The sequence below is a fragment of the Delphinus delphis genome, chromosome 5, assembly GCF_949987515.2.
Source record: "Delphinus delphis chromosome 5, mDelDel1.2, whole genome shotgun sequence".
Taxonomy (NCBI): domain Eukaryota; kingdom Metazoa; phylum Chordata; class Mammalia; order Artiodactyla; family Delphinidae; genus Delphinus; species Delphinus delphis.
In genome coordinates, this window is record NC_082687.1 from 138530443 (window position 1) to 138600519 (window position 70077).

The 70077-nt window shown below is 54.3% G+C and overlaps 2 protein-coding genes across 11 annotated transcripts in view; one reads left to right on the forward strand and one right to left on the reverse strand.

Annotated features, from left to right (window-relative positions):
- Positions 1-240: 240 nt before the first annotated feature.
- MAEA (macrophage erythroblast attacher, E3 ubiquitin ligase) lies at positions 241-31370 on the reverse strand. Of its 3 annotated transcripts, XM_060013107.1 has the most exons (10): positions 31256-31370; positions 15726-15908; positions 13661-13864; positions 9616-9738; positions 8757-8870; positions 6170-6246; positions 5118-5226; positions 1870-2003; positions 1377-1572; positions 241-1132 (listed from the first exon to the last, which is right to left on the reverse strand). In XM_060013107.1, the coding sequence occupies exons 1-10, from the start codon at positions 31322-31324 to the stop codon at positions 1037-1039; spliced, it is 1305 nt and encodes a 434-aa protein (XP_059869090.1). In that variant the 5' UTR covers positions 31325-31370; the 3' UTR covers positions 241-1036. The 3 variants fall into 3 exon arrangements, with proteins under 3 accessions (XP_059869090.1, XP_059869091.1, XP_059869092.1); XM_060013108.1 differs by lacking the exon at positions 8757-8870; XM_060013109.1 differs by lacking the exons at positions 6170-6246; positions 8757-8870; positions 9616-9738 and having other exon boundaries at positions 1377-1568.
- Positions 31371-69246: 37876 nt separating this feature from the next.
- The window catches only part of CTBP1 (C-terminal binding protein 1), a 24043-nt gene continuing 23212 nt past the window's right edge, over positions 69247-70077 (forward strand). For 6 of the 8 annotated variants that reach the window (XM_060013123.1, XM_060013125.1, XM_060013121.1 and 3 more), the window contains exon 1: positions 69247-69461. Coding sequence is in view for 4 of the 8 variants with exons in the window: in XM_060013121.1 (XP_059869104.1) it covers positions 69422-69461 (40 nt within the window). In the remaining 4 variants the exon portion in view is untranslated. Of the gene's footprint in view, positions 69462-69681 lie in introns of those variants that run through there. The other 2 variants (XM_060013126.1, XM_060013124.1) reach the window with 2 other exon arrangements.

The window sequence follows — 70077 nt, forward strand, 5'->3', positions numbered from 1 at the left end:
CCTTCTCAGCAGGAGACACGCTCTGCTTCAGGTGCCTCAAATGACCCCAGAGGGACCCCCAGTTACCAGGTGCTGCTCGGGGGGCAGCGGTGAGGCTGAAGGGGCCCTGGGGCAGGACTCTGGGACGGAGCTCACGTGGGAGCAGCTCTCCGCCAACCCAGGCCCCACCCCGGACCAGCGGCCAGGTGGCAGACACCAGCGGCGGGGTGGGATGTGCACGCGGAACAAGAAGTAGAAACCTTTTCATTCCCGTGTCTTACATTTACATTTTATTAGCTAATCAACATCAACATGCAAAAATAAGCGCTGAATACAAACCTCTACGATATGGTTTCGTGTAAACTACGATGGTTCATCTGATTTGGAAAGTCATCGGTGCTTACCTCAACTGAACTATTATTGGCTTCTGCAATGAATAGTGTTTAGAGCTAAAGTTACGGAGCCGTCGGCAAGGCCTCTGCAGACCCCGGTCCAGTGGATTTCCACGGATACATTCTCAGGCGGGAGATAAGGCGGCACGAGTGACACGACACCGAGCCTACACACATCCTAACACAGCCCCGTGGGCGCGGCTGCAGGCAGGCGGCGGTCCTGGAGGCCGGCCCCTCCCGCGGTGCTGGCGTTTTGGCAGCAGCTCTACAGAGAAGTGACAGGGTCCCTCGTGGCACCGAGTGGCCGCAGGGCAGTCTGGCATGGCCACCAACGCTCCCGGGCCACGGCCGAGGACTAGCCTGTCCCCCGGGGTTCCTCGTTAGCAAAAGGGAGGGAACTGTGAGAACACGGGTAAGGGATCAGTTCCTATGGTGAAAGGTTCTAGCCTCCCTCCGCGTGGTCAGTCTTTAAAGAAGTTTCTCTGAAAGGGGAAAGCGCTTCAGAAGCGTCGAAGAGCTGACTTGTTACAAAATCAAGTACGAGCTTGTTAAATCTTACTTCTTCTCTTCCCAAGAGTGTTTGTCGTTGCTCACTGATCTTTGGTCGCAAGAAACAGAAAGGCAGGCAGGCAGGGGCCCGCAGCCGCCCGGGTGCGGCGACCCGCCTACATGATGTACACCTTCTCGGCCTGGGAGAAGTGGAAGACCTCTTTGGTTCTCGGGCAGACGACTTTATCATCCTGCCGGATAGACAGCAGGGACTGAAAAGAAAGACCAGGCGCATTAAGACGGGCCAATATGGTTTAAATCAACGTTTCTATGAGAAACCCACAGAACCAAGGCTCGGGAAATAAGTCACTGCATTCCGGAGAAGTTACTTCCGGCAGGTACCCCTGCCCTAGGCCTTCAGGGCCCAGCCCTGCTAGCCCCGCCCCGCCCTCTGACCCCGCCCGCTCTCCCTACAGGCCTCGCCCCTCCCTCCCGCAGCCCAGGCCCCGCCCTCACGTTGTAGCCGTAGACGTAGCCGTTGGGCAGCATCATGGGCGGGTTGTTCTCGTTCATGACGTCCCCCGAGATCTTGCAGACCAGACGCGAGTTGGCGCAGTGCGCCATGGGCAGGGGCTGCGCCAGCTTGTTCAGGGAGCGGCTGCACACTGGGCAGTCGGGGCTCCGCGAGCTGCCGTCCTCCTTGTAGCACTGCCTGCGCGCGGGTTAAGGAGGGCGGGGGCCGGCCGAGGTTCTAGGGGGCCCCCCGGGCACCACGGGGGAGGCTGTTCCGAATGGCTCGATCCGTGGAGTTTGGGCAGGTTTCCACTGGGCACCCCCTCCCCCAGTCTCAACACTGTGGGGCTGCAGCCCAGTTAAGGAACGGGCCTGAAGCCGGGGGATGCAGCGCCCGTTTCAAGGTGGAGAACGAGGGCGCTAAGAAGCGGGGTCTTGGGCCCCAGCCCCACACTAAGAGGGGCACACGGGGAGCCACTCCCAGCGCGAAGGATACGGTGTCTTTATGGCCGAGAGGCCGGCCTGCAGGGTGAGGGTGAACACGGAGTTGTTCCCCAGCTGGTGCAGCCGGTAGTTGTCGTACCGGAACTGCTGGATCAGCATCCGCCACCGGGCCGGGTCCAGCAGGTCCTGGAAGAAGCGGGGCAGAGTTGGGGTGACAACAGCAAACAAACGCGACTCTTCATCCCTGCAGATGAAAGGTGACGGGAGGAAGAGTCACCCCACTAACACGCAGGCGGCCCGCGGCGAGCCCGCTGCTGACTCGCTTTCTGGGACACCGACTCGCTGGGCGGGGACTCGGCTGCCCTAGAGCACGTGTCCTGCGGCCTCGAGGCAAGTCAAGGCCTTGAGGCTGCAAGGCCAGCTCAGCACGGAGCGAGCAAGAGCCTCTCGCTAAGAGCATTAAGGTCTGAAAGGAGAAGCCTTATTCCTGGAAACCACTTACTAGAAGAGAAGATTAAATCACGTCCATGCCTAAAACCACCCAGGTTTAGACTCAAGAAGAGAGCGCAGGGAGGGAGGGGGAGACACACACACAAAAGCACAGCCAGAGGTTCTGTGTGAGCTCCTCAAGAGTCCTGGCGTACGGTACACATCACACTCCAACGTTTAAGAAACGCTTTTAATATTTCTTCTATCCAAGTCCACGGAGAATGAGGTCCACACCCGGGGCTGGCACTGCCCAGTGCCGACTCCGAGGCCCTGCGCAGCCTCTGCTACAGCCGCCTCTCAAAACAAAACACTTTGGCCTGTTCCCGCCGTGAGCCGTCGGGACACGCCTGTGACTTCCCACCACGAGGGACGAGGGTTTCGCTCCCTTAACCAGGCTGCTCCAGCGCGTTTCAGGAGTATCTGCCCCCCTGCTCCTGCTTCCAGGACACTCCACTGTCCCAGCTCTGCTTCTGCGTTTCCCGCACCCTAGGTCCCCCGCTTGCTCTGGGCCGAGGTTCTCCTGTGTCATCTTGCTCTTCTCTTTTGTGCTGCTCAACCTGTCTGACCAATCTTCATGGGTGGGAGGCTGTGTGGGGAGCTCTGCCCCGGGGAGGGGTGGCCTGCCCTGGCGGCTGTGGCTTCCGCCCTGGCCCGGAGCCCATTCTGAGGCTCGGCCCTCCTGTCCACAAAGCCATGATGGCAGCACTCGCCTGGCTCTTTACAGCCCCTGCAAGGCCACATCGGGGAGGGAAGGGACACGCTCCGTGCCCTCCTGAGCTGGCCATCTCGCCCCCAAGGGCAGGCCGGCCTTTCCTGCACTTCTAACAACTCTCCAGAGCAGGAAGACCCAACGCTGTGAGTTGAAACCTGAGTTTAGACCTGAAGATCTCTGTGACCTGCCGACTTATATTCCCAAACACTGCAGAAGGCGTGAGTTCAGTCCGGGCGACAAGCTTCCGGCCACCTCCCGAAGGCCTGCGCCACACGCTCTGGGCGGCAGGGGCCGGGTCTGCCAGGGGCCCCACAGAACTCTGCAGGGCAAACACTCAGGGCCTTGGACAGAGACCAGCTTCAAGGCCTGGAGCACAGGGCTGGCTCACCACACAAAGAAGGGGCTTTACCCTCTCCCTGCACACGCTGAAATGCTGAGGCCCAAGGCGATGGTCAGGGAGGCCCTCTGGGAGGGAATGGGGTCACGAGGGTGGAGCCTCGTGAAAGGGATTAGTGCCCCTCTAAGAGCGCTCCCGACCCTTCCGCCACGGGAGGACATAGCAGAAGTCTGCAACTCGGATGAGGGCCTCACCAGACCCCACTGGCACCTGATCTTGGACTTCTAGCCTCCAGAACCATCAGCAGTACATTCTGCTGTTCACAAGCCCCCATCTGTGGTGTGTTGTTGCAGACGCCAGAGGGACTAAGACAGAAACCTGCTACCGGAAGTGGATGCTTTAGGAAACAAATACCTAAACACGGGGGTGTGGCTTTGTAACTGGGCAATGAGCAGCAGCTAGAAGCTTGGAGGTGATGCCACACAAAATGGACCATTAAAAGGTGGGCCCAGGAGGAGGAGGGGAGAGCGGCAGGGAGCGCCCCAGGCTCCGCAGAGAAACCTAGGAGCTGTGGACTGTCAAGGCCACTGTGATGAGGCCTCAGATGGAAGAGGATCATGTTACTGGGAACTGGAGGGAGGGCTCCTTGTTACGAGGTGTGCCGAGCCTGGCCGAACTGTGTTCGTGGACGGGGGAGCTGTGGGTGATGAGCTGTCTCTGAGCAAAGTGCTGAAGGTGCGGCTCGGCTTCTCTTGAGTGTTTATAACAGAAACCAAGAAGAGAGGAATGACTTAAAGATAGAATCGTTCATCAAGAGGAAGCACAACTTCAGGATTTGGGAAACCCTGTTCACACTGTAAACACTGAGACAGGCTGTTGAGGAGAGACCAGTGGTGAGCGGCACCCAGGACTCAATGGGCCACCCCAGAGAAAACAGCCAGTTTGAACCTCAGGGGAAGGAGAAGGGAAGGAATGAAGGGGGGCTGTCAAACTTCTTAGGTTTTACAGGACGGGACTTGTGGTGTTTTTCCAAGAGAAGGTTCAAAGGTCATTAGGGCGGCCCCCAGGTTTCAAAAGGACCACAGCTGTGGGGGGTATGCCCCTGCCCAGACCCACATGGAACCTCAAGGTCAAGGAGAGCCACCCAAGGGGGAGGGACCGAGGACAGATGTGCCCAGTGATCCTGGCGCAGGGAAGAGAAAGCAGATCAGGAGCAAGCGAGGTCAGGAGAGACACTGGCAGAGCCGTGCAGAGGCCCCGGCCTGTCCAGCCCTGACCAGGCACTCCAGAGAGCGGTGCCCCGGGGAGGGGAAGGGAGCGGTCAGGCACTCGGAGCTGCGCTTTGCAGCTGATGTGCTTCGGGAGGTTTTCTGATATAAGCTGTTTTTGGTTTTTTGCGGTACGCAGGTCTCTCACTGCTGTGGCCTCTCCCGTTGCGGAGCACAGGCTCCGGACGCGCAGGCTCAGCGGCCATGGCTCACGGGCCCAGCGGCTCCGTGGCATGTGGGATCTTCCCGGACCGGGGCACAAACCCGTGTCCCCTGCATCGGCAGGCGGACTCTCAGCCACTGCGCCACCAGGGAAGCCCTGATATAAGTTTCTTTTACCAGCATAATGGGAACAAGACGGGAAATGTGACCCTGGGTCCCACGAACCAGGCCCAAGACGGGAAACGAACAAGTCGTGCGTGGGCCACGCTCGACTGTGGCAGTGACTACAGACCAGACCTTACGAGCGCCCGGGGCCCCCAGGCGCACCCTACCTTGTAGGGGGAGATGTGCGTGTCCGGCGGGAATGCCAGCATGCCCATGACCTGGCGGACCTCGTCCAGCTGGCTCCCTTCGGCCTGACTGAAGTGCTTTCTCGCGTGTCTGGAAAAGGACAGCGCGGCCTGTTGAAGTCTGCGCTCCCAGCGCAGGGAAGCTGAGCTCGGCTCCACGGTAGCTGTGGGATCCTGGGCCCCGCCCCCACCCAGACACGCGGAAAACCTCGGTACTCAGGTACCCCCTCCTCCAGGGGACGGGGACGGGCTGCGAGGCACCAAGTACAGAATCCCACCTAGAGAACACCCAGAGGCAGTGCCTGAACGCAAACGGTACCTGCCCGAGCCCTTCCAGGTGACCCTGGGTGCCACGAACTGGGCCCAACGACATCCATGGCACCCGGATCCGACCCGCCCCGCCCCTCCTCCTGCACAGCCCCTGGGGCCCCAGAGAGGGTCCAGCCTCCCGCCTCTGCAGTGACCCCCAGAACAGCCTCACTCGCGTCCACCGATCAGACCCGGGGCGCTGAGCCCTGTCTGTGCAGGTGGAAACAGCAGGAGGGGGCGGGGACCCCTGCCGCCACGCCTGCACTCCAGCCTCCTTCCCTGAGGCTCCCCGTGGAGAGCAAAACTGGCCCCGCCCACCCTCTAACCACCACATCCTGGGCTGGGAGCCCCCCAGCCCGGCGCCCCATGCCTCCAGGAGACAGAGCTCAGGGCGCCAGGCTGAAGCTGCAGCAGCGGGAGGACCGACACAGCTGCCCAGGGCTCTCTTGCCCTGGGGACACTGTGCTCCCCGCTGCCCACAGCCTGACCTGGGACGGCCATTTGCTCCAGGGACCACGACGGGAAGAGTGCGGTGGAGGCCTGGCCCTGTCGGGGGCGCCCGTGGCCTCACCCCCGCTCAGCAATGGGAGAGAAGCAGGGCAGTGCGTCCCTGGGCAGGGCCCAGCCAGCCAGAGAAGACCTGCCAGACACCCGCCCTGCCTGCCCCAAACCAGACCGGGAGGGGACCCGAAACGCCCGCCCCGAGAGTCAGGAGGAAGGCCTACCTCACAGCATCCAGCCTCTTGTTCTGCCGGATGAGCTCAATGAACTCCTGGATCCTGAGGCTGAACTCCAGGCAGCTCTGAGGGTGAAGACAAGACAACGGGCAGCTTACACGGGGTCACCGGAGCCACGTGCCAGCTTGAGGCCACGCGCACAGCGACAGCCGCTCCGAGTCGCCAGGGAGGCAGGGCTGCCACTGAAACCGCGATCTCAATCACAGTCATGGCTTTCTGGGCCCGGCCCCTCCCAGCGCAGCCTCGGCCAAGCGTGCCCCCGAGTGCGTCCCTCGGGCCAGGCCGGGGAGGGCAGGGAGGGCCGGCAGGCGGTGCTGGGGGCGAGAAGCAGCGTGGGCCGTCGGCAGCGCAGAGGGCGGTGGGTAACCGCACAGACAAGCGGCCCAGTTCCTGTAAGTCAGCGAGCGTGCGCCCTCCTCTACCTCCAGCCTTGCCGGCCGGCAGCCCTCAGCCACACGGGGCACCTTCCACCGCCAGGCGGCTCCGGAGCCGGGCAGCGTTGAGGCCTGGGCACCCGGTGGGTGGGAGGGAGGGAGCGCTGGGCGCGGACCCTCAAGGTGGGGGCCGTGAGAACTCCGAGAGAATGCTCCAGGCAGAGGGATGAGCCAGTTCAGAGGCCCGGGGCGGGGGGGTGGGGGGCCTGGGGCACTTGGCCAGGACCAGGTGAAGGAGGCAGAGGTAGCGAGAGCCAGTCAGGGGCTGGTTCCTGGAAGGGGCAGGAGCCCCAGGATTTGCCAAGGGTGCGGGGGGGGGGCTGGGGCTGCTGTGCCAGGAGGTGGCCGTCTCCCAAAGGCGTCACCTGGGAGGCGTAAGTCGCAAAGCTCCACGGGAGACTCTGCGGGCGGCTAATGGGGCCCCAACCAGGGGGGTTGCTTGTATGGGAGCCCAAACTAACTTTGAAATCTTGGCGATATCAATCCAATTGGGGCTAAAACCCCTGCGGTTGGGGGTAGAGGGCAAGCAGGCAAAGTGAACTTTCATGACCTAAGGTGAAAAACCTGGATTATTTTACAAGAGAAGTAATTTAGATGATCACATCTCGAACATGGTTTCCACCAGAGACAGAATACCTGGAATTAACAGAACAGGACGCAAACCTCACTGTCACTGCCACAGCGCCCAGGTCGCAAGATGGCGTGAACGGTGCTCTATGCCTGACGCTTCAACTCAGGTTTGCCAACCCCGCGACTCCCCACCCAAGCCCCGGCGTGCACACTGCATTCTGGGGAAGCGCCTGGGCCGGACCCTGGGAGGACACCCTACACAAAGCCCCCAGCCCCGCCCCAGGGACACGGGGTGAGGCCGGGCTGACTTGACCACCAGACCGTGCTGCCCAGGGCGTCCAAGGCACGGCAGAGATGCAGAGAGCCACTTACCTGGTGCCCACACATCCACCCCACAGGTGCTCAGGGAAGGCGGTCTCCCAGCCCGAGCCCCACTCCCTGCCCTCTGCACGGGGGACTAAGCCCTGGGCAGCAGTCTGTCCTGACCCCCGACTGGCTGGGGAAGGGCGCAGGCCGCCTGGGCGGTGCCGCACAAACCAGTGAAGAGGACACGCCCCCTTCAGAGGCCAGACCAGCAGGGCCGAGAGGGGGAGCATTGGGGAGAGGCCCCGCCTGCCTCCGGGGACCCGGTGACTGCTTCCGCTTGGGGCCGCCGGTGGATGTGCAGCCGAGGAGCGCCACGGGTAAACGCCGGGCCACAGCTTTACACAACTGACACGTGGAAATGCGTAGCGTTATTTACGGTGGCTCTTTGCTCTCCAGGTTAACCTTCAAACAGTCCGCTGAGAGGGAAGCAGGCGGTCACGCTCCACGTGGACGGCTACGATCTGGGTGACGTCATGTGCTGCTGGCTGAACACGCCCCGTGCTGTCTGAGAAAGGCGTGGCGTTCTCCCATTTATGACCCCTTCCGAGTTTGCAGACACGCAGCACACACGCTGCTGCCTCTGTTAGCCTGACGTGTCCAGAGACCCAGGTCAACTCCGGAGACTTTCCTTGCTGCGCCTACCCTTGGATGTATTTCTCAACTGCGGGAAACGTGGGTCTCAGAGTTTCTTTTCTCGTCTAGAATCTCATCACTGCTCTGAGGGATCCCTGGCATCTGGCACGGGCACCCCTGACCCCCCGCCCCAGCTCCCTCCCCTCCCCGGCCTGCGAGTGTGATCTAGTGCAGGAGCTCACGTGTGCCCACACATGTACGAACTGTACAGTGCCTGCGCACTGACTTGTGTTCAGACGCTATCTTGTACTGAGCACGTTCCAGTGGCATCAGGTTGTTCTCCAAGTGCGCTTCTGGACGACTACTTATGCTCCTTCAAGTTACACGGCGAGGTCACAGGAATGTACCATCCGTGGATTCGGCCCCTGCCAGCCCGCCCCTGGTAGCTGCAAGGCCCCCGCTTTGACCCGGCCCACGTGGTGTGCCCTGGCCAAGCAGCAGTGTTCTCTGGGAGGGAACAGGGCTTGTAGAAACCGCCTTTCGCGACCGGAGGCCTATTTTCCTTCTGCCCTGGTCCCCACCGAGCGCACAGCCGTGGGGGTGGAGCAGGAGAGCGGGCGCGTGTTACATACCAATTCTGGCTTTCCTTTTATGGTTTCCATACCAAGATCCTCACTCTCTTTAGGGGAGCCACTGGCCACTCTACTTTTCCGTCCCGTCTTCGCGTCGTGCTCGCTTTGGCGGCCCTGGGTGGCAGAGAGTGTCACCCTTGGCTGGTGACTATGTGCACACGACAAGCTCAACGGGGCGGGGTTAGAGGCACTCAGTTTAGAACACAGAAGACAAAGTTTTTCTGACAGAGGCAGGAAAGGTTAATACAATCAAGCATTTCTGCAAGCCCTAAGGCAAATGACACCTTTCAGTAAGGATGTTTAAATTCTGCAATTTACGTTTAAGTGCCTATTTTTAAAGCTGCTTGTGGGTCTCAAGAAAGGCTGTATTGGAGAATATCCCAGCCTGGAACTCTGCACCCTGGCAGGCGGGTACCCGCTCCCACCGGCTTCCCCACGTGTGTGTGGGCCAACCCGGCGCCAACCCCCCCCCCCCCCCCCCCCCCCGCAGCGGCCACGCGCAGCGCAAGCCCGGTCAACACCTCGTGCTCAGAACTTCTGGCCAAACCATAATGCAGAGGGGGTGCACTTTTCTGGGATTTTACCTAAAACCCAAACGCCACCCCCAATAAAACCCCAAAACCCATACCAAACCCAATAATCCTCCACTATGAATCAGAACCCCAGAACTCTGAACCAACAGGTGAAAGCACTTCGGCTCTACTGCAGGTGGCGAAGCTGCCTCCCCACCCTGCAAGCTCTGCCCAGGCGCGCCCTGCCCCCTCCAAGAACCCTGTCAGGTGCAGCCCCGCCCCTCCAGGAGCCCCGCCCAGGCGCAGCCCCGCCCCCAGGAGCCCCGCCCAGGCGCAGCCCCGCACACCTTCATCTTGCGCAGCCGGGACTTGTTGTCGTGGCACCAGGCCAGGCAGGTGGCTGTTTCTCGCCTCTCCAGGGACTCCTCCACCTCTTTGGCTGTCAGGAACATCTCGATGTTCACTAAGTCCTGCAGGGAAGGAAGTACTGGCTCAGAGCACGGGACCCCGGACCCGCCGAAGGCCGGCCCGACAGTCTCATCTTATAGGAGCACCCCCGCCCCGTGCCGGGGCAGCCCCTCCGCGGGCCAGGTCTGCACAGCAGGCAGGCCTGCGCCCCAGTTAGATGCTGGCTCCCAGGCCCCCTGAGAGCCCAGGCCCTGCCAGAACCTGGGGCCCTGAAGGGCAGAGGTCTGCCCCCTCGCCTCTCAGGGCAGCCGCGGAGGCCCCAGCAGCTCACACTCTCATTTTCTGTGTTTTGCTCTGCAGATTGGTTTAAAGTTTAGATTTCTGAGAAGGGGCAGCGGGGTGGTTAGGGGCTGCAACTCTGCCCTCCGCCGTCTGCTCCCCTCGCTCCGTCCCCGAGGCCTGGCACTCTGGGAGGGCAGGCCAAGTGCAGCTGCATCTGCGGGGCAGGAGGATCCCAGCAGGGCCAGGGACCCGCAGGAACGAAGCCACCAACTCAAGTGCACACCTGCTGCAGTCAAGGGGGCTCTGTGTGGTGCCGGGAAGAGCAAGGCCCCCAGCAAGAGGTTGGGTTACAGCCAGCGAGAAGGACCTCCCTGGTCGCACACGGCAAGGTGATGAATGCTCAGACATCACAAAAGGAGGGGGGTCATTAGAAGAAAACGAAAATTTCAAAAGGTAAATTTCTCTTCCATCTGGAACAGACTCGAGCAGAAAACGTTAGTGAAGGTCGTTTTCTCAGTTACCAGGTGGAACACCCAACCCAAACATCCCTGGAACCCCGTGTCTCCAGGGTCCCCGCTCAGGCCTCATGGGCTGTTGGGCACTGCAGAGCACAGGACAAGAGAGCTTTCTCGCCCACACTCTCTCGACCAAGGTCTGCCACGGCAAAGCAAGCCAGGAGCTCGCCACCGAACTTCCGTACCCAGGCACCAGGGCCATGTCAAGCTCCCTGTGGGAGCGGTGCTGCAAAAGGACACAGAGTCCTACTGGTGGATGCAGCGTTAAGGTGCAAGCTTTTAAGTAAGAGACACCTTTTTTTTTTTTTTTGTGGTATGCGGGCCTCTCACTGCTGTGGCCTCTCCCGTTGCGGAGCACAGGCTCCGGACGCGCAGGCTCAGCGGCCATGGCTCACGGGCCCAGCCGCTCCGCGGCACGCGGGACCCTCCCAGACCGGGGCACGAACCCACGCCCCCTGCATCGGCAGGTGGACTCTCAACCACTGCGCCATCAGGGAAGCCCCAGAGACACCTATTCTATTTCAAGAGAAAGTCACTGAATGCATATAGCTATTGATGCTGCAGTGAAAACCAGGCACTTACAGCAAAATTAACAAGAAGAAATAATAGAGTACAGTTACCCATGGACCAGCTAGCTCCTGAAGCATCTCCTGCGGAACCAAATGGGTCAAGGGCAGAAGAGCAGCTGACCAGAGGGCCCGGGGTGTGCTCCTGTTGTGTGTGTGTGTGGGGGGGGGAACACTGGAGATGCCCTGTCAGCTTTCCAGCTCCTGCATGGCCGCTCCAGACAGCGGGCAGGTCAGGGTGGCCACACAAGGGCAGCTCTACCCACGTCCTCAGTAGGGACGGCGGCTGGGCCCGCAAGAGGCACCCCCAACCTCCCCGTCCTGACCGACGATTACAGAACAGGACCCAGTCAGACAGGGCTGGGAGTGTGGCGGGCCGAGCGCCACGGCCGCTGCTCCTCCCGGCTGCTACCTGGCGTTGCCCTCCCGAGGGGAGCTCTGATGACGAGGTACCCCGTGGCTGCCGCAACCAGGACTCACTAATCCAGTCCTCTGCTCACCGCCCTCACTGCAGAGGTGGGCTTTCTCATGTCGCTTCCTTGGCCATTTCTCCACTGTCTTCTTTCTCCTGAACCCTTCCCACTGGGCAAGGCTAGGCGCCCAGACGACATTCTAGTCTTTCTTCTCTCCCATTTCCCACCTTTTCCAGTTCTGCTCTAAATTCCAAGAGGTGGCCTCTCCTGCCTGCACCCCCCCCGGCATCCCGGGTCTTTCCAGGTCTTTCCTTTCCTGCTGACGGTCCTCTGACATCCTTGGACCCTCAGTTACGGGAGCCACAGTGAAGATGTTAAACCAGCCGGCGGGAGGCGGGCCAGAGCGAGCGCCAACCACAGTCCGCTCCCGGGAGGCGCAAGCATGGAAGCTCCTAACACAGGGACCACAGTGGACTCCACCGGGCGTTCCTCCCTTCTTGGCCGTCTGCGTAGCCCGCACTCCCCCTCTTCGTGGTGTCTTTTGATGAAAAGAAGTCCTTGACATTAAGGAGCCCCAGCTGCAGCCTCTTCCTGGGAGGCCTCGCCCAACCCCAAGGCCAAGAGGATGTCCTCCTGCATCTGCTTCTGAAAGAGACTTGGCTTTCCGCGCCCTGTGTGAAGCTGGGGGCTCCTGTGGAAACCCCCTTCCAGGACTGTCTCCTCGACGAGGTGCACGCCGATCTCCTGGGGCTGCGCCCTTCTGCTGAGGACCACCAGCCCCTCCCCCGCCGCCCTCCCGTCCCTCTTGGCACTTCTGCAGACACGTCACCTTCAGCAAATCTCGTCTGACTTCGTGCTTCTCCCCTCTACAAGGTACACGTTTGGGGGCCAGGAGGCATGGGGAGCTCGTGCCTCACCAACCACCGCAGGTGTGCGTGGCCACGCCCTCGCAGGTGTGCGGGGGGGAGGGGGCGCGGGAGTGAAGCCTGACGCCCACCGCAGATGGACAGGCTGTGCCAGGAATGTGAGGCTAGGAGAGCCCGTCGGTCAGAAGCTGGCCGTGCTGGGCAGCGGAGGGAGGGGTGAGGAGAGCAGGCACCAGGGACCACTGGGCACCGAGCTGAGACTTGTGGCCCTGCCGCCCACAGCAGGAGCCTGGGCACGCGGCACATGCAGCTCCGGGGAGCCGCCCGGGACTGGGGTGCAAGGGTGAGGAGCCTCCCGTTCCCAGCCCCACTGCACGAGTGTGTCAGCCACGTCGAAGGAAAGGCCTAGGGCTGGAACTAGACAGGGACATGGACACAGCAGGAAGTGGGGCCAGGGCGCACAGTGAGGACCTGCGGATGCCGGTGTGGGGGTGACAGCACGATGCTGTCAGGGACCCAAGGCCACCTGCCGGGACAGGGGGCAGGGTCTCATGCTGGGGTTTCGAGCAGCTAGGGCTGAGCCCCTCGACCCAGGGTGGGAGCCACACACACACGGGTGACGTTTAAGCCCTGCCAGGGGATGGGACTGGCGGGGGGGCAGGTAGGCCCCAGGCGGCCAGCAGCGCTCAGACTGAGAACTTGAGAGTGAGGAGGGGCGGAACCAGGGGGTCCCGAGCATGTGGCAGAGGAGCAGGCTGAGACGGGACCCCACGTGGAGACGAGGGAGACACTGCCGTCCACACGGATTCTGCCGCCAGAGGCTCTGGTCGACACAGGACGTGGACAGGGTCGGCTGGCCACGCACTCTGGTCTGAGCAGCCCGAGCAACTGTTCCTTGCCCCCCTGCCCCCCCAGTGAAGGCTGCCCTCGGGACACCAGGGTACCACTGCCCCCAGCCACACAGCCCCAAAGGCCAGAGAAAGGTGCGGGCCGACCTGCAGAGGCCCTCCGCCACCGGCCAGCAGCCTAGGGTATCGAGTACTTCCACACCTGCACCCCCGGGGTCACCACACACGGACAGATGGAAAACGTGCCTGACCCCAGAGAAAGGCGTCACCCCAGGGGGACGGTCACGGGACGCGCCTGGCGGCAGGAAAGCGGGCAGCGGTGCGGGGAGGGATCCCTGTCCACACTCCAGCTCCTCGGAACACGTGCAAACCATGCGGCAGGTGCGACGCACCCCTAGAGCCGTCACGGGCGGGAGGGGACCTCCCGGCTCAGGACGCACGAGTGGCCGAGTGCAGCCTCCACGAAGGGCTGGGAAGCCGCGGCCCGCGCCCACCTCGATGCCGCTCTGGCGCGCCAGCTTCACGGCCGTGTTGTAGTAGCCACAGCGCAGCAGGTGCTCCACCATCATGCGGTCCATGCGCTTCCTCTTCCACACGCTGGCCGCTGCCGGCTGGTCGCTGCTGTGCTCCTTGAGGTGCTCGATCCTGCGCTTGCAGAGCTTGGCGCTCTCACCCTCCGCCTGGATGGACTCCACCGCCTGTGACACGCGAGCAGAGGGGGCGCTCAGGATGGGTGGAGACCGGGCACGCCACCCCCATCGCCGAGGACCAGGAGGCAAGGAGGTCAGAGGGGAGCTGGGGCCCAGGGCCACAGACAGCAAGAGTGTGCGGGGCTGCTGCCACCGAGCGGACGGCAGGGTCTGTCCACCTCCTCAGGGATGTGACCGCTTTACATACGCTGGGGCTATGCTGCCAGAGGCGTAGAACTTAAACTTTGTCATAGCTTCCTGGTTAATGAAACTACTTGTCATTATAACACGACTTTCTATCTTTTATAATACTTTCCCTTAAAGGCAATTTTGCTCAAAATTAAGACAGCCAGGTGGAAGTGCCCTACGCCTGCGCGTCACATGGCAGCCACTGTCAACCATCTGAAGTGTAGCTCGTGCAACCCCAGCAGGGAATTCTTGATTTTATTCCATTTAAATGTTAGTGGGCACAGGTGGCTGGTGGCTACGCACTGGACAGCAGGTCCAGAATTCTGGTCGGCCCTTGTTTCCCTCCAGCACATTCCACCAAGGTTTGGCTTCCAACTGGCATCAAGAAGTCAGCTGTCAGGATACTTGCTGCTCCTTGACAAGCGGATTTTCCTCCACCTGCTTTGAAGATTTTTCTGTCTCTCTTTTCTTCAGTCTCACTGTGAAAGTCCTAGTTACGTTTACTTTTATTTAACCTGTTTAGGTCTGCGCGTCATTCTCCCGCCCGCCTCTCCTGGACTCTGGCCCACTGCACAGTCCCTGCTCTGTTCCCTAATCTCTCACCCTCTCATGCACTCTCATCTCTTCATCCCTGTGCTGTATTCTAGGTAATTTCCTCAGACCCACCTTCCAGCTCACTAACTCTCTCTTCAGCTTGGTCTGATTGTTAAGTGTTAAAATGTTTGTTGTAAGCAAACATTTGAGTTTTTCATTTGCTACTTTTCACTTCTTGTATTTTTACTTGGTTCTTTTTAACTTTAAATGACATACTTTCTACTCCCTGCAGATATTTTCAAGCTATTTTTTCATTCTTTAAGCACAGTAAAGTATGGTACTTGATAGTTTCTGTACCCGAAGTCTGTGCAGATCTCTTTCTATTCCTGCTGTGTTGCAGTCGTGGTGTCTTGTGTACCTGTCCTGGTTACTGTAGTTGAACCATCTGATGCTCAGATGGAAGGCATCCTCCACTCAAGAGAACTGCATTTACTCTACCTGGAGCCTGGAGGCAGCACCTGCTGGGACCACTCAGACCAGGCTGAAGGAGGGGGTGGGCGGCAGTGCTTCTCCCAGCAAGTTCACTTCTGGGCACCCTCACCTGAGGTGTAGTGCTGCTGGGTCCTGCCATCAGGCCCCCAACTCTAAGGGCCCTGAGTCACTGGCCAGTGAGGCCCTTGCTGGGGGCTCTCTCTAGGCAGCAGGGGTCCCTCGCCTTCTAGCCCCCCTGACCCCCTGCTCTCCAATTCTGGCGAATAAAATGTTTTCAAATATCTTATCTCACTTTTTAGGGCTTATCAGTGGGCATACCTACCATTCCCAGAAACAGGATACCCTATGTGCTGTTCTGAGGTGAAATTGTGAAAAAAATAAATCAATCTACTACCCATCCTGGCCTCCCCGACCTGGGCTCCCTGGGACATCTGGAGTCAGGATAACCTGGCCCTACAGGAACAGGAATGTGGGTCGGGAAGCCGGCCTTACAGCTGACAGACTCCAGAGCGCGGACAGCAGGGGAGGGGGGCCCCTCCACCGCAGCTCCCCCAGGAGGCGGCCCCTTCTCAGGACAACTGGGTGAAGGGTGCGCCTGTGGGGTGCGCGCAGCCTGGGGGCAGGGCAGGCAGCATGGCCCGGAAGCAGCACTGACCTTCCTCTTGAGCACACTGAGCTTCTCCACCACACCATCCAGGAGGCTGACCACAGAGTCCACGGCTGGACAGCTGCTCAGGGTCTTCTCTAGCTCAGCCACTACCATGGTGACGTGGCTTGTCTCCCGGTCAATGTTCTTCTGTGCGGCACGGAAGCGCTTGTTCAGTGTTTCGTAGGGCACCTGCAGAAGACAGAAGGCCACTAACTCCACACGGTCAGCGGGTGGGCACCACCCATCGTCCACGCAGGATGTGCGGGCCTCCTTCGTGGCACTTTTTGAGGCAAGAGGCTTCGGCTTCTCATTCTCTAAAAATGTATCTCCTCTAAAACCTGCCCAAGCCCCACAAAAGGCCCGTGTGAGTGAGGGTCTCCTGTGCTCCTAGACAAGGACACAAAGGCTGAGATGCACCCTGACCCACATCTAAGATGCAGTGCAGCCTCCACTCTTCCCAGAAACCTCCACAAGCCAGCAGACAGAAAGATCACCAAGTTCACCTAGAATAACACAGCTGAGGAAATGAGCAAAAAGGAGAGAAGTACTGGGGGCTTTAATCGATGGACATGAAAGCCCACGATGTGCAGCAGAGATGCCGATGAGCCTGGCGGGCACCAGGCTGAGGCCGGACAGAAATCAGCACCTCAGGTGCACCTCAGGGTTAGGAAGGTGACGGCATCAGCACCCATGGGAGATCATAGGCACACATTTAACTGATCTCAACGAGAGGACGCCCATTCCCCTGAGTTATTAAAAACCACCCATTCCGTCCAGAGCATGGGAAGATAGAAAACCCACGAAGCACCACTGAGAAGTCTGGAGAACTGCTGCTCACACACTCGTCGGCCCCCAGGGTCATCACAGCGCAGCAGGCAGGGTCCAGCACCGCACCCCGGGGACCCCTAGGGAAACCCACCGAAGACAGGGACTCCCTGCCAGCACTCCCTGCTCACACGGCAGGTCTCCATGGGATTCTGCGACGGCTGCCGCAAACCGCCCCTGTGAGCGCTTCGTCTTCAGGCCCGCCCAGCAGGGAAGCACCCACTCCCGGGGCACTGCTGGCTCCACCGACACTTGCTAGGCACCAGCCGTGTGCCAGGTACTGTGCCTGGCAGGGAGGAGACCCAGGCCTGGCTCAGAGCCTGGGCTTCCCAGCAGCAGAGACCCTGGGGTGATGGCAGAGCCAGGCTCCAGCCACGGAAGGACCACCACAGCAGGACTCTTGGCCGGAGACCCAGCAAGGCCAGCACCGTCCTTGCCCTCAGCTAGCACTCCCATTCGGCAGTGCATAAACATGCCTGTCCACACCTTGGGTTCCGCCAGTAGTCTGAGGGGCAGAATGCCACGAGCTGAGCCCCATCTGCCACGTGTGACGGGGGTGGGCTCGGCACCGGGTGGCCACCCCGCTGGGACTCGGGCTCGCTGATGACTGCTGTGGGTGGCTATCAAAGCACAACCGAGCTACGAGGCCAAGCCCAGCAGGACACGGGACACGGCCTCACACGGACGTTCGGGGCCACCTGCTGCTGGTGGGCGGCGTGGGTCCCCCTGCATGGGCCACCGGACTGGGCTCTGTGGTCCACCCCCCACACCGGCCGCATCCTCTGGACTCAGTACTTCCTGTAAGAAAAAACGGAGGGGCTCCTTCGGTGTCCACTTGGTCAGAAAGTGACCACTGCGTACAGCACCCAACACGGTGCCAGGCTCGTGGCAGACAGCAAACCGCACGTGGTGAAGGATCCCCTCCAGCTCCTGTGGAGGGTGTGTCCTGCCACAGGCTGGGATTCTGGAGGGTGGAGGCACGACCCAGCCTTCAACCACCACCCGTGGTCTCCACGACCAGGACTGGGGGGGTTGGGTCTCTGCAATGGGAGCGGCACGTAGAGCAACCCCAAGATTGTGTGACGCCGGCACCGGAGAAGATGCCCCAGGGTCCTCAGCTGCCTTCGGTTTGCCCCCCAACGCCACCGTCCTGACCCGACGACCCCCCCAGGCAGCCTCCATGGCGCGCAGACAGGGAGAGACGCCCGCGGGGGGCTGAGGTCAGGGCTGGTGGGGTCACTGATGACTGCACACGCCCTTCCAGGCTGCTTGTTAAACCCAAGTGAGCGCAGGCGTTAATGTTACTGCTTGAAAAAGTGAGCACTCAGTTCCAGAACGACTGGGAAGTGGGTCACCGGCTGTGCCCTCAGGACCAGGGGCCAGGAGCGGAGGCAGCCTGCCCGGGTCCCGCAGGCCGTCTGCGTGAACACACTGTGTATTTGGAATCTGAGCTGGACCGATGCATTCATAAAAGAAAACAGAGTGGAATTACTAGAAAACAAGTTGAACAAATCCCACGATGCACAATGAACAAAGCTCCTAAGGTGTTTTTTATTATCACATCCAGACGTTACAATTCTCTTCCAATAAATATAATCAAAACCACCATGACACAGGAGAAAAGAGTCACGTGCCTGCACAGGCACGGGGGCGACCACGGGCCAGAGAGCCTGCACGGGCCGCGCACACACCGGTACACCCGTGAGCGTCACCGAGGCAGGGGGATTCCAAAGAAAGCTCCGTGGGCTGGGATCCGACTTTCAACTCTTATCCAGAAAAGCAGCCAGCGACGCTCTCACATTCATCCGCAGCCCATCGTCAGGATCCAGTCCCAACAATTTACACTGTAAGGTAACAGTCAAGCTTACCTATTTCTCTTCTGAGGCAAGAAGCCGACTCAGGGTCTGGCATACGTCCACTGTGCGGGAATGGAACCATGGCACAGTCCGGCCGGTGGTGGGGGTGGTGGCAGCGAGGGTGCCACCCCCGCACGTGGCCCACACCCCGCCCCACCCAAGCTCCTGACGGCTCCGGACACTCCCGTCCCCCAGAGGCCTCCCCTGCACCTGCACCAGCCCCACGCCTCTCCTGGCCCTGGCCATCCTCCCACGCCCCAGGCCACCGGCCCACATGCTCGGGGGCCACGCGCTCTGCAGGGCTGAGCTTTCGGGTCCCACCCTCTGCTGCCCATGCGCCCCTGTGAGCTCGGCCACCCACCCCCTGCACGAGCACCTGGAATCAACGTCCCTCCCGGGGACACCGGGCCGCCCAGGCCTTGCCTCTCCCGCCTTTCCCCAACTGTCCCCTGCTGTTCTGTCACCAACAGCTCCACAGGTTCCTTCCCAAGGGGCTTTTGCCAAAAGAAGGGGTGGAATTTCAGAAATGCTGAAGACTCTAAACCATGCCAAAGTATCACTGAGAACGAGGCACAATTGCGATGCCTGCAGATAGGCAAGCCTCCACACCCCTCAGCAGCCAAGCCCCTTCTGGGAGGAAAACTACTGAGACGGTCCTCGGTGAGACAACAAAACCACAGAGACATGAGAAGTGCAGTGAGGTGGGAAAGCAACAAAGAGCCAGACTGAGAGAAAAACTCTGTGTTCTTCAATACATTCCTAAAGCACAGGCAATGAAAGCAAGGGTAACAAATGGGACTACATTAGACTTTAAGACGTCTGAAAGCAAAGGAAACAATCGTCAGAGCGCAACGGCAAACCGGGAACGGGAAGAGATGTTTGCAGACCACACGCCTGGTAAGGGTTACTATCCAGGCTTCATAAGGAACCCCGACAGCTCCACGACGGAGAGACAAATAACCCAACTGAGAACTGGGCCACAGACTTGAACTGACATTTCTCCGAAGAAGAGACGCGGCCCCGACACGTGTGGGGAGGCGCTCAGCACCACTAACACTCGGGGAAACGCCAGTCACAACCACAAGGAGAGCAGCACACACCTCGGGACGCTCCCAGCGGGAACAGGGAGCAGCCGTGCTGGGGGGTGCCGGCCCCTACTCTGGGACTCCACCTCCAGGACCGGAAGGAACAGTGTGTGCTGTGGGGCGTTCTGTCAGAGTGGCCCGAGCTGACTTAAGAGAGTCCTAGAGATCTGAGCGCGATACAGCACTGCTAGACACTTAGAAATGACGGAGCTGGTTCATTTGTTTTTTACCTGGATAAAAAAATATCCTGAATGATTTTGGTAACATACGGGCAATGGTGCCTGATTCAAAGCACTGGTCCAGGAAGGCATGGAGACCAAGGAGGGTGGGCGACCTGGGGGGTGGACCCACGTGCATGGTCCGTGTGGCCAACCAAAGAGACAGGGCAATTCAGGGCAGAGACGACCGGCTGTCTCCGCAACAGAGGTGCCGGGACTGGACCCCACGTGGGAAAAGGACAAACCTCAACCTGTGCCTCATAAAATCTGCACAAGATTCTCTTGAAATGGACCACAGACCTAAACATAAAAGCTGAAACTGTAAAAATCCTCGACGTAAACATAGGAGAAAATCTTCACAACCTTGAAATAGGCGAAGATTTCTTGCAGGTATACAGAATGCACTAACTGTAAAAGAGGAATCCGTAAATTAGCCTTTATCAAAACTAAAACTTTCGCCCTTTGAAAGATAATTAAGGTAAGCTGCACCACTTTTTTTTTTTAAACCACCCCCCCCTGCTTTTTGTAATTTATTTTTGGCTGCGTTGGGTCTTCGTTTCTTGCATGTGGGCTTTCTCTAGTTGCAGCGAGCGGGGGCTACTCTTCGTGGCGGTGCGCAGGCTTCTCACTGCAGTGGCTTCTCTTGTTGCGGAGCACGGGCTCTAGGCACATGGGCTTCAGTAGCTGTGGCTTGCAGGCTCTGGAGTGCAGGCTCAGTAGTTGTGGCACACAAGCTTAGTTGCTCCGTGGCATGTGGGATCTTCCCGGACCAGGGCTCGAACCCGTGTCCCCTGCATTGGCAGGCAGATTCTTAACCACTGTGCCACCAGGGAAGGCCCCCTGCATCACTTTTTATTTTACCAATTTCTAATTGAGATATAATTCAGATACTATAAAATTCACCCTTTTAATTCAAGTATACAACTTAGTGGTGTTTAGTATAATCACAGGCTGTGCAACCATCAGCATCATCTACTTCCAGAACATTTTCATCACCCCAAAAAGAAACCCGCTGCCTACAGAAGCACTCCCCAGAGCCGGGCAACCAGCCACTGACCTACTGTCTACCTGAATGGACCTGCCTATGCTGGACATTTCATCTCAACGGAATCATACACTCTGTGGCCTTCTGTGTCTGGCTTTCTCTTTAATTTAGCGTAATGTTTCCAAGGCTCGTCCATGATGCAGCATGCACTTCATTCCTTTTTATGGCTGAATAGTATTCCATTATGCGAATGCCACGCTTGTGTGTGCACTCATAAGCTGATGGGCATTTTAGTCGCTTCCACTTTGGAGCTGTTATGAATATAAGGCTATAAATTCCTGCACAGGTTTTTGTATGGGCGCGTTTTCACTTCTCCTGGGTAGATTATCTAGGAGTGGAACTGCTAGGTCATATGGTAACTCTGTGTAGCTTTTTGAAGAACTACCAGACTGCTTTCCACTGTGGCTGCACCATTTTACATTCCTCAGAGTCTATCAGGATTTTAGTCTCTCCACACCCTCATCCAACACTCGTTACTGTCCATCTTTCTGATTACAGTCATTCCCATGGGTATAAAGCAGTGCCTCATCATGGTTTCGTTATTTCACCAATGATGAATATGTCGTGCATCTCCTCTTATGCTCATTAGCCATTTGTATCTCTTCTTCAGAGGCGTCTCCTCAAACCATTTGCTCGTTTTTACATCGGCTTATTTGTCTTTATATTATTGAACTGTAAGAGTTCTTTACATATTCTGGATACTAGATCCTTATCAAAAATGATCTGCAGGGCTTCCCTGGTGGCGCAGCGGTTCAGAGTCCGCCTGCCGATGCAGGGGACACGGGTTCGTGCCCCGGTCCGGGAAGATCCCACACGCCGCAGAGCGGCTGGGCCCGTGAGCCATGGCCGCTGAGCCTGCACGTCCGGAGCCTGTGCTCCGCAACGGGAGAGGCCACAACAGCGAGAGGCCCGCATAACGCCAAAAAAAAAAAAAAAGATCTGCAAATATTTTCTCTCTGTTCTGTGAGTAGTCCTTTCACTTTCTTAACAGAATACCTTTGAAACACAAGCTCCTTCCCTTTAATGAAATCCAATTTATCAGTGTTATTGTAAATAAAACTCTTTTCTTCATTTCCCTTTTCACTGTTCATTTCTAGGATACAGAAATACGAATTATTTCTATTATATAAACTGATCTTGTATCCTGCAACCTTGCTGAACCAGATTATTCGTTCTAACAGGTTTGTGTGTGTGTTGTGTACGTGTGTATTCCTTAGGACTTTCCATACACAAGATGATTTCATCTGCAAATTGAGTTTACTTACTCCTTTCCAATTTGAATGCCTGCTATTTATTTTTCTTGCCCAACCGCCCCAATTGGAACCTCCAGAACAATGCTGAATGGAAATGGGGAGTGGACATCCTTGTCTTTTTGCTGATCTTAGGGGAAAGGTTTGGTGTTTCACCACTAAGCATGATGTCGGCTGTGGTTTTCTCAGAGATGCCCTTTATCAGGTAGAGGAAGTTCTCTCCTATTCCTGGCTCGTTGAGTGTTTTTATCATGAAAGGGTGATGGATTTTGTCAAGTGTTTTCTCTGCGTCTACTGAGGTGATCGTGGGTTTTGTCCTTTATACTCTTAGTATGGCATTGCGTTGACTTTTACATGTTGGGCCAACCTTGCATTCCTGGGGTGAAGCCCACTTAGTCACGGTGCATAATCCTTTCATACGCTGTCAGATCCAGTTCGCTGGCGCGCTGCTGCGGATTTGAGCGCCTGCATCCATCCGTAGGACTGGTGTGTAGTTTTCTTGTGGTATTGTCTGTCTGGTTTTGGTATCAGGGTAAAACTGACCTCACAGAACAAGCTGGGAAACTTCCTTCCGCGTCCATTTTCTGGCTGTTTGTGAGGCAGCAATGTTAACTCTTTTTAAAACATTTAATAGAATTCACCAGTGAAGCCATCATGTCCTGGGGTTTTTCTTTATGGGAAGTTGTTTTTTTTTTAATCTTTTTACATGGTATAGGCTATTCAGCCATCATTTTTACAAAAGGGTGATTTTATGCGGTTCAACTCAACACATTCTTCCTTCTACATATTTTCTGTTTGTATTCCTCACCCAACACTCAACAAGGAAGAGGGCATTGGAGCTTTCTCATCAATTTGAACCAGGTTTTTATGGTTCACATTTGGCGGATTTTTTTAAGGTTTGTTACTTGCTTTTAAATTCTGGTTTTATCTTATCTGGTTATACCAAAAAATTAAATTTGTATTAGTCAAATCTACTTAATGTTTCCTTGGTAATTTGTTTCACTACAGCTTTTAAGATCATAGAATTTCTCCATTTAATTAGTTGAATGTTAAATTATATTTCCTCCAGTACCTCTTTCCCCTTCAGTGACTCGCAAAAAGTAATCCTTCCTGTTTTCATAACTGAAGCAGAATCCGGCAAACACCCTCATCGAGACCCGTATGAAACACCTGTACTCTCATCCAGCTCCACGGCAGCCCTCCCACACCGCGCCACTTGCTTTGGTACGTGTTTCTTCAAACCTTCTCCAGTGTTTGCTGTGGGTTTTCTCACAGTATTTGCTGACAAAGAGATGCACCTTAGTTTGTTCTCATAATGTTTTCAGCCATTTCTACCAGCACAGGAAGGAAGTATTTCCCCAATGGCAGGAGGCCTTTTATCTTTCACAATTAAGAAACCTCAGAAGAGGTTTCTAAATATTTATCACAAAGCTAACAACATCCTGTAAAGTGTTGCACTGAGCCCTGAATGGCAGCAGACAGCCCTGCCTGGCCTGGAGAGCTGTGCCTCGTGTTCCGGCGTGTGGCACGGAAGTCTCACGAATCACACGCGCTCCTGGGCTGACCTCCCCGGGCACAGCACACACCTGAGGGAGGCTCACGAAGGGCAGGAGTGCTTCAAACCCCCTCTTTCAAATAGGCTTCTTGAAAACTGACATGTTGCTGGCCCACCTCTAGGGGGATGTGATGAGATGGACTTTTCACTCCGTGAAGTGCTGACAAAGCTGGAGGCGGGAAGGGCACCGTCAGCACCTCCATATTCTCCCTCCTGGGGGCAGGGTCCTCTCATCCGCGACTGCTGGTTACTCACAGGCATCTTTTCATGCCACTGGTCCACCTCAGCAAGGGCAGTACGGGTAAAACAGAACACGCTGCAAGTGCTGAGTTAGCCGGCGTGCACACAAGGCAGCCTGGCACCAGCCCTCCACGTGAGCGTCTCCAGGCCCGGGGCGGCTCAAGGACCAAACACGACACACAGAGCCCGAGCAGGCACCGGTGCCGACTGTATGCATAACACCAGAGGAACACTGGCTCACCTTTTCCATACAACATATAACCAAAGCCAGCAACTTTGCAACAAGGCTGTTACTTTCGCAGTTTCATAGCAGACCCTGGCGTCCAGCAGAGACACCCTTCTTGGAGCTTCCCTCATGATAAAGAAGAAAGGTCTGATCAAGCACACAGAGAAGTCAGATGGTATCTTTCCAGCTACTGTTAGCATCTTCAAACAGAAACCCAGCACCCTCTGCTGCTGCCAGCCACGGCGCCTCCACTGGCGCCCACTGCTGGTGTGCTGCAGTCACCCTAACGCTTTACTCTTCCTGGCATTTTCCCAGGAGATGTTCTACTGGTTATTGCTGGGATGCAGAAAAGTGAGGACTTTTGTCTGCTTTTCATGTACCCAGTTACTGTGCTGACCTTTCTAATTAACTGCAGTCATTTTCTGGTTAGTTTGCTTGTGTTTCTGGGTACATAAACATATTCTGTCTCATTCGTTCTAACAGTTACATTTACTTGTTTCAATCTTACTTCTTTGGATAGAATTGCCAAAATAATATTTAATAATTCATCTGTTATTTGAAGAGTTATTTCTTCTACGCCCTCCAAAGAGCTTATAATCCCAGTGGTTAGAAACAAAGAAGCAAAACACAGTTAAGTCAAATGGCAGCCGCAGCTAAGGAGAAAAACAGAGCAGAAGAGGGGATGGTGGGACTCCCAGTCTCAATAAGGTGCTCGCGCTGAGAAGGTGATACCTGAGCAGAGACGGGGGAAGGTGAGGGAATAAGCCAGACTGACATCTGGGGGAAAGGATTCTGGACAAAGTAAACAAGAGCAAAGACTCTGAGGCCCCCCATGCTGGCACATCCTGTAGCAGCGGGGAGGCCACTGTGGCTCGGTGTCCAAAGGAGTGGAGGTGGGGGAGGAGGTGGCGGGGAGGAGGGAGAGGCGAGGAGGTGGGGGAGGGGGAGGAGGACAACGTCGGGGAGGAGGTCGGGGGTGAGGGGGAGAGGTGAGGAGGTGGGGGAGGAGGACGATGTGGGGGAGGAGGTCGTGGGGAGGAGGTGGGGGGGAGGGGGAGAGGTGAGGAGGTGGGGGAGGAGGACGACCTGGGGGAGGAGGGGAGGGAGGTGGGGGAGAAGGTCGTGGGGGAGGACGTGGGGAGGAGGGGAAGGGGGAGGCGAGGAGGAGGGGGAGGGGGAGGGGAGGAGGACGACGTGGGGGAGGAGGAAGAGGGGGCCAAGTCATGTGGCCCCGGAGGGCCACTCTAACAACCTTGGACTTTACCCCGAGTAAGACGGGAGGCTGCCAGGAAGAAGCACGGGCAGTGCTGGGGACAGCTGGGGGCTCCTTCAACAACCCGGAGAGGGCCTGGTTTAGGCCACGGTGGCAGAGTGAAAAGGATGTGAGGACAGGCTGGATGTGAGCTCTGAGAACGGAGGGGTCGAGGCTGGCTCCAAGGTTCCAGCGTGAGCCAAACGGGATGGGAGCGCTGTCCGCCACTGAGACCAGGAAGACGGGGGAGCGGGTTTGCGGAGGAGTTGGGTAAGACAACGAGTTCAGACTTCCACATGCTGAGACACCTTACAGACCCAAGAGGGGACGTCTGACAGGCTCCCGGGTCCAAGGCTCTGGGGCTGGTGAGGGGATCCAGCTGGGAGTCATCGGTACACACGGGGGTCCTCAAACAAGGTCACCAAGTCAGCGAGCAGTCCCAACAAGGAGGATGAGGGGCGGCTGTGAGCCTGGGAGGAGCCAGGCGTGCGTGGTGTCACGGGAGCCGCCTGGGGCCCTACGCCGGGAAGGAAGGGCAGCCTGTGGCACACGTGGTGAGAGGTGGGGGCGAGCACCAGACGCTGTCAGGGGCTCAGGCAGCCCCATGGGGTCACCTGGAGACCCTGGCCAGAAGCCTGCCAGGGATTGCTGGGGCAAAACCAGCCCGGAGGCCGCTCGTGAGACCGGGAGGTGGCCATCTCGAAGGGGGTGCCCGAGGGTGCTGTCCAGCTGTCACCTAGAAGGTCACGGCATGCACACCGTGAGTGGACAGAGGGGCAGGGCGCAGACACTCCTCCCCGGCAGCTGAGCCCTGAAGGAAGGAGAGAGGGGTGCGGGCCGGGGTGGGGGGGTGAGAAAAGAAACTCCGAAGGCTGCCACACCCGGAATGCCGCTCGTGGACAAGAGTGAGATGTGAATGTTTACGGGATTTCTGCCCAGACAGAAGAGATGCTCGCTCGGCCAACAGCTACCGCCGGTGCCCCCCACGGGCCAGGAGCTCTTCCAGGCGCTGGGAGGGCAACAACCGCCCCGACACGGCCCCTCACTGAGGACCAGCGTCCCAAGGGGGCATCTGACAGAAAAAGCGCCAGAGGGTGACCGAAGCCAGAAAGAAAACCCCAGGGTGAGGGCCAGAGCGCAGGGGCCGCAGGGCCGGATCCGGCTCAGGGCGGTGGCCTGGGGCCACGTGGGCAACGACACGTCGGCAGTGCCCTGCCTAGCCGGCTGGTGGAGCGCTAGGAGGCCGGCTCCCATGTGCAGAGACCTGGGAGGGACACAGGATGGGGCGGGGAGCCGGGGGAGGTCTGGCTCAGATGGGGCAGGGCACGGGGGCCGCTGTCATGATGGGAAAGGGGACAAGGCCAGGCCCCAGGGGCTGCGTGTGGTGGCAGGGGAAGGCTGGCTCTGTGGACAGTGAGACCATCGACCCAGCTGGGGGTTTTCTCCCCTCGGCCACATTCTGCGCGATAGTCCAGTTATCAAACTACTCAGCAATATTTAGTTGTTAACTATTGGTTAGCAGTGATTGAAACAGTGAATAATTCTGGTTTTCAAAAGGTTGTAAAAAACGTACACCTGAAAATAACCAACTGTTACCCCGGTGGAAACTGCTTGGCCAGGTTCAGGTCAGCATCAAACATCCCACCTCAGCCTGCCCGAGGCCTTTTCCCGGCCCGTCTTCCCACCCCGCCCCCCGGCCCGTGTCGCCAGCCAGGCACTCAGTGGCCCCTGCCCCCTTTGCAGGGCTCTGGGGACGTCCGAGCTGCCTTGCTGCAGTGGGACCGTGAGCCTTCCGTGTCAGGGTTGCCAAGACTTAAACTCAACCCACATGGCTCCTCCCCGAAATACGCCTCCCCGGCCACCCCCAAACAAGTGCGCTGAAACCCTGTGTCCCTCGTTTAATGCCTCCTGCCACCAAGCGTGTGACCAGGACGGGGCCTCACCCGTCTCTCGGGGACCCCCTCTCCAGGGTTTGTTCCGAGAGTTCCAAGAGCGCAGATGTCACGTGCTCAGTGATCATGGTGGTTACAGACCCGGCGGAAGCCAGGGGCCCGAGGCGTGTGTGGTGGCCACACGGCTCCCCCACCAGCTCTGCCACCACCTGCCCAGGGCTGAGGGTCAGCGCTGGCTCCAACAGCCCACCCCTTACAGAGAAATGGAGATTAGAAAGCCCTTTCCTCTCCAGACTTGAAATCTGCTTAAAACACTAACCATACTTAAAAACACAAGCAGCGAGCAGGGACCCCTCATGTCAACCCACGTCTCTCCGGGAGGGCCCGGCACGGAGGACGCAAGGACAGGACATGCCACCAGGTCGCCTTTGTTTGGTCAAACGTCCCTCCAGCGACAGTGAGAGAGAGGGGAGCGCGAAGCCAGGTGGACGCGCGGCACACACTTCAGAGAGGGGCACGCAGCGGAGCTCTGGGTGTGCAGGGCTCTGGAAGCCAAGGCCACGTGCGGGCTCTTTCAGCTGAGAACAAGCACTGCCCTGAAGGTGTGACGAGGCTGCAGCCTGAGAAGAAGGCAATCATGACGCAAGCAGCTGCGGACCAGAGACGGCCAGCGTCTGAGGGAGGGACTGGCTCACTCGGGAAATCACAAAACCTAAAGTAGAAAGAGGTTAGGCCCCAGCCATGGCCACCACCTGGGACACAGCATAATCAGATACTTGTCTCAAAAGTCCAAACACTTTATGCTACCAGCGTCTCTCAAATTTGAGAACACGTGATTCCCCCAAGCCAGGCTGAGGCCAAGTTTGTAAAACCGCACTGAAAGTTATAACTTTAGCATGTAACTGGCGCACAAACTTTCTACAAGTACAAAGCCAGGATTTGAAATTGCAGGGCAGTACTTGGTCAACAACACTGTCACCACGTTAAAAGCAGCAGATTTTTTCAAAGACACAGGAGAATCTGCCTCCAGGCCCAGCTGGGAGCAACGGCCACACTCCCAGCCTGTCACATGTGGCGAGGAGGGGACGGCTGGGAGAGGGGCTGGGGAGCCAGGATGAGGCTCCAGGTGAGCCCAGAGATGGGTCCAGGTGAGCTCAAGGGGAGGAATCAGGGTCCAAAGCAGGTTTCCAGCGACGATGCCAGGTCCCTCCCCTGGGCTGAGCGAACTCCCACCTGACCTGGACGGTGACAAAGAAGGCCTCTAAAATATGATTTTCCTTCAGCTATCCAAATGAAAAAACAGAAATAAAAACTCCAAAAACGAATGGGATAACTAGCAAAGTCATTTGGAGAATAAACACAAATTGCTTTTATACTCAGAAAAAACATCTAAAAACATAATTAGAACAGGGTTTCCAGTTGACGAGGGTGGATCACGCACTCGAGCTTCCATTTCTCCTTCCCTGAGGCCTGAGGGGCACGGCCCACAACCCCACACACTGCAGGGAAAGGTGCCAGCCAGGGCCAGAGCACCAGGTGCCCGGACACGCCCGCTGCAGTAAGAACAAGTTCCCCACAGCAAGGTGCAGACCAGTGGTTCTCATGGGGACCACCTGCGCCCCCAGCCCAGGACAAGCAGCAAAGCTAGAGGCACCCAGAGGCGTGCTCCTGCCGCCAAGACGCATCCATACGTCCACAGGCCCCAGGGGGAGCAGGGGCTCCGGGGGAGAGGGCCCGGGTCAGGGCGAGCCGGGAGCCGCCACCAAGGGCCGCTCCACCCTCTGGCCACTCTGCCAGGAGAGAAGAGCAGAAGAGCTTACCAGCCCTGAGGCTATGACGAGGCTGCCCAGCCCTCCAACAGGGAGGAGTCCCCATCCTGTGTGAAGGGGACTTGCCGGCTGCACGCTCGTCCCTGCTACCCTGCAGGAGGAGCTGCCTTCAGACTAGAGAAGCACAACCTATGCCTTCCAGAATGCCCACCCTCAGCCCTCACCCCCTGCCCCCCTGCCCTGTCCCCCTGCGCCCCCTGCCTCTTGACTCTCTCCAGACCATGAACAGCACAGCTCCCGAGCCAACAGCTCTTCCCATGTTCCTGGTGAAACTTCCTCATTATCCAGTAGAAATTACTCCTGATAAAAATGTTAACTCAGCAGTGACACACATGTCAAGAGAACAGAGGAATTATCCTGTGGGATCTAAATAATCTGTCAGGGAAAACGGAGATAGTACCTTGCAAAAATTCTACTTTTGAAAATCATTCCAGAAAAGAAGTAAAATTTCTTTATTTGGCAAGCTCACTTGAAATGATACTATAATATTTCTTGGGACTTCCCTGGTGGTGCAGTGGTTAAGAATCCGCCTGCCAATGCAGGGGACACGGGTTCGAGCCCTGGTCCGGGAAGATCCCACATGCCGCGGAGCAACTAAGTCCATGAGCCACAACTACTGAGCCTGCGTGCCTGGAGCCCGTGCTCTGCAACGAAAGAAGCCACCGCAATAAAGAGTAGCCCCCACTCGCCGCAACTAGAGAAAGCCCACGCGCAGCAACGAAGACCCAATGCAGCCAAAAAACAAAAACAAAATCCTTTACCTCTAGAAGTATCTGCCTAACTACATTAATCAAAGCCTGTCTGATAAGTCTGCAACTCAGACTCCGTTCACGGTTATGAAACGCGAGAGCACGACTCGGAGGAGGGATCCTGCCTGTCCGGTGTTCCCCACATTCACCACCACAGTTTTCATCCTTGAACCTTCTTGTCTGTCCGTCAAGCGGCAGGCCCGGCAGGGGCTGAGGGAGACCAAAGCTCACAGTCAGCGGTTCCCACTCACACCCCTTTGTTTTGGTCGGTGCCTCGGGCAGCAGAGAATCGTGGCCTATGAGCCGCAGGGTCTTGGGGAGTGGAGTGTCAGAACGGCACGCCCTACACCTGCGGTCCAGCAAACAGGCATCTGGCTCAGGCCGGCAGCGCTTCCCTTCCTTCCCTTCAGCTACCTTCCCACAGCCAGAGCCCTCTCTTCACCCTGAGCCGACCCAGGCGCCAGGAGTAAACAACCTCAGAGGCGTTGAGGACCCTCCCGAGGTCTCCCAGGAAGTGAACGCAGAGCTCACAGCAACCTGGCCACACCGCACCCCCCCTCTGTCACCACTGACGTGGACAGGGATGCTGGGTCCTCCGGGAGGAGAGATGCGACGTGGCCCCCGGGAAAGGAATTCAGACGCACGTAGGATCGGCCGCAGCTCTCCTGGGAATGTTATAACCTTGAGCGTTGAAGGAATTTACTCCCAGGTGCTTCGCTGTAGTCAATCACCATCGAATCCTCTACTAACTAGGGAAGAACTAGCACCGACCCCTCTCCCGGGAACACCGATTTCATCCCAGCGTTAAGTCGACTTGCCTCAGCGACCATCCAAGGTCACCCAACTGGCGACCGAGTGGCAAGGGCTGTATTTCAGGTTTGGTGACGCCCTGCAAATGGGTTCCCATTGGGTCGTGAGGTCTCTCCTCACAGGTTCCCTAATTAGAGGCTGGAAGCCATCCATCAACACCGTCTGACACGAGCTTCCGGGAGGATAGCTGGACACCAACCGCCCTTCACGGTGGGCACTCTGGCTGGGCGCCCGCGACCCCACAGCCCTGAGACCCCAGCCTCCAAAGTCGCCAGCCTGTCTACGACCAGGACTGTCGCTGATGCAGTTCACGGTATTATAGGACGAAGGGGCCACAATCGGGCTCCGGAGGGAGAAGCGGGGCGCCAGGCAGACGCGCTCCCCGCCCTGTCACGAAGGCAGGAGGGAGCATGGATGGCCAGACGCCACACCCGCCCGGCCCTCAGGTCCCCTGCCCCCGGGGAGCCTGGCCGCCAGCCCAGGACCCCAGAGAGACGGGCCCCCAGCCCCTGGGGAGCCAGGCCCCCAGAGTCCGGCCCCCGGGGAGCCCAGCCCCCAGATCCCCGGCCCCGGGGAAGTCCGGCCCCCAGACCCCCGGCCTCCGCCCGGCGCCCCATGCCGCCCTCCGGCCTTCGCCCCGCCCCTCCCCCTCCCCTCAGAGGCCGCCCGGCCAGGCGCGGGCGCCCCCCGGCCGCAGACCCCACCTTGAGGGTCGGATACTCCTGCACCTTCAGGGTCATGGAGAGCTGACCCGCGGACTCTTGCACCGCCATCTTGGACCGGCCAAAACATTAGCGGGCGGAGCGGAAGCGCGGCGCGCGGCACGCCGGGTAGTGACGTCGCGGGGCGGGGCGGGCCGATGCCTGCACCAATCACGCCCGCCCCCGCCCCGTGGCGGAGGATGGGCGCCGAGAGGCGTCCACTCCACCCAATCATCGCCGGTCTTTCTCTCGTTCAGCCAATCAGAGGGAAGAATGGCTGGGCGTGGTCTCTCCTTGAACTTGAGGCGGGGCGGGGCGGGGCGGGGCGGGGCGGGGCGGCTTCTCTCCACCCGTCGCTCGCTTGCTGCCCCAGCCCCAGTGCTACCTTCCCAGAGCGCCCCCGGGGGTTGAGGGCCGGGGTCCTGCTAGGAGCGCGGCTATGGGGGTGACTGGGCTCGCGTGGGGCGGCCCCTGGAGGCAATGACCCCTCCCTCCTGATTAGGAGCCCTCCTTGCAGTGACCCTGCGTGGTAGTCGTGGCCAGAATGTCTGCAGGCCACGGGTGCCTGTCAGCCGGCTACTTTCCATGGGCCCCTCTCCGCAGAGGAATGCGTCTGGAGCTTGACACGGAGCCGCAGGTTCCCGCTGAGGAAGAGGAGAACTGAACTGGTTAAGGAAAGAGGCTCCCACAGTGTAACAAGGACCCGGTGCGGGGAGAGCATCCAGCATCCCTGGCGTCCACACAGATTCTAGTTTCCTTTCAACCACTTCACATTCTTATTCCCTTTTATTCCTTTTAAAAATAGAAATTAAATTAGGTTTCACTAGTTAAGAGAAGACTTTCAAATTAAGCCACATCTCACACTCATTTCTGAAACGATTTTTTAAAAAGAAATATTAAGTTTAGCATTGAAAAAAACACCTAAGGCGACACAAGAAAGCCACTGTCGAAATGGGAGCCACTCGGACTCTCTACCCTCACCCCCACCAGCCCCCACGCCCTGCAGCATTCTAGCAGAATCATGGCAATAACCGAATCACGGGAGAATGAGAAGCTTCCTGTCCTGGATAAAACCAAGTTCCTGGAACCTGATCACATCAACCAGAGTAACAGCATCAAGGCAATCAGAGCCTGTGCAGCTCAAGGCTAAGCTCAAGCCTCTGTCAACTGTAATAATATGACAGCCAGTTATTTCACCAACAAAAGGGAGTTTACTCAGGAATAGTGGAGGAACTTCGATTCGGAATATGCAAACAAGGACAGACCACAAGCAAACCCAGGGAACAAGAAATGGGGACTTGCTTTTACAGGGAAAAGGAGGAGTTGGGAGGGGCTGTGATAACGGAAGAGTCCATTGGAAGAGCTGGGGGGGGGGAGCGTGGAGGCTTCCCATTGGCTGAGCTGCTGCAGTCTCTGATTGGCTGGGCTCTGGGGGGGTGGGGTTGGAGGGAAGTTTTCTTATTCCTGCTGGATAGTAGGTAGAGGCATCTTCCTGTTTGGGATAATTGACATGCATGGTGGGTGTGAGGGCACCCACTGCGGGCCTGTCCTGACTCCAAAGGTTAGTGGAATGCTCCTTAATTAATTCTACATTTTCCCCTTTTGCTCAAGATCTTTCCTTGAAAGCATCACTGATCAAGAGTCAGGATCTCCTCACCTAGTGGTTTGCCCCAGTTAACTTAAAACCAGTAATTAGGGTCAGCATTTGGATCTTCAGAGGCTCTCATTTTAAAGAGGCAGGTTTTCATGGAGGAGGAGAGAGGAAGGTGGTGTTGGGGGCAGGGCCTGAGCACAAGATGGTTTCTAGGGGCAGAGTCTGAGGCAAAGGGAGTGGGAAGACACATAAGACCCTACCTGAGACAAAGAAATTGGGGTCGGGGGGGACACAAGAAGCACAAGGCTTTGGAAGCCATTTTGTTCTCCTTTTTTTCTTTGCTTTTTTTTTTTTTTTTGGTTGTTTCAGCCAATTTAGAAATGGTATCTTGCAAAGAAGCAATTTTACAGTTTTGTGCATGTTTGGAAGCTTCCGGTTACCAGTGAAAACAAATATGCCATTCATTTTGTTTAATTTTAGAACCACGGTCCTCCAATGTAATCTTAAGAAAAACAAGTTTAGGGAGATTGAACCTTCCCCATAATGGCCACTGTAATTCCAGATTACTTTTGGTTTGTCCAGCCCACTTAGCTAAAAATGGGCATGTGGGGAATCCATAGTTTTTTAAAAATTATTAATTAATTAATTAATTAATTTTTGGCTGCATTGGGTCTTTGTTGCTGCATGCGGGCTTTCTCTAGTTGCAGGGAGCAGGGGCTACTCTTCGTTGTGGTGCACGGGCTTCTCATTGTGGCGGCTTCTCTTGTTGCGGAGCACGGGCTCTAGGGCACGTGGGCTTCACTAGTTGTGACATGTGGGCTCAGTGGTTGTGGCTCACTGGCTCTAGAGCGCAGGCTCAGTAGTTGTGATGCATGGGCTTAGTTGCTCCATGGCATGTGGGATCTTCCTAGACCAGGGCTCGAACCCATGTCCCCTGCATTGGCAGGTGAATTCTTAACCACTGTGCCACAAGGGAAGCCTGGATCCATAGTTTTTAAACATGAAACTGGCTGGAGTCCCTGAAGGAGGGCTGCCCTCAAAACATTTAGGTGACTGGGATCCCATTTCCCTTAGTTCTCCTGGAAACCCAATGAAGTTGCTAAAGTCCTAGCCCAGATTCCAAAAGGAATAAAACGAATTCCTAGAACACAGCTCAATCCCCCCAAAAGAATCTTGTCACTCCATGCTCCAGACAACAACTGAGTACTCACTAAAGGTAAAGTCTTGAACTGGAATGGACAAAACTTTCCCCCTGAAACAACAAAGACTTTCCAGATCCCAAATAAAATTGGAGAGCTCAAAATGCAAAAAGAGCAAAACTTGAAGTCTAAGAAGAGATTCACCAAAACGAAAGCAGGTGGCAATTCATGGAAGTGATGAGCACAAGGGGCTCAGTGTGAGTACCTTGCTCAATTCTGGGGGCCATTGCCTCTCGGGATTTGATGCCTTCAGATCCCACTTCTGACACCCTGTTCCTGCTGGTGAACAGACACAGAATGGTGAGCTTGTCCATGCTAATTTCTGGAGTGTGTGAAAGTGAGAAGGATAGAGATGGATTCCTGTGTATGGTACATGCCCCTCAGGAGACATTTGGAATGAAATTGTTGGTGTAAGCCTAGAAAAATGCATCTGTTCTAGAATTTGTTAAACACTTGCCAAGGGAAAAAAGGGATGTTACCAACTGAAATTGATCAGTTCATCTAATCACAGATCATAAGAACAGTAGTGTTCCCGCTTAGGAGCTTTAGGAAATTGTTTTTGTACTTCAAGCAGAAAAACTCTTCACTTCAACAGTATGAAATGAGCACATGCAGCTTTGGAAAACTGTATTGTTTAACCTAGGCTGTCTTGTTTACAAATTTCAGAAGTATAAAAATAAAATACTCTGGGGACTTCCCTGGTGGCACTGTGGTTAAGAATCTGTCTGCCAATGAAGGGGACACAGGTTCGATCCCTGGTCTGGGAAGATCCCACATGCCGCAGAGCAACTAAGCCCATGAACCACAACTACTGAGCCTGTGCTCTAGAGCCCGCGTGCCACAACTACAGAAGCCCACGCCCCTAGAGCCCATGCTCTGCAACAAGAGAAGCCACTGCAATGAGAAGCCCACACACCACAACAAAGAGTAGCACCTGCTCGATGCAACTAGAGAAAGCCTGTTGCACAAGGTTTCCCTTTTCTCCACATCCTCACCAACACTTGTGATCTTTTATCTTTTTCATAAGAGCCATTCTAACAGGTGTGAGGTGATATCTAATTGTGCTTTTGATTTGCATTTCCATGATAATTAGTGATGTTGAGCATCTTTTCATGTATCTGTTGGTCATTTGGGTGTCTTCCTTGCAAAAATGCCTGTTTAATCTTTCTGCCCATTTTAAATGGGTTTTTTGTTTTGTTATTGAGTGGTATTAATTTTTTAATAGATTTTGAATATTAACCCCTTATCTATGTTTTGCAAACATTTCCTCCCAGTCCATAGGTTGCCTTTTCATTTTGTTGATGGTTCCTTTGCTGTGCAGAAACTTTAAGTTTGATATAGTCCCACCTGTTGGTTTTTTCCTCTGTTGTCTGTGGTTCTGGTGTGATACCAAAAAAAAAAAAAAATCATTGCCAAAACCAATGTCAGGGAGCTTCTTCCCTATGTTTTCTACTAAGAATTTTAGGGTTTTGGGTCTTACATTTACATCTGATTCATTTTGAGTTAACTTTTTTGAGTGGTGTAAGACAGGAGTCCAATATCATGGTCTGCATGTGGTTTTCCAGTTTTCCCAGCACTGTTTGTTGAGGAGACTATCCTTTCCCCACTGGATGTTCCTGGCTCCTTATCAAATATTAGTTGACTGTATATGCAGGGGTTTAATTCTGGGCTCTCTATTCTGTTCCATTGTTCTATGTGTCTATTTTTATGCCAGGACCATGTTGTTTTAATTACTATAGCTTTATAGTATAGCTTCAAATCACGGCCAACTCTTTCTAGAAGGGTTTCTACTCAACCAGAGAAGGTCTTTAAGCCTAATTTGTTGAACATGCCTGCCCCCCAAACACATTGGCCGTAATAGTTGGCAAAAAAGCAGGGTGAATGGGAGTGTATGAGAACACTCTGAACTGCTGTTCAAGATTCCTGATTCCTAATGAGTGAAGGCCGGGTCAACACTGTCACAACATTAGGGAGTTCTTTGGGGTTCTTTCTCTAGACAGTTACACACAGAAAAACGCCACTGCTCAACAGGAACCTTGAATAATTTATAAATTGGCCTACTTTCTTAAAAGGCCCAGAGAAAAAATTGAGTGACATTTCTTCTGTTTTGGATTTTCTCTGATCTAAGAGTTCAAACTAGTTCCTGCTTTGATAAAGTTGTCTTAGTTTCATTCCTTAGGACAATGGTAGGAACTACAGAACACTGAACCTAAAAGCACTGATGTTCAGATGCACTCCCTCTACCTTTTGATCTAAAGCTATAGATGGTCCACGTTTTATGTTAACTGGGTGACTAAAATATGTCATTAAAATTCTTATGTTTTTAAGGTTATCACCTTTAGGTCAAACAACCATCAACTGGTTGTCAATTGTGCATGTCAATAGTGAAAAAGACAGAGCAAAAGGAGAAATAGACTCTTTACAGATATTAATGTTCAGTTAAACACCCTCCAAGTCCAACCTGGGATAAATGATTGATGCTTCCTACTACCTGCACGGGGTTCACTATTTACTATTTTTGTGGGAGTATAACAGAGACAGCATAGTGAGAACACTTTGCACATGTGGCAGGTCATACTTTACTCCTGTGTATTTAGATGTTTGTGGAATACCTATGTGTTAATGGAAGGTATTTACTATGATGGAGGGGAAGCAATCTTACTGCACGTGGTCCTTCAACCCTAACCTCCCGTCACCTACTCTTGCTGCAGGCATCTGTCTACACACGTGGCTAAGTTTCAATATGTATATTTTCCCACTATGGAAAATTTTAATCGGTCGGTCTTGTTTAGATTGCATAAGTCATTATGTCTGACATTCTTGTAACTACCGTGTGATCAATAAGAAATAATGCTTTTAAATATACACACACACACAGAGGTGTGGCACATCCCACATTTTAGTGGGTGTTCATGTTATTTATAGGGTCCTTGTAACAAGTACTTTTTAAAGAGAGGATTTAGGGAAGATGGCAGAGTAGGAAGCACCTGCGAGGTGAGACTCCATCTCCCACCTGGACAATAAATGCAGGGGCAGAATCTTCCCCGTAACCATCTGGGTACTCTGGAGTCTGTTGAAGGCTTGAAATATCCAGGAAAAGCCTTGGATGGTAAATTGTGGTTCATCTTGGTCAATTTTAGTTCTTAACGCAGTAGCAGCTACCTACACTGGACCCCCTATGCTCATGGAAGACAGCTGTGCATGTGTTTCTGGAGCAGCCTACACACAGCTTGGGGAAACCAGGGTGGGGAAAAAAGACCCTGTGCAGATATTGGGGATCTGTGCTCTGATCACTGATTGCTGTTTCTGATCACAGAGGTGCAGATGAACAGGCTGGTGGCCCTTGTGTTGCACCTCTCTCATTGTTGCAAGACCCTCCCCCTCCAGCTGAAGTGACTTCCAGGGGCTTTAAAAGGCTGGCAGCCTTCATCCCTGTTCACTTTTTTCTTTTTCCTCTTTTGGGAGCCAGACATTCAAAAATAAATGCATATATGGGGAAAATCAGAAAATGACCATGCATGCCCAGGGAAAGGCTCAGAAATGATCTGAGAAGACCTTAAGTTTGTACCTTAGGCTTATCCTCAGCACAGAGACAGCCTATAACGATGAACAACAATAACACGAAGTAGCAAACCCAAGGGAAGGGGGATAATCTGATTTCCAGAGGTATCACATTATTAGATTCAAACGTCCAGTGTTAAGTGTTCAAAAACAACAACAAATCACAAGGCACACAGAGAAACAGGAAAGTATTGCTTATTCAAAGGAAAAAATAAATGAACATAAACTACCAACGAAAAGACCTGATGGTAGATCTTCTAGACGAAGACTTTAAAACAACCACCTTAAAGATCCTCAAAGAACTGAAAGAAGCTGTGGAGAAAGTCAAGAAAGCAATGTACAAATAAAATAGAAATATGAATAAAGACATAGAAAACCTGAAAAAGAAACCAAAAAGATATTCTGGAGCTGAAAAATACAATAACTAAAATAAAAATTCAACACATGGATTCAAAGGCAGATTTGAGCTGGTAGAAGAAAGAATCAGTGAACTTGAAGATAAGACAATGGAAATTAGTGAGTCTGTGGGACAGAAAGGAAAAGATTGAAGAAAAGTGAACAGAGCCTAAGGGACATGTGGGACACCATCAAGCAGAGCAACATTCACACTGTGGGAGTCCCAGGAGGAGAAGAGAGAGAAAAAAGGGCAGGGAGAATATTTGAAGAAATAATGGCCGAACACTTCCCAAATTTGATGAAATACATGAATATAAATATCCAAGAAGCTCAACAAAATCCAAGTAGGATGAACTCAAAGGAACCCACACTGAGACACACTATAATCAAACTTTCAAAAGACAAAGACCTTCCAAGACAAAATCTTGGAAGCACCAAGCGAGAAGCAAATCATCATACACAATCCTGAATGAGATTATCAACAGATTTCTTATCAGAAATTTTAGATGCCAGAAAACATTCTCTAACATAAATCAGAGAATTTATGTTTTCTTAGGTCACTCTCCCAAGGCAATAGAAATAAAAGCAAAAATAACAAATGGGACCTAATCAAACCTAGAAGCATTTGCACAGCAAAGGAAACCATAAACAAACTGAAAAGGCAACTTACAGAATGGGAGAAAATATTTGCAAAGGATGCAACAAATAAGGGCTTAATTTCCAAAATATACAAACAGCTCATACAACTCAATAGCAAAAAGCCAAACAACCCAATCAAAAAATGGGCATAAGACCTAAATAGACATTTCTCCAAAAAAGATATACAGATGGCCAACAGGCACATGAAATGATGCTCAACACTTCTAATTATCAGAGAAATTAAAATCAAAACTACCATGAGGTATCACCTCACACCTCACAGTCAGAATGGCCATCCTCAAAAAGTCTACAAATAATAAATGCTGGAGAGGGTGTGGAGAAAAAGGAACCCTCCTCCACTGTTTGTGGGAAAGTAAATTGGTGCAGTCACTATGGAAAACAGTATGGAAGTTCCTTAAAAGCTAAAAGTAGAGTTGCCATATGATCCAGCAATCCCACTCCTGGGCATGTATCCAGACAAAACTATAACTTGAAAAGATACATGGACCCCAGTGTTCATAGCAGTGCTACTTACAGTAGCCAAGATATGGAAACAACCTAAATGTCTATCTACAGGTGAATGGATAAAGAAGATGTGGTGTGTATATACACAATGGACTACTACTCAGTGATAAAAAAAAAAGAATGAAATAATGCCATTTGCAGCAACATGGTTGGACTCAGATTATCATACTAAGTGAAGTAAGTTGGAAAGAGAAAGACAAACGCCATATGATATCACTTATATGTGGAATCTAAAATATGACACAAATGAACTTATTTAGGAAACAGAAACAGACTCACAGATATAGAAAACAAACTTATGGTTATGAAATAGGAAAGGCAGTGAGGGAGGGATAAATTAGGAGTTTAGGATTAGCAGATACAAACTACTATATATAAAACAGGTAAACAACAAGGACCTACTGTATAGCACAGGGAACTATATTCAATATCCTGTAATAAACTATAATGAAAATGAATATGAAAAGGAGTATGTATATACGTATAACTGACTCACTTTGCTGTACACCAGAAACTAACACAACATTGTAAATCAACTATACTTCAATTTTAAAAAGGTGTGGAGAAATAAACATTTGTGTGTAAATTGAAAAAAAAGAAAGAAATTAGAGGCCAGAAAGCAGTGGGCTGACATGTTAAAAGCGCTAAAGGGGCCTTCCCTGGTGGCGCAGTGGTTGAGAGTCCACCTGCCGATGCAGGGGACGCGGGTTCGTGCCCCGGTCCGGGAAGATCCCACATGCCGCGGAGCGGCTGGGCCCGTGACCCATGGCCGCTGAGCCTGCGCGTCTGGAGCCTGTGCTCCGCAATGGGAGAGGCCACAACAGTGAGAGGCCTATGTACCACACACACAAAAAAAAAGTGCTAAAGGAAAAAAAAAAAAAAGCCAACCAAGAACACTATACCTGCCAAAACTCCTTCAAAAGTGAGGGAGAAATAAGACCTTCCCAGATGAACAAGCTGTGGAAGGTCATGACCACTAGAAATGCTCAATGGAGTCATGCAAGTGAAATGAAAGGACACTAGACAAAAAACATATGGAGAAATAAAGATCTCAAGAAAGGTAAATACATGGGCAATTATAAAAGCTAGTGTTATTGAAACAATGGCTTGTTATTGCACTTTGTTTTCTATATTATTTAAGACATGAATACATTTTAAAAATTATTAGTTTAAAGGCTAGTATTATTGTAATTTTGACTTATAATTCCAAATCTTGTTTTCTACATAATTTAAGAGAATGATGCGCTTAAAAGAATGTATAATTTATGTTTTGTGCACACGATGTGCAATGATGTCATTTTGTGACATCAACAACCAAAAGGGGTGGATATGGAGCTGTAAAGGAGCAGAGGTCTCGTTGTCCTTGAAGTTAACCTGGTAGAAATTCAAATTAGAGTGTTATAGCTTTAGGGTATTAAATGTAACCCCCATGGGAACCACAAATAAAACAGCTATAGAATATATACAAAAGGAAATGAGAAAGGAATTTAAACATTTCACTACAAAAAAATCAACTAAACACAAAGAAAGACAGTGATGCAGGAAATGAGGAGGGAAAGCTATAAGAAAACAAATAGCACAATGACAGATGTAAGTCCCTCCCTATCAGTAATTACTTTATATGTAAATGGATTAATTTTTCTAATAAAAAGACAGATTGGCAGAATGGATAAAAACACATGCTCCAACTATACACTGTCTGCAAGAGACTTGCTTTAAATCCAAAGACTCAAATAGATTAAATTGAAAGGATAGAAAAGATATTCCTTGCAAACAGTAACCAAAAGAGAGCTGGGAGGGCTATGTTAATATCAGAGAAAAATAGACTTTAAATCAAAAAAGGACATTAAATATTAATAAAAGGATCAATACAGCAAGAACTTATAACAAATATAAACATTTACACACCTAATGACAGAACATCAAAATATATGAGGCAAAAACTGGACAACTACATGTAAAAGAATGAAATTAGAACACTACCTAACACCATACACAAAAATAAACTCAAAATGGATTAAGGACCTAAATGTAAGACTGGACACTATAAAATTCTTAGAGGTAAACATAGGAAAAACACTCTTTGACATAAACCACAGCAAGACCTTTTTTGACCCACCTCCTAGAGTAATGAAAATAAAAACAAAAATAAACAAATGTGACCTAATTAAACAAAAAGCTTTTGCACAACAAAGGAAACCATAAACAAGACAAAAAGGCAACCCTCAGAATGGGAGAAAATATTTGCAAATGAAGCAACTGACAAAGGATTAAATCTCCAAAATATATAAACAGCTCATGGAGCTCAATATCAAAAAAGCAAACAAACCAATTAAAAAAATGGGAGGAAGACCGCAATAGACATTTCACCAAAGAAGACATACAGATTGTCAAGAGGCACATGAAAAGATGCTCAACGTCACTAATTATTACAGAAATGCAAATCAAAACTATAATAAAGCGTCACCTCACACCAGAGTGGCCATCATCAAAAAATCTACAAACAATAAATGCTGGAGAGGGTGTGGAGAGAAGGGAATCCTTCTGCACAGTTGGTAGGAATGTAAACTGATATAGTCACTGTAGAGAACAGTATGGAGGTTCCTTACCAAACTAAAAATAGAGCTACCATATGACCCAGCAGTCCCACTACTGGGCATATACCTTGAGAAAACCATAATTCAAAATTACATATGTACCCCAATGTTCATTGCAGCACTATTTACAATAGCCAGGACATGGAAACAACCTAAATGTCCAACAACAGAAGAATGGATAAAGAAGATGTGGTACGTATATACAATGGAATATTACTCAGCCATAAAAATGAATGAAATTGGGTCATTTGTAGAGATGTGGATGGGATTAAAGTCTGTCATACAGAGTGAAGTAAGCCAGAAAGAGAAAAGCAAATATCATATATTAATGCATATATGTGGCATCTAGAAAAATGGTACAGATGAACTTATTTGCAGGGCAGGAATAGGGATGTAGAGAATGGGCATGTGGACGTGGGGGGAAGCGGAGGGTGGGATGAATTGGGAGATTAGGATTGACATATATACACTACCATGCATAAAGTAGATAGCTAGCAAGAACATGCTATAAAGCACAGGAAGTGCAGCTCGGTGCTCTGTGACAACCTAGATGCGTGGGATGGGGGGTGGGAGGGAGGGGATATAGGTATACATATAGCTGATTCACTTCTTTGTACAGCAGAGATGAACACAACATTGTAAAGCAATTATACTCCAATAAAAAGATATATGAGGCAAAAACTGACAAAATTGAAGGGAGAAATAGAGAGTTCTGAAACAATAGTTGTAGAACCCCACTCGTAATATTGGATAGAACAACCAGACAGAAGATACATAAGGAAATAGAGGACATAAGCAATACAGTAAACCAACCAGATCTAACAGCTGTGCACAGAACACTCCACCCAACGACAACAACATACACATCCTTCTCAAGTGCACGTGAGACACTTTCCAGGATAGATCATGTGTTAAGCCACAAATTAAGGCTCAATACATTTAAAAAGCTAGATACCATAAAAAGTATCTCCTCCAACCACAACAATTGATGTTAGAAATCAATAACACAAGGAAAATTGGATATTCCCAAATTTGTGGAAATTAAAGAACCAATGGATCAAAGAATAAATCAAAAGGGAAATTAGAAAATAATTCGAAACGAGTAAAAAAGAAAACACAACTTACCAAAAGTAATAGACCCACCAACAGTGGTGTTTAGGGGAAATGTACAGCTATAAACACATTAGAAACAAGGAAAACCTCAAATCCGGGGAAATGTACAGCTATAGACACATTAGAAACAAGGAAAACCTCAAATCCGGGGAAATGTACAGCTATAGACACATTAAAAACAAGAGAAATCTCAAATCTGCACACTAACTTAAGGAACTAGAGAAAGAACAAACTAGACCAAAGCTAGCAGAAGGGAAGAAAAAAATAAAGATTAGGGCTTCCCTGGTGGCGCAGTGGTTAAGAATCCGCCTGCCAGTGCTGGGGACATAGGTTCGAGCCCTGGTCCGGGAAGCTCCCACATGCCGTGGAGCAACTAAGCCTGTGCGCCACAACTACTGAGCCTGCGCTCTAGAGCCCGCGAGCCACAACTGCTGAAGCCCAGACGCCTAGAGCCTGTGCTCTGTAATAAGAGAAGCCACCGCAATGAGAAGCCCGCTCACTGCAACGAAGAGTGGCCCCCACTTGCCGCAACTAGAGAAAGGCCATGCCCAGCAACAAAGACCCAACTCAGGCAAAAATAAATAAATAAATAAATTTATATATAAAAAAAGATTAGAGCAGAAATAAATGAAATAAGGGATAGGAAAACAATAGAGAAAATCAGTAAAGCCAAAAGTTGGTTATTTGGAAAGATCAACATAATTCATGTCATCTAGATGGACAAAGAAAAATAGCTCAAGTGACTAAAGTCAGAAATGAAAGTGGAAACACTAAAACTAATGCTACAGAAATAAAAAGGATTATAAGAGAGCACTGTGAACAATGTACACCAACAAATTAGATAATTTAGCTGAAATGGACAAATTCCTGGAAATACAACACCTACCAGGACTGGATCATGAAGAAATAGAAAATAAGAATAGAAATATGACTAGTAAGGAGATTGAATCGGTAATAACAGCAATAATAAACCTCTCAACAAAGAAACTGGACCTGATGGCTGCACTGGTGAATTCTACCAAACATTTAAAGAGGAACTAATACGAATCCTTCTCAAACTTTTCAAAAAATTTAAGAGGGGGGAACACTTCCTGACTCATTCTTTGAGGCCAGCGTTACCCTAAACCAAAGCCACACACACTAAGACACTACAAGGAAACTACAGACCAGTACCCTTTATGCGCTCACTGGGCACACACTGGGCACACAGGGAGTACTGGCTCCCTGCCCCTCCCTGTCTGCGCCCCCGAGGACTGCCCTCCCGACCCTTCACCCCATAAATCAGCTTCCTCAAGCTTCATGGAAGTGGACTTGCACAGACCTGACCTTACGTGTTGGCACGATAATGTGAATAGACTTCCTCCCATGCTCGTCCCCTCCTTTCTTTTTTTTTTCCAGCTTGTGGGATCTTAGTACCCCAACCAGGCATTGAACCCGGGCCGCCTGCGGCGTCTTAGCCACTGGACCCCCAGGGAAGTCCCAACTTGCTCCCTCTTCTTGAGACAGCACTGGTCTGGTCTCAGGGGCGCTGCCCACGGCACCCAAGCCCTTCCCGGGGGCCCCACCTCCAGTTACCTCCAAATACAGGAGGTAGGATGTCAACATAAGAGTTTGGGGATGCAAACACTCAGCCCAGAGTTTGCATGTCACAGAAGTGTGTAAACCCTCACAGTTCATGTGCGGCATGCATTCTCGGAATCCACTTATTTGAAGACAAAACTGCATTTGGATTACTTGGTTCTTTCTGAATAAGCTTCATCAGTATAAAAACCTTATTTACTTTGCGTCCCTCGCCGTAAAGATGGATCACGCCCCAACCCCAGCTTCTGGAACCACGTTGGTCCCGTGGCCGTGTGGCTGGTGCTCTGGCCGGTCAGCTCCGTGGGAATGGCCACCCCTTCATCTCTGAGGGCCCCGGGGCTGCACAACCCCATTCTTTGAGGCAACCAAGTGACTGCCTCTTTTAAACGCTTTTCACTTATCGTCTGTTTTGTGACCGCCCTGGACCTGAGGGACGTTATTACCCCTTTCGCTTTAGCAGGATGTGTGGTGCTCATGCAACAGAGACGTCAGGGCTGGGGGGCTGGGGGGGAAGCCTCCTCTGTACTTGCCCCGGGACCAGGCGTCACTTGTTGCCCTCGGATGCAGCTTCCCCGGCAGATCTTCCCTCTGGGACGCCGGCAGTGTCCGGCGCCTGGCGCCCGGGGAGCCCACAGCCCACAGCCCACAGCGTCCCACCTGTGGCGCCCCTGACTCGGGGGCACGGCCATGCTTTTGGAAGTTGTTTCTGGAAGGTTTAGCCTCAACAAAAGTAGAATAAAAGGGGAAAGTTTGTGTCACAGGCGGTGTCTGGGTGAGGGGGACCCTTGTCTGCAGGCGAGCCTGGCTCACCCTGCGGGGTTGCACTGGGGTCCAGAGTGAGGAGGGTGCCTGATCTCGGCGGGATTAAGGTCAAGTGGAAAGGCCGCGCTTTTCCGCTAATCCAGATGCTATGAGCCAGCAAGACGCGGCATCTGGGCCCTGGACACAGAGGCGAGTGGGTTCCCGGCCGCCACTGCGCCCCGTCCTCCTGCCGGGTCCCCGCGTGGCCCTGGCGTCGAGTGAGCCGAGGGCCCAGCCACACGGAGTCGCTCGGGCCTCCGGGATCACAGGTCACAGAACCGTCTCGGGGGAGGCGGCTTGTCTCTGGCCCATCTGTGTTCACTAGACGCTCTCGGAGCGGAGCCTGTGGGAGCCCGTGGGCACGTGTGGCTGAAGAGGTTCTCGTACGACGTGTACCTTTCTGTATTTTACGCCTCTTATTAAAATCTACGTGTTTGTACACTTAACCTTTGTCCATGTGGGAGCAGCGCTCGCGCGCCCAGTTTTCTCTCTGACGCTTCGTTTCGGGCCATGCAAAGCCACTGCCCCCTCTGTGTTCCGGAAGCACATTTGGGACAAACCTCCGGCGGACGCCTGCCCGCGGTGGGAGGGCGGGGCTGGGGACAGGTCCTCCGGCTCCGGTGAGTCACACCTTCGCATCCTGGAAACGCCTCGGGCGGCTGGCCCAAGGGCCGCACCCAGGGTCCCTCCTGCCTGCGGGGTCTTCCTGCGGGTCCCCTCACTCTGCAGCTCCTGAGGGCGCCGTCGGCAGGGCCCGGCACAGGACCGGGCATGGGGAGGGGGCTCTGGGGGCGGGGCAGAATGGGGCCTGACCAGGCCGCGAAGCAAGACGCGCTCGAGCTCCAGGGCAGAGGGGTAAAAAGGACCCTAGTCCTGAGTAATGGGAGTTAATTCAAGCCCCCTGTGAAAGGGAGAGACGGGAGAGACACAGAGACACAGAGATAGAGATGGAAAGAGGCTGGGAGAGACAGAGAGGTGGAGACGGGGCGTGGAGGCTGCATCGCCTGAGGGAGACCAGGGGGTCCCGGAAGCCGGCTTCCCTCCCGGACCCCACCAGTCACGTGCCCGGCGCGTCCTCCACCATCTGGATGCCCCTCCCCCCGAGTCAGCGCCGCCCGCAGTAGGGCTGAGTCCCGAGGGGCTGCCCCCTCCAGCGCCACCTGTACGTGGGCCCCCACTACCACGTGGGACTTCTCCCTGGCAGTGACAACTTCGGTGGTTCCCACCCTTCCTCTGGTTCACCGATTCACTAGAACGATTCAGATCTCAGGAAAATGTATTTACTTGTTCATGATAAAGGACACAGCTCAGGACCAGTGGAAGAGCCCAGTATGGGGCGGGGGTTGCCGGGGTGGGGGCGGGATGGAGCCACTCACTCTCGGCCGTGAGCCTCCCAGCGTCCCCTCGCATTCACCAACCTGGTGCTCTCCAGTCTCACCATTCAAGAGCTCTGACCCTGTCTCCAGCCCCGTCCCCTCCCCGGAGGTCTGGGGGTGGGGGGGCTGAGGGTTCCCACCCTGGTCACTTGGCTTTTCTAGTGACCAACCCCTGTCCTGAAGCTCTCACAGGCCCCAGCGGCGTCGCCTCATTGGCATAAACTCAGCTGTGCTTGGAAGGAGATGGTTATGAACCGCAGAAGACACTCATCACCCAGGAGATCCCGGGGGTCTGAGGGGCGAAGGCCAAGTCTGCCTTTGTTGTCACATAGCGCCCATGAGCTGCCAGGTCCTCTCCATTCAAGCTTCCAGCATCTCAGGATCCGACTCATCAGCTGTGCTAGGGGTGCAGGGTGGCTCATGCGCGAGTACCAACACCCCCTTCCCGGTGGGTCAGGGGGATCTAGAGAAGAGAGGCTGGCGGCTCCCGGACAGGTCTGTGGGAGGACGTCCCGGCGGGGCTGTGCAGATGAGGGTGGGAGGCTGTTTGTTACAGGATGGGGGCTTCCCTGTCCGGCCCCGGGGCCCCTTCTTTCATCTCAGCTGCCCACAGGACAGCCAGGGCGTCGATAACCCCCCAGGGCTCAGGGACACTGCCCAGTCCGCTGTCCAACCAGAACTGACCTCCGGTGATTTTGATCTCACAGGAGGCGGCTGACACCTGCCCATTCTGTTTAAAATACTGATTCTTGAATCAAACACGTGCCCCACACAGGAGGATAAGATTTTACACGCAGTTAGCTGGCTTACTGGTAAAAAAATAACACTTTTTGGTTTCCCCCTGAAATCATTTAGTGAAACAACCTATAATTAGTTTCTGTGATCAGCCGTAGAGATAGAATCCACCCAGACTACGCGACCGTCATTTTCACAACACCCGCCGCTAAACTCTCCAGGCGGCAGCCTCCAGGGCTGCGAGGCTGGAGGCCAGGGCAGCGGCCAGGCTGTGGGCCCCTCCTGGTCCTGAGTGGGGCTCGGACGTGTGCTCGGCGTTCAAGACCACTCCTGTCAGGGCCCAGCATTGTAAGCGTTCCTTCGGAAAGGTGCTATGAGCCTGAAAATAAGAAGGCTGGGACGCAGGACAGAGCTAAGACCTAGCTGGTGTGTGTCGCTGCTAGAGGGGCAGCCCTGCAGGGACTCGAGAGCTGAGGAAGCTACCGGGAGCGGGGCCGGCCGCCTGGGTCCAGGTGTCCCTGTGACTCTCGCTAAAGAAATCAGGCACCCGTGTGCACGTACGTGTGTGCACGTGTGTGTGTGTGTACGGCCCGTCCTCCCCAACGTGCGGCCCCCTCCGAAAGGACGCAATCGGTGTCTTGGTAAATCTGCCTGGAGACACCCCTACCCCCGTGGTTTAATTATGGAAACGGGTGCTGGGAAGGAGAAAACGGTGACCGGGGTGGAGAGTAGATCGTCTGTGGCATGAGGCCGCCCAGGCGGTGTAAAGAGTTTTCTTCTTACTCGGGGTCACGTTAGTGAAATGGCCCCACCCTGTCCCAAACTCTCAAGAACCGAGCCCAGAAGATAATCCAGGCACTCACAGGAGAGGCGCTGCTGAGACAGCCCACCCAGCAGGCTGCAAAGGAGACAGCGGGGCACTGCAGGGCAGAAAGGAGACAGTGGGGCACTGCAGAGCAGAAACAGGACGAGCGACTTTCTCGATCACGTCGCACCCAAACTAGGAGAAAAGAGTGTTTCTGCCCAGAAACGGCAAAACCTCTCTCTGGAGCCAAAGAGAAGCTAGGTACAGAGCACAGAACTTCTAGAGAACAGTAAAAATAGAAGAGTGCAGTAAAATTCACAGCTTCAGAAAGTTGCATTAAAATCAAAACCACAATGAGATATCACAGCACACCTGTCAGAACGGCTGCTATGAAAAAGAGCACAGACATTGGAGAGGGTGTGGAGAAAAGAGAACCCTCGTGCACTGTTGGTGGGAATGTAAACTGGTGCAGCTACTGTGGAGAACAGTACGGAGGGTCCTTAAGAAGCTAAAAATAGAGCTACCATATGACCCAGCAATCCCACTCCTGAGTATATATCTGAAAAAAACAAACACACTAAGTCGAAAAGATATGTGCACCCCAATGTTCATAGCAGCATTATTCACAGTAGCCAAGGCGTGGAAGCAACCTAAGTGTTGATCAACAGATGAAGAGATAAAGAAGATGTGGTACATATACACAATGGGATATTACTCAGCCATAAAACAGAATGAAATAATGCCTCTTGCAGCAACATGGTTGGACTTGGAGGGCATTATGCTGATAAGTCAGACAGAAAGACAAATACTATGATATCACTTATATGTGGAATCTAAAGAAATGGACAAAGCACTTGAACAGACATTTCCCCATAGAACATACACGAACGGCGATGAGCTCGTGAAAGGACGCTCAGCATGGCGAGGGCAGGGGCTCAGGACGTGCCGCTCCGTGCTGCGCTGCTTTGGCACATTGGTTATCTTGTGTTAAAGGCGCTTGCAAAACAGCAGGTGCAGGAAGGGTGCTCTGACTCCCCTTTTCCTCCTGAAGGCAGAGGTGAGACTCGACGTGGAGGACATCCTCCCTGCACCGAGAAGAAACACTCGTCACCAGAGGCGGGTTGCCAGGCGAGGACCCTGTGAGCAGACCTCGTTAAATCCCTCGTATTTTCCTTCCATCCCCCAGATACTCCCCCTTCTGTCCCACAATTGCCACTCCTTGTTCAACCTACTTTATAAACACCTGGCCCTCACCACCTCTCGGGGCGTCCTTGTCCTGTGAGGACTCCCACGTACACATAACATTTTATTAAATAAAATGTGTCTGCTTTTCTCCTGCTGCTCTGTCCTGTGTCAGTCCGGCGAAGGCTAAGGGGATAAAGGAGAAGTCTTACCTCCCACCTCAGTCACTAGGAAAACGCAAATCAAAACCACAGTGAGAAAACAAAAAAACAAAACACAGTGAGATGCCACTTCAAACAACAAAATAATCCCCAAACAGAAAATAGCGAGCATTAGTGAGGGTGTGGAGAGGCGGGAACCCTCCCACTGCGCAAGTAGGGATGCAAATGGTGACGCTGCTGTGGACACCGTGCTGGTGGCTTCACAGAAAGTGACACACGGGACCCAGAGTTCCACTCCTAGGGAGAAGCCCCAGAGAACCTAGAGCAGACGTTCAGACGAACGCTTCCTGGACAACACGCTTCGGCGCGGTCCCGGTGAGCTGTGTCGCAGCAGATGAGACCTGGAGGGTTGCCAGGCCGGACGGTGGGGTAACCAGACCTCCCGGTCCCTTCTCGGCAAGTCGGAACCTGGGACACAAAACGACAGTTCAACACGTCAAGACGCTTTGCTGTTGCTGCCGAGATTGTCACAGTCATAACTCATGTGTTCTGGAAAATAAATGGAAGCCACAGGCACACAGGCCCTGTGCCACCCGCGCAGAGACCCCTCGGTGGAGGGCGAGCCCCCAGGCCGAGGAGCGCCACACTCCTTCTCCACATGGAAGCCAGGCCTGGGCCTCGGCCCCACGGGCTCCTGGGCTCCTTCGAGCCCAGGCATGGAGGCTCCGGGCCAAGTGGACGGGTCAGCTGCTGCCACCACCCTCCATCTCCAAGTCCGCTCTGAGGGCCGGACACCCCCAGCTGCTGTGCCCGAGTCCCGGCCGTGCTGATGTGGAGGCCCTGGGGCTCCAGGGGTCCCGCAGCTCTGCTCGGGGGTGGGAAGGTGGAGGGGCGCTGAGGGCCAGGGCAGCCGGGCCCTCGGTGTGTGAGCCCTGACTTTGCTCTCGGCACCACCGCGAACCCGTCCTTCCAGCAGCTGGACAAGTAGGGGTGCAGAGGCAGCAGTGGGACCCCACGGCAGGGTGGTGGAAGAGGTCAGAGATCCCCCCGAACGCAGACACACACCGCAGTCAAGATGTCTCATCTCCCAGACTGATCTCCGGGTTTAACACATTCCTACAGAAATCCCAGAAAGTTTTATTTTATAGACACTGACAAAACTATTCTAAAGTTTATATGGAAATGCAAAGGAACTAGGACAGCCAGAACAACTTGAAAAGGGACAAAATGGAAGAATGAAGTCAGTGCACTCCATCGCAAGACGGGTATGGGTGGAGGCAAAGACCCAGGACCAGCGAGAAGAGCAGGGGACCCGGAAGTAGACCACACTCACTCACCACCCGGAAGTAGACCACACCCACGTGGCTGATCTTTGACAAAGGTGAAAAGTCGTTTTAACATAGAAGGATGGTCTTTGCAGAGCAACTAGACAGCCACAGGCCACAAAACAAGGACAAAACAAAGGAACAAAGATACCACGACCTAAGCTTCACCCCTCATACAAAAGTGGACACAAACTGATCACAGCCTAGATTTAAAAGTAAGATGTAGAGCTACAAGACTACCCGAAGGACGCACAGGAGAAAATCTCCAGGACGCAGACGCGACACTAAAAGCACAATCCGTAAAATAAAGCACATGCTAAATCGGACTTCAGCAAAATGAAAACTGTTTTCTCTACTAAAGATCCTGTTCGGATGAAAAGACAAGCAAGCTACAGACTAGGAGGACACACCTGCAAACCGCACATCTGACAAAGGAGCTCTCAAACTCAGCGGTAAAAAACACAAGCCACCCGAATAGAAAATGCACAAAAGACATGAACAGACATTCACCAAAGAGAATACACAGGGGGCAAATAAGCACATGAAACATTGTTCGGTATCACTAGCCCCAAGGGAGATGCAAAGGAAAACCTGAAGGACGCCACTGCCCACCTGCTAGAAGACAGCAGACTGGAAGGGACGCAGGGCTCACACGGCTGGTGGGAATGTGCGTGCGCTGCTAAGACAGCTTGACGGGTTCTTAAAAAGCTAAACACAAGCCCGACCAGTATCTCAAAAGGTCACGGCTGTATGACCCCATTCAGGCCACACTCTCGAGATGACAAAGCTCCCAAGATGGAGAGCGGATGGGTGGCTGCCGTGGGCAGGGCGACGGAAGGACAGGACCCTACACGCACACCACGCTGACCCCGGCTTCCTAGGGAGTGCTGTCTTACGGTGACGTAAGATGTCACCAACCGGGGCAAAATGGGTGAAGTGTGCCCGGGGCCTTTCGGCCCTATCTGCACCCTCCTGTGAACCTATACACATTTCAGAACATATACATATGGTCTAATGCCACATCTGTCAACACTCCCTCAAGCCAGCCGTCCCAGTCCGGCTCCCTGGAGCTCAAAGCTTCCCTGTGCACCCCGAGCCCCAAGGTGAGGGGCGGTGGCCAGCGGCATTGAGGAAGTAAGAGGGTTCTGGGCAGAGCAGGTGCTGGGCTGCAGCCTGTGGCCGAGTGGGGGAGAGAGGGAGCAAGAGCGCTGCCCTGCGCCCCGGCGCACCTGAGCTCCCCCCAGCCCCGGCATCCAACTCCTTCTCAGCTCTGCCTCGTGGAGGCGGCCACCTCCCTCATCCCCCAGATGCACCTGTTCCCACCTGCCCCCCATCCCGCAGGGCCGCCCTCCCGCGCACGCAGCCCGCCAGCCCAGCCCCCTCTCCGGTCTCCCACCTGCCGCCCTCACCCCACACCCCTCACCCGATGCCCCTGGCCTCTCTCCACCCTGGTCTCACCCCTCACATTTGCTCATCAGAGACCTGCATCAGACCGGCACCTGCTGCTGTAACGCCAAGGTCCAAACCCAAGTTTTGCCACAAACTGGCTGGGAGGCCTTGAGCCAGAAACGGTCTTTGTTGGAATCCCTGGGTCCGGGCCCTCTGCTTGGTTTGCTGCCCCTCAGAACAGCGCCCGGCTCGGCGCTGGCTTTGAGTGTTGGTGGGTCTGCAGTTCAGACCCAGTTGGGACCCAATCAGCTGGAGGCTGTGAGCACACGTGTCGGGGGGAGCGACCGCGACCCCTGGTGTCCCCATCACCGGGAACACTTCCGTCCCCTTCCAACGCGGTTTATTCAAAACTCCTATACGTGGTGAAGCACCTCTACCCCGCTTCTAGGCCCCCCTCCCAGGGTGGGGTGCACAGGGGTGCCAGGCCTTCGTACCGTGAAAACGGCCCTGGTGCAAAAGCTTCCAGGAAGCCCCACATCTTAAGGAAGAAGCTCTCCAGCTCTCGGACCTGGGCCTCCTTCCCACCCCAACGCTCGGCCTGTTCTTGTAATGCCTCCCCCTCCCCTTCCAGGCGGGGGAACCTGTCCTTGACCTGGAGGAGCTCTGCCAAGGACCCCTCTGCGCTCAGGGCCCGCGGCTCCCCCTGGGACGTGCTCGCAGGCTCCCTCATCTCCAGCTGCGTCCCGGGACGTCTGTTCTCTGGCGAGTTCTTTAAATGGTGTCCTTCCGTGACAAGTGGAATAGATTTTTCCTCCTTTGGTTTTCTTCAGACATTCCGAGCAATTCCTTCAGTTCAGACACTTTCTTGGATAGATTTTTATTAATTTCCCTCTTTCTGTGAAAAACTGTCTTCATAAATTTAAGCTTTCTGTCAAATTCCTCCAAAGTTTATCCACGAGTTTCCTGCCTGTGGACAGCTCTCCTGTCCTTGTCCTGTTCTAAGCCCTCCCCAGAAGACGAAGACTCCTCAGGTGATATACCACCAGAAGAGCAAAGGTCTCCAGGCCAGAGGCCCATCAGCACCTCGGCACGGTGACCCTCCCGGGGGACCACGCCACGCACGGCTCCAAGCACCGGCCATGAGGCGCTGCCGTTTCTGAGTCGGAGCCCCGGCCATGGAAGGCCGAGTCCCGCCTGCGCTGGTGGCCTTGGATTTCCCCGTCTGGGTCAGGAGGCCCCACTTCTTTGGGTCCAGGTCGCTCTCCCTGTCCCATTTCCTGCCTTCTGCCAGTCTCACAGAGCGATTGAACTGCTGTTGGGCGGGAGGGGCTGCCGGGGCTGGTCCTTCCCTTTCTGGTGGCTGGGGCCCAGAGTCAGGGAGCGGGTCAGGGCCATGGTTGCCCGGCAGCAATGGGAGGTGTCCAAGGTGGCTTGAGAGGGCCGTGCGGTGGTGGGGTGCACGGTGAGTGGGACGAGGCATTTCTCTTCTACCAGGTAGTAGCCCCTTCCAGCCAGAGATGCCGAGGGCCACAGGCACAAGAGGACTCGGAGAACGTCAAGGGAAAGCTCAGGGCTGGATTCCCCATGCATACGTGGGTGGGGTCCTGTAGGAGGGGGAGTGGGGGCTGGATTCCCCCTGCACACATGGGTGGGGTCCTGTGGGAGGGGGAGTGGGGCTGGATTCCCCATGCACACGTGGGTGGGGTCCTGTGGGAGGGGGAGTGGGGCTGGATTCCCCATGCACACGTGGGTGGGGTCCTGTAGGAGGGGGAGTGGGGGCTGGATTCCCCATGCACACGTGGGTGGGGTCCTGTAGGAGGGGGAGTGGGGCTGGATTCCCCATGCACACGTGGGTGGGGTCCTGTAGGAGGGGGAGTGGGGCTGGATTCTCCATGCACACGTGGGTGGGGTCCTGTGGGAGGGGGAGTGGGGCTGGATTCCCCATGCACACGTGGGTGGGGTCCTGTAGGAGGGGGAGTGGGGCTGGATTCCCCATGCACACGTGGGTGGGGTCCTGTAGGAGGGGGAGTGGGGCTGGATTCCCCATGCATACAGCTTGGGTGGTGGTGGGCGGAGGTCCAGGGCACGCTCAGTTGGATGTGAAGGTTGCCTTTTCTCCTGGGGGGAGACCAAACGAGAGACCTTGGGATCTGGTTCCCTAAGTCCAGGGGCACCCACGGGGCTCTGGGTGCTGGGGGGTGGGAGTCCCCTGCTCAGTGGGGCATCCAAGGTGGGGACCTGCTACTGCGTGGGTGACTCTGGGGCTGACTGTGGGGTGGTGCTTTGTCCTCTTATGGGAGTAGGTTCAAGTGCAGTTAAGATTAGATGTAAGGTCCCCAGGCTCAGGTAGGGCCACGGGAATGTCAGTGCGCATCAGTGGTTGGCCTCTGCCGGGCTTGGGGTCCAAGGAGACCTTGGTTTAAGGTTCCTAGGTGGGTCAGGGCAGGAGACCTTGGTTTAAGGTTCCTGGGTGGGTCAGAGCAGGAGACCTTGGTTTAAGGTTCCTAGGTGGGTCAGGGCACACGGGCCTCTGACGGCTCTGCAGGGAGCCCACTGAGAGGTTGCATGGAGGCGGGCAGGGGTCCCAGGAACTCTCCCTGTGAGTCAGCGGCTGGCCTTTGTGGAGCAGGAAGTCCAAGGTGCAGGCCCTGGATCTGGGGTCCGGCGGTGGTCCAAGGCCGACCGGTGTCCCAGTAGGGGGTTGGCGGCCACCCTCTGACCAGCGCGGAGCTGCAGGCCCGGCCCGGCGTCTGTCGGGGGCGCTCCGCCGGCCTGTGCGGAGCCGGTTTGCGACGCTGGAGGTCTGGGAGGGGCAATCTCCGGCGGGGTGGGGGTCCGCTGTGCTGCGGTTCCCGGCGCCCGATCCCTCGCTGCTGGACGGGACCGCGAGGGCGAGGGGCCGGGCCAGCCCCGCCGAGGGGCGAGGGTGCAGGAGGCGCCCGGTGCGGGTGCGTGAACTCGCCGGCCCGCAGAGAGGCGCGAAGGTGCACGCGAGCACCAACGTGGAGTGCACGGTGTGGGCGAGGGGCCCGGGGCAGGACGAGTGGGCGCGGGTCGCGCCGTGGGCTGGCTCGGGGAAGGCGGCGGCGGAGGACGCGGCGACGAGCTGCAGGAGTTGCAGCAGAAGCGCCACGTCCTCTGGGAGACCACGGCCGCGCCGGGCTCTTATAACAGCCCCGCGCGTCCCAATGCCTCCCTGTGATGTCCTGCCGCGCTTCCAAGCCTGCCTGGATCCTGACGCTGCAACTGCTCGCTTTTGTTCCTCAGCTTCTGCCATCTGATAGCTGGTTCAGAAGACAGGCCCTCAGAGAAAGGGAGATGGACTACGGGCGGATGGGCTGCAGGCGGCATGGGGCAAGGACAGGGGAGGCGAGGCTCTAAGAAGAGGAAGGACCTTCATACCGCAGGGTCCAGGACAACAGAGGGAGTGGGCCACCCCTGTGGCAAGGTGGATGCATCCTTCCTAGATGGCACCTCATCGCTCCTGTGCAGTCGTCACCAGACACAAGTCCGTGTGCCCGAGGCACCATGAGGCCAAACAACACCAGAACATCAGAGCTGGGAACAGGGAGAGGTTCATTGCAGGGCCACGCAAGGAGACGGGTGGCTCATGCCTTAAAGCCCCAACTCCCCGAAACCCTTCAGCGAAGCCCTGTTATGGGAAAGGAGGGGGGGCGTGGTTAGCTGTTGCACACTCCTTGGTGTCAGAGCCTTTGTTTCTGAGGTCAGGTCATGGTCAGGTCACAATGTTCCTGTAAACCTCCACCAAACAAACGTTATTCTCTCTTCTGACAGGAAAGGGCACGGTCCCAAGGCACAGCTGTCACCCTCTGAGGTCCAGGTCCTGGCTAAGAGGAAGGGGTCCCTGCTTGGGAGTGTTCATCAGCACCCGGTCTGGGTCCTCCCGCCGGTGCCCAGGCCCAGCTAAAGAGGCAGATCTCAGGCTGGTGGAACCAATTCCAGGGCTTGCATCTGGGCTGTGGTCCTAACAGCCCCCAAATAAGCGCCTCTTCATTACAGCCAGGTCTTTGTTCTTGGCTAACAGAGAGAAGAAACAAGCAACCATTGGGGCTTTCGGGCCCTGGTGGAGGGCTGTGGGGAGGGTGGCTCTGGCTTCGCTCTGGCTTCTTTTCGGCACTGGCTGAGTCTGACCCGGAGCTGTGTGACCCTTTGTGGGGACAAGATGACTAAGGAGATGCATCAGACGGCACCCCTTCTCCCCTCCCTCACTGTGCCCCCAGCTCCGGGAGGACCCCGTGGCCCAGGCACTTGGCTGACGGCACCCCTTCTCCCCTCCCTCACTGTGCCCCCACCTCCGGGAGGACCCCGTGGCCCAGGCACTTGGCTGACTTGGACCCTCAGGACCCAGGCAGGGTGTCAGGTTAGGGGGCAGCTGGGTTACCTGAGGCCGGCTGTCTCCTTGCACAAGGGCCACGGCCTCTGTCCAGAGGGACTCTCCAGGCAGCTCCCCATGCAGCCACAGGGACTGCCTCCTTCACCCTTCAGCTCTCCCATCACTAGCCCCACACTATCTTCAAGTGCACAGTGTCCTTTATCATTTTCCAATAATAATTAGGCTGGGGCTTCCCTGGGGGTCCAGTGGTAAAGAATCCGCCTGCCAATGCAGGGGACACAGGTTCGATCCCGGTCCGGGAAGATCCCACATGCCTCGGTGCAACTAGGCCTGTGCACCACTACTACTGAACCTGCGCTCTAGAGCCCACGAGCCACAACTACTGAAGCCTGCGTGCCTAGAGCCCGTGCTCTGCAACAAGAGAAGCCACAGCAATGAGAAGCCCACGCACCGCAACGAAGAGTAGCCCCCGCTCACCACAACTACAGAAAGCCCACGTGCAGCAACGAGGACCCAATGCAGCCAAAAATAAATAAATACATTTAAAAAGAAAAAAAAAGAACACTTTGTTGTGTAACCATTGCCACACCATCGCTTACAGTGCTTGCGGTTGACTTGTGGTTAATACTCTTTATCAAGTCAAGGAATTTCCCAGCTACTCATAGTTTTCTCACAGGGTTTCATCAGCAATGTTTGTTAAGGAGTGACATCAGTGAATATGGTGCAGTAAGGGACTCCAAAAGCTAGCAGATACTCTCGCAGAAACTCTCAGAATAAACTTTATCAAAACTCTGGACTACAGTCAAAGATGTAAAGAAACAAGGTGAATGAATAATAAGGGGAAAGGCAGCTCACGCTCATCATGAGGGCTTTGGGTCACTTTTCTCACCCTTGCCCGCCTGCCCCCATCCCTGGCCTGGCTTGGCAGTCTTGACAATGGCAGCCCGTGTGCCAGGTGTGGGTGTCTGGTGCCAGAGGCAGCAGAGTGGACCTCCTTCCCAAGGAGCTGTGGTTCTTTGTTTTGACCTTCTGGCGGCTCCCTGAAGGACTGTTGCAACGGGCTTGCCTTTATTTTACCGAACTAGGAACTCTCTCAGCATGGAGAAGTAGCTACCTAAGGGGCTGATTTTTGTCAAAACATTTATCGAAAACATTTAAAAGCAAATGTATTAGCTGTTGCTACTGGGGCAAACAACAGACACATTAAAAAGCTTGGGAGGAAAAGCTGGGCAGTGAGGTACTTTGGGGAATAAGGTTTTGAAAACCTCCCACATATCCTTGGGAATCTAGAGGTACATGTGCATAGCCAGGGCTGGGCACATCCTCAGAAAAGAATTGAGAGGCCCTAATCTCTCACCTCTGTGTGACCTTTGGGCTCCATGTAAATGGAAGTGAAGGCTAAGGCAGAGCTGTCAGCTCCTTGGGTGAGAGGTGAAGGCGCTGAGCTCACACACAGCCTCTCTGCAAAGACTCGGAGGGTTTTTGGTGTTTCTGTTACTTATGTTTTTTTTTTTGTTCCAGGCTTTTAAGAAAGTCTTTGTCAAATCACTAACTAACCATGAAGCTAACTGACCAGAGATTTCAGTGGCCACATGACAAAGGACACAGACTTTACAAATTTAGTTCAGAAAAATCACTAAAGAAAACAACAGTAACCACAAGACATGACAACAAGTCCTGGAGAAGGAGGAGAATCTGATTTCCAAAGTTGCCACATTATAATATTCAAAATGTCCAGTTTCCAACAGCAAAAATTGTTATGAGGCATGCAAAGAAATGAGAGAGTATGGTTCATACAAAATAAGTATACAGAAGCTGTCCCTGAGAAAGCTTAGACATTAGACTTATTATACAAAGCCTTTAAATATACTATTTAAATATGCTCAAAGAGCTAAATATACATGTACAAATAACCAAAGGAAACCATGAGAACAATGTCAAACCAAATGGAGACTATCAATAAAAATATAGAAATGATCAGCATGAACCAAATAGTAATTCTGGTGTTGAGCAGTACAGTAACTGAAAGGAAAAATTCACTAGAGGTGTTTCAACAGAAGATTTGAGCAGACAAAAGACTCAGTATACTTGAAAATAAGTCAATAGGCATTAGACCATCTGAGAAGCAGGAAGAAAAAGGAATAATGAAAAGAGCCTGAGACTTGTGGAATATCACCAAGTGAACCAACATATGCATAACAGGAGTCACAGAAGGAGGAGATAGAGGAAAAGGGGCAGAAAGAATATTTGAAGAAACAATGGCCAAAATCTTTCCAAATATGATGAAAATAATGAATGTACTCATCCCAGAAGCTTAACAAATTCCAAGTAGGATAAACTCAAAGAGATCCACACTAAGACACATAACAATCAGGCTGCTGAAAACCAAATATAAAGTGAGAATACTGACTTGTAGGAGGGAACCTCTGTGATAGTAAGAGCTGATTTCTCGTCAGAGATCATGGAGGCCAGGAGGCAGTGGGACGATAAACACATTGAAGTAGCTATCAACCAAGAATTCGACACCCACAGAACTATCCTTCGAAATTTAAGAAGAAATTAAGACATTCTCAGATAAACAAAAACTGAGAGAATCTGTCACTAGTAGACCGGCCCTGCAAGAAATGCTAAAGAGACTCCTTCAGGTTGAAATGAAAGGACACTAGACAGTAACTCAAATCCATACAAAGAAGTAAAGAGCACAGGTAAATAGAAAAGCCAGTATCACTGTGCTTTGGTTTCTAAGTCCACTTTTATTTCCTATTGATTTAAAAGACGTTTACATAAAACAATAATTATAAATGATATCGATGGACGTACAATGTATAAAAGTGTGATTTGTGATGAAAACAACAGAAGGGGGTGGGGATGGAACTAAATAGGAGCAAAGTTTTTAAACTACTGAACATAAGTGTGTATTAATTCAGACGAGATTATTATAAATTAAGATATTACTTGTAATCCACAGAACCACCGCTAAGAAATTAACAAATATATATATATATATATTTCCGGGAACAAAATATATGTAAGATAAATAGAAAACAAGTAGCAAAATGGCAGAAGTAAGTCCCTCTTCATCAGTAATTACACTAAATATAAGTGGATTGAACTCTCTGATAAAAAGGCAGGCAAAAAAGTGGAAAACACTCAAATGTCTATCAACTGATGAATGGACTAACAAAATGTATAACTATACAATGCAATTGTATCCAGCCATAAAAAGGAATGATGTACTGATACGTGCTACAACATGGATGAACCTTGAAAACATTACACTAAGTGAAAGAAATCAGACACAACAGTCTACATATGGCGTGATTCAATTTAAATGTAATTATAGGCAAATTCATGGGGACATTAATCTGCAGCTTAATGGTTGTCAGGGTCTGAGGGGAGGGGGAAATAGGGAGTGACTGCTAAATGGACACAGGGTTTCTTTGGGGGTTGATGAAAATGGTCTGGAACTATATAGTGGTGATGGTTGTGTAACACTGTGAATATACTAGAAGCTACTGAATTGTCCAGTTTAAAATAATTGAATTTTATGTTATGTCAATTTCACCTTGATGAAAAAATAATTTTTACCAGATTTTACCAAATATTTTTCTTGTATTTATTGTGATGATTCAATGAAAAAGTTCTACTGATTTTTTAAAAAATGTATTTATTTTTGGCTGCATTGGGTCTTTGTTGCTGTGTGCAGGCCTTCTCTAGTTGTGGTGAGCGGGGGTTACTCTTCGTTGTGGTGCGCAGGCTTCCCATTGCGGTGGCTACTCTTATTGCAGAGCACGGGCTCTAGGCACGCAGGCTTCAGTAGTTGTGGCTCGCGGGCTCTAGAGCACAGGCTCAGTAGTTGTGGCGCACAGGCTTAGTTGCTCCGCGGTATGTGGGATCTTCTCGGACCAGGGCTTGAACCTGTGTCCCCGGCATTGGCAGGTGGATTCTTAACCACTGCACCACCAGGGAAGCCCCTCCATTGATTTTTAGTGTGTTAAATGTTAATATATTTTCTAATGATAAATCATCTTTACATGCCTGAAATTAACCTAATTTGGTGTAATTATTTTTATACATATTGATGGGTTTGGTTTGCTGGTATTTTATTTGATAATCTTGTATTTCTGTTTCTAAATATGACTAGTCTATATCTTAAAATTTTTCATTGTAACATCTGAGTTTGATGTCTCCAGATTATTTGGGTAGCTTTCCTACTTCTTCTTTTTTTTGTGGTTCGCGGGCCTCTCACTGTTGTGGCCTCTCCCGTTGCGGAGCACAGGCTCCAGACGCGCAGGCTCAGCGGCCATGGCTCACGGGCCCAGCCGCTCCGCGGCATGTGGGATCTTCCCGGACCGGGGCACGAACCCGGTCCCCTGCATTGCAGGCGGACTCTCAACCACTGCGCCACCAGGGAAGCCCTTTCCTACTTCTTAATTACCTGAAACACTTTAATAAGATTTGTATTACCTGCTCTTTAAATATTTGACAGAACTTTCCTTTAAACCATCTGCATTTTTGCAGGGGGTCCACCTTTAAACGAGTGATCCATTTTCTCTGTGGTTACTGGGTTATTTGGGTATTCTATTGTTTCTTGAGTGAGTTTTGGTTAGCTTAATTTTTAACAGAATATTGTTTATTTTATTTAAGCTTTGAATGTCTTGGCAAAATTGGTTATATCTTCTTTTGATTTTAAAATCTCTGTTCTATCTGTGGTTTTATCTCACTGTTCATTGCTAATATTGTTTAGTAAAGCCATCCTTCCTCCTTTCTTTTTCAATCTTGCCACATTGTGACTTTTGTAGTTTGTATTAGTTATTGATTGCTGTGTAACAGGTTACATCGAAACTCAGTGATTGAAAACCACAAACATGTATCACCTCACAGTTTCCCAGTGTTAGGAACCAGACGTGATGAGCTTGGGGCTTCTTCCTCAGGGTCTCACAAGTCTGCCATCAATGTGTCAACTGGGGCTGCAGTCATCTGAGGGCTCAACTGGGGTCACAGCCACTTCCCAGCTCACTCACAGGGCCATTGACTGGAGACGTCAGTGTCTCCACATGGGTCCCCTCCACGGGACAGCTCACAGCAGAGCAACCACTTTTCCCAGAGCAAGGAGCCGGAGAGAGATAGAGAGAAGGAGATGGAGATAGAGATAAAGATGCAGATGGAGAGGGAGAGGGAGATGGAGATGGGGATGGGGATGGAGATGGAGGAGGAGATGGGCATGGGGATGGGGATGGAGATGGAGGTGGAGATGGGGATGGGGATGGAGATGGAGATGGAGGTGGAGATGGGGATGGAGATAGGACTGGAGAAGGAGGGAGAGAGAAACAGGAGCCACAGCCTTCTTGTAGCTTCACCTTGGAGGTGACATCCCATTGCTTCTGCTGTATTCTAGTCTGTGGAACCATCAGGTAGTCCAGGCGGGTTCTGGCTTTGCTCATCTTGCCTAACGTTTACTTTCCTTCTGATCTTTAGTCCTGTGAATCGCTTCTCTAGACCTGACTGTTTTCCTCCTTCTTCTCTCCATGGCTGTGCTCTGCTATCCACGTCTAACCTCCTGAGTCGGACACGTAGGTCCCTGCTTCTCCACTTCTCTTCCCACATGTGCAGTTTCAGAGCAGTTTCCCTTCCAAGTGTGTGTTTAGCTGCATCCTAAGCATTTTCTTTATCGCCAAGTTCTACATGGTTTAAGTTCCATTCTGATTCTTCAGTATCTCACCTCCTCTCTGCCTTTCTTCCCCAAAGTACCGTCATTATCACCTTGTGTGAGTAGCTCGCAGTTGCTTCTTTTGCTCACGCCCTTTCCTTCTCAGCCCCACTCCTTTCTTCCTGAAGTGCTTCCTCTAGCAGTGTCTTCGGCAAGGACCTGTCACTGATAAACTCCTTAGTCACGCATGTTGGAAGATGTTTTGGTTTAAGCCCTCTCTCTCAAGTGACAATCTGACTATTGAGTTAGACGGACTTCTGACGAGACCTTTACGATCCTCCGCTCCTTGTGGAATTCCCCCCACACACACACACTGTTACCTAGTAACAGCGTTAACATAGTAACCTGGTAACTGGTAACCAACAGAATGTGGCAAACGGGCTTCACACCCACGATTTGGTTACAAACGCCTGTGACCTCCACCTTGCTGGAAGACTCCTGTCACCAAGATGCCATTTGGGAGAAGCCCGTGAGGCCAGCAAGTGAGGTGCCTCAGCCCAACAGCCAGGGGCAGCCAAGCACTGAGTGAGCCCGGCAGCAGACCCTTCCCCAGGGGCGCCTTCGGGCGGGACCCCGACCCGGGCCAGCGCCTTGACTGCGGCCTTGTGAGACCATTAGGCCAACCCCGGCCACTCCCGTGCTCCTGACTGGCAGAAGCTGAGATACTAGATGCGTTCTGTTCTAACTTGTTTAGTTTGGGGTAATTTTTTTATACCACAGCAGATAACCACGCTGTGTGTAAAATCCCGTCAGTAGTTATTTTATCTCGAGACTTTGACAAAATAGGTATAGAATTATTGTTTGCTTTTATCATCTTAACAAGTCTGCTGTCGTCATCGCTACTTTGGAGGTGTCTGGGGTGCTTTTGTCCCCTGCACTGTTTGGCTTTTGTGCTCTGTGGTTTCTCTCCCACACGTACAAGTGCAGGTTCCTTTTTCCAGCTCTAGACTCAGGTGCTCCGGAGTCCGAGGACTGCATCTCTCAGCCGGGGGAAAGTTCCCAGGCGTTATCGTTCCTTCCTCACGCTCTCAGTCTCCCTGAATGGCAGCCCCTGGACACTCTGCCTGCCCCTCTGCGTCCCCCGCACTCCACGCCACGTCCTGGGTGGCGTGCACACACCTGGCAAACTCAACGTCCAGGGGCTTCCCGGCCGCTCACCCAGCGGCCGGTTCCTTGCAGTGAGTGTGGCTTCCTGCTGGAGGTTCCATTCTCCCCACCGGGGGTCTCGCCCCTGCTGGCTCGCCTGTCCTCTTATTCCCTTAGCCCTGGCAGTGCCTCACCGTGTGGACCGGCCGGCCGTGTGGAGACTGCGCCTGCTGCCCCGGGCCTCCCTCTCCCGCTTCCCATTGTGAGTTCACCTTCGCTGGACAGAATCCAACGGTGCTGGAAGGAGAGCTTCTCCCCGCAGTGATGATGTGTTTGCCTCCGTCCTGGGCCCCGCGGGTGTCGTTGGCCGAGGCCCGGGCTCCGTGTCAGTTTATCTGCTGCAGGGGTGACGGGGCCTGTACTGTGAGACCCGTGAAGATCCAGTGTCTCAGCTCCAGGGAGGCTCCGAGCCTGTGTCTGAGCAGCCCAGGCACACAGGCCTCCTACTTCGTGTTCCTCCCTGCAAGGGCCCTCGTCTCATGAGGGCTGATGCGGGTGTCAAGACGGACACCCTGAGACTCTGAGACCAGCTCTCCTGGGTGCCACCCGTCTGCCCTCACTCTGTTTGTGTCCGGCTGCTGGAATATCCCGGCTTCCTCAGGAGCTGGTTCCACATGGAAAGGATGCTGCTTCCATCTTGCCTTTGCAAGTTTGAAGTGGGAGGGGCCTGGGGCTCTGCCGTCATGGGTAACGCCAGAGCGGGGAGTCTCCTTTCGCTTTGTTTCTAAGATCATTTTCCGGTCTGGTCTTCAGAACATTTGCCATTCCCCTCTGTGCCGATTTTCTAGGGCTGCCCTTTCAAAGCACCACAGACTGGGTGGCTTGTACAACAGCAGTTTATTGTCTTAGTTCTGGAGGCCACAAGTCCACGTTCAAGACGGTAGTAGGTGGTTACTTCTGAGGCTCTGAGAAGAACCTGTCCAGGCCTCTCCCCTCGCTCTGGTGGTTGCTGGAAACCTTTGGCCTCACCCTGATCTCCGCCCCCATCTTCACCCAGCCTTCTCCCTGTCCCAATATCTCTTTCCTTCTCTTTTAAGGACACCAGTCATTGGATTAGGGCCCACCTTACTGACCTCATCCTAATTTGATTACCTGCAAAGCCCCTCTCTCCAAATAAGGTCACATTTGAGGTCCTGGGGGGCACGAGTCAACCCGTAATAGACTCTGTTACCCGGAACTCAATGAATGGGTCACAGGTTCCATGTTCCTGCTGAACTCACCAAGGTGACCTGTCTCAAGAGGAGCTCTGCACTGGCGGGACACCTTCTCCCTGAACGTCCAAGGTCACATCCACACGCTTACCAGGAGAGCCTCCTCAGGGCTGGGAGCTGGGCCGGGGGGCCTTGCCAGGGGGTGGGCCCCCCACGCGTGCCCCAGCCCCACACATCAGGGCGTAAGAAGCAGCCTTCGGGTAACGTGTTTCATCGAGTCCCAGCCTGCCAGACAGGCGACTTTTTATTCCCTCTTTATGATGGAGGAAACTGGGACCTGGGGGGAGGCGGAGAACACCCACCCAGCCGCCGCAGCCCCTCTCCACCTCTCCACCCTTGGAGCACTTCACAGTCTGCAATCCCCTCGAAGGTAGACGTCATTATTCTTCTCATCTTACGGCTGACATCCTGAGTGTCACGGAAGTTGTATAAGTTGTATGGTAGTTTTCAGTCTGGATAAATTATTGTAGGTATTTGTCCATTTCTGTTTCAAGTGCACCTGTGGTGGTTTTGCTGACCAGCCGTTTCTGGCCATGTGTCCGGCTGGCAGCCGGGGACTCTCCTTCAGCACCTCATCATGGTTTCCAGGCCCTGCGTTTGTGGACCACGACAAGATGCTGAGACTTTACTGACCAGGAAACCTGAAGCCTGGGGTGGAGCGATGGGCGCTGGGTAAGGCGCTGACCCTCAGCCTCTGAAGCATGCTCAGGCAGCGGAGCAGTGGACGCAGCGTCCCTCCTGGTCGGTTCCAGAGTGAAATGACTTGGAGCGGAGCACGGCTCCCACACGTGGCCAGCACGAGTGTTTAAACTGAGTTCAAGGCCACAGACGCGGGGCCCCACAAAGAACATTTGTTTTTTAACCAAAACGCTCGCTTCTGGTTCCTTACGGGTGTGGTATCCCTGAGCCCCACCGTTCCCTGGTCACGGCTTCCCCACCCAGGTGACTCTCCGGGGCCTCCTGCGCTCAGGCATGTGGTGGGCCCAGGCACAGGAGAAGGGAAGGGGTGCCAAGACGGCTGGCACTCACGCCCCGTGCACACACACACACACACACACACACACACACACACACACACACACGGCACCTGCTGGTCCCAGGCCAGGAGGGGGGAAGGAGGGAAGGACGCAGCGGGAGAGCCGGAGCAGAGCCGCACTGCAGGAAGCAGGGACACACTTGCGGGCCACGCGGTCACATCTGGGAGCACGTGCGGGGAGACACAGAACTTTGTGGCTGGAGCCCCAGTGCCAGAAGACGGTGCTCGGGGACACCGGGACAGGGGTCAGGGCCAAAGAGGAGCCCCGGGAAAGCAGGCATGCGGCTGCAGCGCTGGGCTGGGGGAACTTCACTCAGTCTCAGCTGCACCTGTGAAGTCCCTGGTGCTTGCTTTTGCTACAAAATGAACCTACGGGTGAAAGGGAGCCTAGAAAGAAACTTGAACTCTGCCTGGGATGGCCCGCTTCTGGGTGGTCCCTGGTGGAGTCCAAAGTCCGACTCAGAGTGTGAGAGCTGTCCAGGCCTTCTCCTGGATTGCCACGTGGGGTCCCTGCCCTGTGCACCCCACCGTCCAGCAGTGGGAATAGAAGCCCCTGCCCCTGCCCTTGTGAGCCCACGGTCTCCCACCGCTCCTGGCCTCGGCCCTCTGTCCCCCTATCTCCTCCAGGCCTTAGAGTTTGCTTCTCCCTTTTCTGGAATGCTCTTTTCCCAGATCTCTGCAGGGCTGCCCCTTCCCCACATCAGGACACTGCGCCTTTCCCCTTTTCCGGGACCCCACTGAGCCCACCGTGGGCCCATCGGCCCCCAGGTTCTCCCCTCTGCGCAGCCCACTGGCACGGGGCAGCCAGGAGACCCTCAGCACAGTGGCCCCAGTGGTGTGAAAGTGGGGAGCAGCCAGTGCTCCCCGATGCCGAGGAGAGCCTCAGAGCCCCTTTGTTCAACCGGAAGCTGGATCCCGAGGCCACCTCTCAATGCCAGTAGGAGAGACAGCTTTCCTGGGGGCGCCCATGTTGCGCCCTCAGGGACCGCCAAACACAGGGAGAGTGAATGTCCCACAGCAACTGATGAGACCAGGGAACATGGCTGGATGCCGAACTGATTGTTTCATAAATTATGCAGGTATCTGAACACGTTTCAGCATAAAGACAAAGGCTCTTTTCTTGTCCACGGACAGAAAAGTAAAACATTAACCTCTGGCGTTAGAGAAACGTCTCGCATTCCTCAGGAAGCCTGTGCTTCGGGGGCGGCACCTCTGGTGACCTGGCGGGCGGCCTGGTCTCTGGAGCAGCATATTCCGGTTTTCCTGGGCTCAGGGCCACTTTCTGCCATCCGCAGAGTTAGGCTAAGTTCCCAGGACATACTTTGGGTACAAACACGGGTCCAGCCCAAGAGCGAAGGGCTGGGGTTCCTCCAGTCCTTCCTTCTGGGTGGCGAGTCCTCCTGGGAGGGGGCTTCGCCGGGAGGTGGCAGCACAGCTGGCCGGGCGGGGTGGGCAGCTCTGTCCTAGTCCAGGCCCCCGCCTCCCCCGGGCTGTGGGGAGACCGGGATGAGCTTCTCTGGGCCTCTCGTCTGCCCGCCCAGCCCTGGTCTGCAGGCCAGTAGTTCCCCGAGGGTGATTCAGGGTCTTCAGAGCCATGTGCGAAGGCGGGGGGTGGCGGAGGGGCGTGGAGGGCAGCAGAGGCGGGGGGCCTGTGGCCTGGGTGCCTCTGAGCACGGCAAGCGTGAGACAGGCACATTCGGAAGGCAGGTCAGTCCTCCCACACCTCCGCCTCGGTTCCCACCTCAGATGCACGAGGGCGGGGGGAACAGATGCCCTGTCCTCAGGGAGCTGACAGCACAGCGGGAAGGACGCCCAGACAGAAAGGTAAATCCTAGAGCAGGCACAGGGTAAGGAGGAGAAAGTGGCCACGGGAAGAGCTGGGGAAGGCAGCAGAAACGGCAGTGCAGAGTCCTGTGGCAGGTGGGGAGACAGGCACGCTGCTGGAGCATGGGGGGTGGGGGAGGCAGGGGCGCCTGGCCAGGGAGTGGAAGGGAGGCTGGGGGAGATGCAGCTGGCCTGGGCCCAGGGCTCTCTGACCGGCTCAGTGCGATGCCAAGCCTGCAGGCTTTGAGCAGGACTCAGTGGAATCTGATTTCTGTTCTACCATTCACTGTGCCGCTCACAGGGATGGAGCGAGGCAGGTGACCCTGGGCTAGGGGCTGCGTGGGGGAGGGAGCAGGTATCAAGGGGCACCTCGGGTCTCAGCGATCGAGATGCCGAGAGGGGACAGGAAGGGCTGGAGGAGCTGGTCCAGGCCATGTCAGGGGCTCTGTTCCCGGACAGCGTTAACTAAGAAAATGAGAGGGGTGTGTGGGCAAGACACGTGCCCGGGTCCGGAAGTTTCATCTTTCCCTTGTGACTGCTTTTGCATCTGTGTTTAGGAAAGTTCTCTAAGAGATTTGCTGAATGCTCATTTACAACCCATTTTCTCCATACGTTTTAATTAATCCAATTTGGGAGGTATTTTCACAGGTGAGTACCAAGTGAGAATTTAGAAGCATTTGTTTTGCAAATAAACACCCAGTTCCCTATCATCCTTTATTGAACCCACCCACACTTTCTCACTGATCATGAATTTTAAGGATATATAGATAACACAGTTGATTTCAGGATGGTCCATCATGTTTCATCAAACCGTACCGACAGTTTACTGGTACCCACTGCTGTCGTGTTTAATGACGTGCTTTTTACCTAAGAGGACAGTTACATCGCCCATCCTCAGGGTCACCTGACAGCGTTCCGACTCCCAGGACATCCCTGCTCTGCGGATCAGGTTCTCCCAGGGCTGGCCTTGGCCCTTCCCCATAACCGGATCACCTTGCTCTTGAGGCCTGGCGAGCTCCCACCCTGGAGAGCCCTCCTGACCCTCGGGTGCCAGGTCCCCTCTGGACTTCTGGAACTAAGCACAGGTGCTGTCTTTGGGGCCGCGGCGGTGATCAGACTGACACCCACTTCAGCCACACCTGGCCACCTCCCAGGGACCACCTGCACCGCCCCAGGCCCAGGGAAGTCCCTGCCGCTGGCTTCGGGAAGCTGTCCTGGGGGCTCCTGTGTAGGCCTCCCCGCACAGCATAAGGGCGGGTTTTCCCAGAAAAACCCTCCGGGGTTTGAGCCGCTGCCTCCCCCGACCTTGACCTTGCGGCCGCCTGGACACTTAAACCACCGGTGCCCAGGAGCCCGCTCGGCGGCCGGCGGGTAGGTGCGGAATGGGTGCGGCCGGAAGGTGAGGATGAGGGGCCCGTTCAGCCCAGCAGTCAAGGCCCAGTGGGATCCAGGCAGGTGGGGCCTGGCAGGTTCAGAGCAGGTGCGTGTGCATGTGTAGGGCAAGTGGGGCCTTGGGGGTTCTCAGCAAGTGCGTGTGCTCATTCGGGCAGGAGGCGCCTGGTGTGTGCGGGTAGGTGCCTGCGCGGTTGCCGGGAAGGCGCGGCCAGCGGGGGCGGGGGAGCCTGGCGGCCGGGCGGGGCGGGCGGGCGCGGCTTGCAGCCGCCCGCGTGGTCCTGCGCGGCGCCCGCGCCTGGAAACAGGAGACCGCCGCGCCGGAAGCCCCGCCCGCGCGCGCGCCCTGTCCCCGCCCGGTGGAGCGGCTGCTGGCGCGGCGCGGCGGCTCGGCACGGCGGCGCCCGGGCGCAGGCGAGCGGGCGGAGCAGCGGACGGCGCCCAGGCCGCCCCACGCGCCGGGCTCGCGGCGGAGCGCTCCGGACTCGTCGGGGCCCGCGGCCGCCCGCGCCTTTCAATGGGCAGCTCGCACTTGCTCAACAAGGGCCTGCCGCTCGGTAAGGCCGCGCGCGCGCATTTCCGGCCGCGGGGGCGGGGCGGGGCGGGGCCGCGGGGGCGGGCGGGGCGGGCGCGGGCCCCGGCTTTTGTGTGCGAGTGCGCGTGCGCGCCGGCGTCCGCGCGCCGGCGCCCGGGGGCGGGGCCTGGGGGCGGGACCGAGGGAGCGCCGTGCGCGTGCGCGTGCTGCTGCGTGCGCGTGCGCCGCCGCCCCGCCCGCGCAGGTGGCACAAAGGGGCGCGGGGGCCTCGGGACCCCCGCAGCCGGGACCTCGCACTCGGTGCGCAAGTCCCGGCGGCCCGTCCGTCCTAAGGGCCGGGCTGGCCGGGGCCCCGCTGACGGGGCCCCGCAGGGAGGACGGGCGCGCCGGTGACCCCGCGTCCTTCGGGGCCGGACCTCGGACCGCAGCCGGGGGACGTGCGGGGCCGCAGCCTCGGACCCGAACCGGCCTCTCTGCGGGGCCGCGGCGCCGGGTCTTCCCGCAGGCGATCTTTACTCGTTTTTGAAGTGACGTTTTTGAAATGAAATGACCGTTTTGAGATCTTTACTCGTTTTGAAATGACAGAAGTGATGCGTCAGCTGGGAGGCGCGCCGTTCCCGCTCACTCGGCAGAGGTGG

What these genes read in the sequence shown, in the direction of transcription:
- MAEA (XM_060013107.1), bottom strand. Translation starts at nt 31,324, where the DNA reads ATGGCGGTGCAAGAGTCCGCGGGTCAGCTCTCCATGACCCTGAAGGTG. An exon ending in CGCGCCAGAGCGGCATCGAG is followed by an intron (nt 9,739 to 13,660) that starts GTGGGCGCGGGC and finishes CCTTCCCTGCAG; the next exon opens with GACTTAGTGAACATCGAGAT. An exon ending in TAAAAGGAAAGCCAGAATTG is followed by an intron (nt 6,247 to 8,756) that starts GTATGTAACACG and finishes CTTCACCCTCAG; the next exon opens with AGCTGCCTGGAGTTCAGCCT.